This window comes from Lutra lutra, chromosome 17 (assembly GCF_902655055.1).
Source record: "Lutra lutra chromosome 17, mLutLut1.2, whole genome shotgun sequence".
Lineage (NCBI taxonomy): Eukaryota > Metazoa > Chordata > Mammalia > Carnivora > Mustelidae > Lutra > Lutra lutra.
The window spans coordinates 43,183,559-43,249,370 of NC_062294.1; the positions used below are offsets into that span (position 1 = coordinate 43,183,559).

At 48.0% G+C, this 65,812-nt stretch overlaps 3 protein-coding genes across 10 annotated transcripts; 1 reads left to right on the forward strand and 2 right to left on the reverse strand.

The window, feature by feature from the left end:
• The first annotated feature begins 1,346 nt into the window (after window positions 1-1,346).
• Window positions 1,347-4,563, forward strand: FFAR2 (free fatty acid receptor 2). 3 transcript variants are annotated; one of them, XM_047709609.1, is made up of 2 exons: window positions 1,347-1,862; window positions 2,828-4,563. In XM_047709609.1, exon 2 carries the CDS (start codon window positions 2,835-2,837, stop codon window positions 3,822-3,824), a length of 990 nt encoding a protein of 329 aa, XP_047565565.1. In that variant the 5' UTR covers window positions 1,347-1,862; window positions 2,828-2,834; the 3' UTR covers window positions 3,825-4,563. The 3 variants fall into 3 exon arrangements, with proteins under 3 accessions (XP_047565565.1, XP_047565564.1, XP_047565566.1); XM_047709608.1 differs by having other exon boundaries at window positions 1,350-1,867; XM_047709610.1 differs by lacking the exon at window positions 1,347-1,862 and adding an exon at window positions 1,888-2,337.
• Window positions 4,564-34,424: 29,861 nt separating this feature from the next.
• KRTDAP (keratinocyte differentiation associated protein) lies at window positions 34,425-37,469 on the reverse strand. The gene is made up of 6 exons (XM_047709668.1): window positions 37,348-37,469; window positions 35,904-35,942; window positions 35,770-35,811; window positions 35,552-35,596; window positions 34,858-34,905; window positions 34,425-34,590 (listed from the first exon to the last, which is right to left on the reverse strand). Exons 1-6 carry the CDS (start codon window positions 37,432-37,434, stop codon window positions 34,552-34,554), a joined length of 300 nt encoding a protein of 99 aa, XP_047565624.1. The 5' UTR covers window positions 37,435-37,469; the 3' UTR covers window positions 34,425-34,551.
• An 8,490-nt stretch (window positions 37,470-45,959) lies between these two features.
• On the reverse strand, window positions 45,960-60,453 carry DMKN (dermokine). Of its 6 annotated transcripts, none has more exons than XM_047709507.1 (22): window positions 59,787-60,453; window positions 59,313-59,528; window positions 59,142-59,198; window positions 58,801-58,851; window positions 58,401-58,637; window positions 57,746-57,799; window positions 57,086-57,151; window positions 56,774-56,824; window positions 55,149-55,193; window positions 54,484-54,537; window positions 53,499-53,549; window positions 53,304-53,351; window positions 53,042-53,089; window positions 50,797-50,853; window positions 50,463-50,510; window positions 48,762-48,806; window positions 48,601-48,642; window positions 48,219-48,287; window positions 46,939-46,962; window positions 46,778-46,825; window positions 46,390-46,424; window positions 45,960-46,279 (listed from the first exon to the last, which is right to left on the reverse strand). In XM_047709507.1, exons 1-20 carry the CDS (start codon window positions 60,147-60,149, stop codon window positions 46,778-46,780), a joined length of 1,674 nt encoding a protein of 557 aa, XP_047565463.1. In that variant the 5' UTR covers window positions 60,150-60,453; the 3' UTR covers window positions 45,960-46,279; window positions 46,390-46,424. The 6 variants fall into 6 exon arrangements, with proteins under 6 accessions (XP_047565463.1, XP_047565464.1, XP_047565467.1 ...); XM_047709508.1 differs by lacking the exon at window positions 46,390-46,424 and having other exon boundaries at window positions 45,960-46,277; window positions 58,401-58,489; window positions 58,538-58,637; window positions 59,787-60,449; XM_047709511.1 differs by lacking the exons at window positions 46,390-46,424; window positions 54,484-54,537 and having other exon boundaries at window positions 45,960-46,277; window positions 58,401-58,489; window positions 58,538-58,637; window positions 59,787-60,452.
• Between the last annotated feature and the right edge of the window lie 5,359 nt (window positions 60,454-65,812).

The following is a 65,812-nucleotide window of genomic DNA, read 5'->3' on the forward strand; positions in this document are numbered from 1 at the left end:
AGAGCAGTGAATAAGGAAGTAGAGAAAGTGATCATATATAATTTTAAATAATGGGCCCAACTTCCTATTTTAAAGCTGGGTTGTAATGATGATGATGATGATGAAAGAAAACAACTTGGATGAGATTGTGAAAGACATCGCCTTTGTGAAAGCTCAGCCCTTGAATTCAGCCCAAAAGGTTGCGTTTCCTTTTCCTGTGACATAGGTGGGTGTTGTGAGTCATGAGTTCAAAGTTTCCTTTATTATGTTATCTTCATAACTACCCCGAATGTGGAGGATGGGGTTCACTGGCCCCTTCAACACAGGTGACATGCCAGTGACAGGAGGAAGGCACAGAGCAGGGGAAGGACATGCAGAAATAAAACAGTGGTCCTACTCCTCAACACCTGTGTGTCAGAAGTTTCTGCTGGGCCATTAAATCCAGATCCTCAAGAATAGTTGCAGAAAATCATAAAAGCAAAATGACACAAATGTTTTTGGTAGCAAGCAACAGATAAATAGTTCCCATTTATCTGGGAAGTGCACGTGTGTGCTGGGAGAAGGAGATAAATGCAAAGATCAAACTCCTTGGTTCTAGAGAAGGGTAGAGCTGAAGAGAAAGAAAAGCTAAATATTAAGATCTCCGGACCCCAAGGTTCTAGGCTACAAAACTAATGACTGACTGAGGAAATGACTGAGCAAACAACAGGGGGAGAGTATAAGTTCCGGGGAAAGAATTCTGAGAGCAGGGATCAGGCCACAGATGGCAAAACAGACAGCCATTCCCTAAGTCAAGAGGAAAACGTGTTGTGACTTGGTTTCCTCAGACGGGTGTATTTGGATAGGAATCGAGTAGCTTCTAACCTGGATCTCCACAGAGGGGGGAAAAGTAAGGAAGGAGCAAGGGTGGCTCAGAGGCTGGACCCAGCCTACAGGGAGAGGGAACACCTGGGGGAAAGACACGGGAGCCTGAGTCCAACTCCCCCGTAGAAAGCCACGCAGGCACATCCCGCCTCCTGAACCCTGACACTCCCCCAAGTCAGACAGCACATCAGTGCCCTCAAACTCTGGATATTTTAGCAAGTGGCTCACTCTCTCTAAGCCTGCCAGCAGGCTTCCAATTATGGGCACCCACTAAGCACTCAGCACTGGGCCATATGCTTCATATATGCTATCTCATCTACGCCTCACTGAAACCCTGGGAGGTAAGTATTCCCATCCTCACTTGACCGAAAAGGAAGCTAAAATTCAGAAAAGTCCTCTACCCTAAGGCCCCAGGAAAGGGACTTGGGTTTGAGCCCACACCTGCATGACTCTAAAACCCATGCTATTTCCACCAGAACAAGACTCAGGCTAGGCGAAACCCATTTGTCTCAATCAGGAGAGCAAAAGAAACCTGTTGGGGGCAGAGGACAAGAGACCACATAGAAAAGAAAAAAACTGAAGACTAAAAGGGAAAGAGGAAACTTCTTTTCTGAAAATGAGAAGAATTACAAAAGAAATTGCCTAGAAAAGAGAAGATAAGAACATCTGACTTGAGAAATAGGAAAAATGCATAGGAATGAAAAAATACTTCAGGACCCAGGGACAGAGAAGCTGGGTTTGGAAGTCAGAGCGAGGATCTCTAGGGGGAGACTGAAGATGCTGGCAGGTGCCCCATCCTTCAGGTTTGAGAGGAGACAGCGTTCAATTACTGACCTTCCTCTCTCTGGTCACATGACTTGTGCTAGTATAAAAGCTTTCTACCAGCGGGTTCCTTACAATTTTTTCCTGTGTGAAATGGGCAGTAGCAGTGGCTAAAGTGCTGTTCCTCTTTCCCAGAAGATTTCAGACTTCCCTTCAGGACTAATCCCAAGAAGCCATCTCTCTGGATTGAAGACAAGGCAAGGCGTCTGGCTCAGTGCTTGTGCTCTGGGAAGTGATGCTAGGATCTGGAGAGGAGGGGGAGGTGCTGGGGGGTTTGCTGGAAGCCTGTGAGAAACTGGATGTGAGGCTCATACCTGGAGACAGGAGCCAGTGGAGGTGGGATCGAGGAAACAGACTGGGACCTCAAGCCCAGAGAGAGGATGGAGGGGCCGGGCTGTGTTTGGGCAGCAAGGGTTACAAGCGAAGTGGAACCTGAGTGACCCCGTTAAGAGTTCTGTTGAGAGTCAAAACACTGGACTTTAGTGAATATGCTCTAAAGTCTTTGAGGGGACAAGCCCCAAAAGATAACACAGGCTCACCCTTCCTTCCCTCTGCCCCTCCCTTACACCTCCTTAGCTTCCTCTTTTCAGTATTAGTCCCAGAGTCCGGCATTGGTCAGGGGAGAAAAAGGCGGAGGAGAATCTGTGTTCTGCAAAAGGAGAGGAAGAGGAGGTAGGGGGATGGGTTGGGGGGGCGAGGCACCTGCTTCCTGGGCATGTGGTGGGATCTGGTAGAGAGCTGGCACTGGGTCTCACGGCCTGGGTTCTCCTGAGAGGAAGCTCACGGCCCTCCCCTCGTGAGATGAGGCTTGCCTTTTCTCTCCGCAGATCTCTAGTAAAGAACTTAAGGAAAGGTGGAAGCTGATAACTGTAGCTTCCTGTATCTGTGAGGAGAGGAGAAAGCCAAGGGTTGGTCCCCCCCAGAGACACATGATGGCAAACGTAATAACTACTGCTTAATATCCCGCCCCAGGCAAAGTCAATAATTGCTCTGGGCAGTTCCGGCAGGTGGTGTGAGCAAGCGCTGGCAGCAGCAGAAAGCTTTGGCCTGGGAAGGGGAGAGCACCAGGGAGGATGTCTCCATCCTGAACCAGAGCTGGGAGAGGGGGACCACAGGCTGGGAGTGGGACCTCCTGACCCTGCCCTTTTCCAACCTCTTCCAGAGCCATCATGACCTCCTGGCGCAACCCCCTCATCCTCACGGCCTACATCATCATCTTCCTCACCGGTCTCCCTGCCAACCTCCTGGCCCTGCGGGCCTTCATAGGACGCGTCCGCCAGCCCCACCCTGCCCCCATCCACATCCTCCTGCTCAGCTTGACGCTTGCGGACCTCCTGCTGCTGGTGCTGCTGCCCTTCAAGATGATTGAGGCCGCGTACGACTTCCGCTGGTATCTGCCCGAGTTGCTCTGTGCCCTCACGGGCTTCGGCTTCTACAGCAGCATCTACTGCAGCACGTGGCTCCTGGCGGGCATCAGCATCGAGCGCTACCTGGGAGTGGCTTTCCCTGTGCAGTACAAGCTGTCCCGCAAGCCTGTGTACGGAGTGATTGCTGCCCTGGTGGCCTGGATCATGTCCTTTGGTCACTGCACCATTGTGATCATTGGTCAGTACTGGAACTCAACCCGGAATGGCACGAATGACGACGGCATCACTTGCTACGAGAACTTCAGCGAGTCTCAGCTGAATGTGGTGCTCCCAGTGCGGCTGGAGCTGTGCCTCTTCCTCTTCTTTGTCCCCATGGTGATCACCATCTTCTGCTACTGGCGCTTCGTGTGGATCATGCTCACGCAGCCCCATGTCGGGGCCCAGAGGCGGCGCAGAGCTGTAGGGCTGGCTGTCGTGACGCTTCTCAATTTCCTGGTGTGCTTTGGGCCTTACAACATATCCCACCTGGTGGGGTTTTTCACAAGGAAGAGCCCCCAGTGGAGGGCTGAAGCCGTGGTGTTCAGTTCCCTCAATGCCAGTCTGGACCCCCTGCTTTTCTATTTCTCTTCGTCAGCTGTGCGCAGAGCCTTTGGAAAGGGGCTGCAGATCCTGCGGCATCGGGGCTCTTCCCTGCTGGGGCGCAGAGGCCAAGAGACAGCAGAGGGGACAAATGCGGACAGGGGTGTGAGTCAAGCAGAGGGAGCTCCGAGTTCTGACTTCACCACAGACTAAGGGTGCTCTAGACCTTTGGAGGCACGCTGGGTGACAGAAGCATTGAACAGGCTGGGAGAGGGGGAAACAGCAGGGTTCCCGTCCCAGGGTCAGAAATCCACAGATCAAGCCACTGCTGGGGCTGTAAAAAATCTCTCTCTGAGGCTTGGTATACTTTTCTGACTGAAGTTTTCTTCCCAAAGGAGCACAGCTCCAGGACAAAAGGAGAAATGGTTAGGCCTAGAAGCACTCTCAGACCGGGGTTTCGGAAGCAATGTAGCTAACACAAATTCAGTCCTCGTGAGATAGTTGGGAGCTGAGGATGATCAGGCTGAAGCAGAGTCCTAAAGGAATCTTGCTACACACCTTGAAACACCACCCAGACACTGGTCTAGCTGTGGATACTAGAAAGGAGACAACAGGGAAGAGATGGACGAGAACACCACATGAGGTCAAGGAAGACTCAGGAAGACTATGAGTCAAGAGGACAAAGTGGGAGGACTGAGGACTGTGCCTTCTAACGATCTAGGTTTGCACTGTATTGCTTTGACCTGCCACTTTGTAAATATGCTCCAGTCATCACGTGTATATCTTGTCTCCCCGTATTAAACCTGCCTGAAGTCTGGGTCTCGTCTTCTCCCTCTGTGGCACCTCCACACAGGTCAGGACACAGCCTGGCCAGTCGGAGGTCAACACAGACTAGCACAGGAGTAGACAACCTGGACTGGCAGATTGAAAATAAAGATGGTAAAACTCTGAAGCGAGTGTCCACAATTTCTGTGCTTTTCTACAGGTTCGGGGAGGGTGAACATGAAAGGAAGAAGCCGACTCAGCAGCACAGGGGGAGGGTGATGCATGTGAAACCACAGAAGTAATTTTAAGGTCAGGGTGTAATGAGTGGAGTTGGGGGAGGGATGGAATCCTGTTTCCATTGGTGAACAGAGACGGGACTTAGAAAGAGAGTGGAGGGGGGTGAATCCTGACTTAACATCATCAGGTGGACAGGGGCCTAACCACGTGATTCTCCTGCTTAGAAACCTGCAGTGTTTTCCTATTGTCCAAAGTTTTGGTCCCAGGAACTCTTATCCTATCATTCCATTGCCTACTTCTATCCTGTCTCCCTGCCCAATCCCACCTTCCATTTCTCCACAATAAGGACCCCTCGGCCACTCTCTTGTTAACTGCCCCTAGCCTCGACCTAGAGGTCTGCAAGAGAGGTCATACAGCAGAATTGCAAGCAGACCTACAAAAATAGTACACATGGCCCCCTACAATCTACTGGCTCTTTAAGGGTGGGACAGCAGATGAGCTTTGAAAAGCTCCCCAGTGAGTATTGCTAGGCAGCTCAGGAAAGGAATCACTGGCCCAGCTCGGAGGCCCAATCTGTCCAAGAAAGCATCCTTCAGAGAGACCCTTCCTGCTTCTAAGTCCCTCCCAGTGCAACCCCACACTCCCTCAACTTCTGCTTACTTTTTCCACTTTCATAAAACCCCACTCAATAGTCACTTTCTCCAGAAGGATTTTCTTTATTATTCCCACCCAACAGAGAGCTCACTTTCGCTGTTTTCCTTCCTCAAACACCACTGGACTAGTGTAAGAGCCCTGACTTCACTGTTGGTCCTGCTTCCTAGCTAGATGGCCTTGAGCAAGTCCCGACCTCCAGCCTCTATTTCCGAACCATAATCACGAGGATGACAGACGCCTCTCAGGGTTACTCTGCAGTGCCAGTCAGACTGTGTATTTAAAATTGCTGGGGCGCCTGGATGGCTCAGTGGGTTAAAGCCTCTGCCTTCGGCTCGGGTCATGGTCCCAGGGTCTTGGGATCAAGCCCCACGTCGGGCTCTCTGCTCAGCGGGGAGCCTGCTTCCTCCTCTCTCTCTGCCTGCCTCTCTGCCTGCTTGTGATCTCTATCTGTAAAATAAATAAATAAAATCTTTAAAAAAGATAAAATAAAATAAAATTGCTGAAAAACTTTATAGTAACATTTAGCTTTAAGATAGCGACCCAAGTGAAACATAGTTATACCCCTGCTTAGAAGAAATATAGTAAGTAGAAATTTATTTTTTTAAGATTTTATTTCTTTATTTGACAGAAAGAGAGAGATCACAAGTAGGCAGAGAGGCAGGCAGAGAGAGGGGGAAGCAGGCTCCCCGCTGAGCAAGAGAGCCCAATGCGGGGCTCAATCCCAGGACCCTGAGACCATGACCTGAGCCAAAGGCAGAGGCTTAAACCACTGAGCCACCCAGGCACCCCTATAGTAAGTAGAAATTTAAAATGATGGAAATCAAATATTAGAGAGCCAACTATATAGGCTGCTTTAACTTAAAAATGTGTGAAAAAGAAATCTGGGATTTCCTGCTGACTGTACATCTGGGATGATTTACACCTTCCAAAAAAGCTCATTTGATTTTGGATGCCATTAAAAGAAATAGAGTCTAAACAAATTGAAGATAATCCCACTTCACTAAGGTCTTAAATCAGTAGCATGTTCAGCATCTGAGCAGCACATTTTTAAAGAAGATTTAGTTATTTATTTGGGGGGACAAGTGGAGGTAGGGGCAAAGGGAGAGAATCTTTCAAGCAGACTCCTCACTGAGTGAGGAGTCCGAGGACCCCACATCCCATGAAATCACAATGTGGCTGAAACCAAGAGTCAGGCACTCAACCAACCGAGCCACTCAGGTGCCCCATGAGCAGCACATTTTTAAAAAGACATTAACTCAGGGGTGCCTGGCCTGTTCAGTCAGTACAGCATGTGACTCTTGATCTCAGAGTTGTGAGTTTGAGCCCCACGCTGGGTGCAGACATAACTTAAAAATAAAATCTTTAAAAAAGAAAAAAAGACATTAATGCAAGGAATCAAGCCCAGAAGAATTAACCAAAATGTTTCAGAGATTTAAAACCACATAATGACAATAACAATTGATGACAGTGACATGTAATAAAAGCCAGACACTGTTCCAGAGAAGTAGCCTGAGATGATTAAGGGAGCTTCTCAAGGTCAGCAAGTGAGAGGAAGCATGAATCCAGGTCTGCCTTTCTCCAAAGTGCCTGCTGTTTTCATTCACTCATGAGAAGCAAGTAAGAGAATTCTGGATATGTGGCTGAACCAAGATGAGGTCCATCACACGGAAGACGTGTTCTAAGTAGCTCCATGGGGAGGAACAACAACCACGGGCAGAAGAAGCACGGAGCTGCCTCTCAAACAGTCAGGGCTGTTTAAAGATTTTATTTATTTATTTGTCAGAGAGAAAGAGAGATCACAAGTAGGCAGACAGGCAGGCAGAGAGAGAGGGGGAAGCAGGCTCCCTGCTGAGCAGAGAGCCGGATGTGGGGCTCAATCCCCAGGACCCTGGGACCATGACCTGAGCCGAAGGCAGAGGCTTAACCCACTGAGCCACCCAGGCGCACCCCCGCCCCCCGTCAGGGCTGTTTAAATGGAACTGAGCTAACTCAACAAGGAAGTCACTCCCCAGTTCCAGCAATACTGAAATGGAAGATAGAAAACACCCATCTTGGGACATTGAGGAAACACGCATCTGGTAAGAGTTGAACCAGTTAACTGTTAACCCCCTTCCAGCTCAGAGATTCCCAGGGTTTCAGAGACACAGCTGCTCTTCCCAATCACAAAAGTGAAAGAAAATTTCCCGACCTGGTCTGAGATTTTCAGGGTAAAGTTTTTGCTACTCACTAACAGGTAGTTGGTCTGTATAAAAGTCACTTGATATACAGCCCATTTCTGGGAAATTAATAATTCATTTGTTCGACAAATATGTATTGGTACCTACTATGAGCCAGATACTTTTCCAAGGGCTAGGGATACAGTACATAACAGACAAGGGACCTGCCCTCTTGGGGCTTCCATCCCAGCATGAAAAAATTGTTAATAAGCAAGTAAACAAATAAGGTAATTTCAGAATGTGCCAAATGGTATTTACAACTGGACTAAAATAGGAACATGGGAGAAAGTCTAATGAGAGGTTAAGGGAGTTTAGCAGATTCTCCTGAGTCAGTGATATTCAGCAGAGAGCTGAATGATACGAAGGCCCACGGAAAGAGCATTCCAGAAACAGGAACTGCTGATGCAAAGGGAAGGAGGAGGGAGAAAACCTTGCTTCCTAAAGGCTGACAGAAGACTAGTGTGGGGCTCGAGCTGTGGTCTAAAAACTTGGGCATATATGAGAATCATGTGGAGAGTTCACATCCCCACAGTTTCAGAATGAGAAGGTCTGGGATGGGACCCAAGAGACTATAGTTCCAACCATCCTAGGTGATACTGATGCTGGTGGCCATGACCACGCTTAGAGAACCAGTGCGCTGGAACACAGTGACTTAGTGAGAGAGCTATGGAAGATGAGGTCAAGGAAGTCAGCAGGGACCAGACCATGAAAACCTTTTAGGCCATAAATAGAAATCTGAATTTATTCTAAGAGCTTTGGAAGCCATTCAAGAGTTTTTAAGCAAGAAAGCAGAATGGTCTAATTTCTGTCTTAAGTCAATCACTCCGGTATCTGTACCCACCACTGAATGGAGATGTTTATTAGGATCAAGAAGAGAATGCACATGCCAGAGCTAAGAACCATACCATACCACAGCAAGCATGCAGGCTTTGCATCAGGCTGGTAGCTCCCTGACAGTAGGGACTGTTTCATCTTTCACTAGAATTGGCTGTCCAAGGACCAAACAGCCAAGAGGAGGCCCTTCTAAGTTATTATAAATCTGTTTGATAAACGGATGTCCCTAGCGTGTGCTAGAAAATGTTTAACAACTAGGTTTCAGGATTGGTGGGGGAGGGGTTTGGTAGAATGGGTAACAGCAGGGTGGGGGGTGGTGAAGCCCTGATTTGTAGCACTTGCCAGTTTCCGTGGTATATACACTCCCCCAAGGGCTGGTTTCTACCAACATCGAGATGCTGAATGTGGGTCTGGCAAGTGAGGTTTATAATCAGTTCCTGCAAGCCAGCATCACTGGACGTACCTCCCGGCATGTATGCTCAAGTGGCAGACAGAACACATCCTGTTTGAGAACATTTTCTCTCTCCCTGGCTACCTATAGTACAAGGCTCTGGCACAGGACTTTTGAGATAATAAACACTGGCTAAATGTGGTTCGCTGGGACTGATCCAAGAGGATCCGGGTGGCTGTGTGATTGTGAGACTTCTCTGAATCCGCTGTAGGATGACGGACGGGTAAACAGAAATATTAGTGCCTGGTTAATGAGTAACACAGACGGCAGCCTAGAGCCACTACCAGGAAACAGGAGTGGACGGAGCTGGCTCAGCCTGACTTGGGGGCCTGACCAGCAGGAAAGGGGAACCTGGCATTGACTATTTCACTTCCTCTTTCTGGAAAAGATGCTGTTGTGCCCCTTCCTCAGAAATTCTCATCTGACCACACAGCCAGAGCTCTCCTGTAGTAGGGTTGTGTGTGGTGATTGCTGTGGTCCAAGAAGGCGGGGGTGGGCACGCTGGAGACTGTCTGAAGGAAAACATACAGCCAAGATTCTAATCACTCTCTTAGACTTCCCTGCCCCTTACCTCCAGGTTTTTGTCAGTTCTCCCTTTTTTTTTTTTTTTTTTTCAGCTTTCTCTACCTTCTGCGGTTAAATACTTTGGCCCCATTTTTTCTTTTCATTTTTTTTCTCTAGTCACAGGAAATGAGGACATTTCTCATCTACAAATTGCACATTCGACCAGGAAATTGGGCCAAAGATCTCTTAAGTCCTCAGTACTGGCAGTCCAGTAACCTACTTGGCAAAGGTTTCAATGTCTAGTAAAGAAGAAGATGGGAGGTCAGAGAGGGAAGGATGTGTGGCATGGGCAGCTGTCCACCAGCAGCTAACCCAAGGAGGGGCTGCCCTAAGCTCCAGTAAAATCTCAGGCTCCCTCTCCCCAGAAGTTGTCTCCTGCCATCTGGGAGGCCGCACCAGGATCAGCCTCAAGGAGACAGTGTTAGGAAAGTTAATATACTTCTCTCAAATCTAGATTTTTTTAAGAAGATTTATTTATTTATTTATTTATTTGACAGACAGATCATAAGTAGGCAGAGAGGCAGGCAGGGGGATGGAGTAGACTCCCTGTGGAGCAGAAAGCCGGATGCAGGGCTGGATCTCAGGACCCTGAGATCATGACCTAAGCCGAAGGCAGAGGCTTAACCCACTGAGCCACCCAGGTGCCCCTCAAATCTAGATGTTTTAAATAAAAAGCCAGTAAGCACGTACTGTAGTCTAGAGTCTCTGAAGTGTCACAGCAGACATTACATTGTTCAACCTTCCACAGGTGTAAGCATTTGTTAACCCACAAAAGTTTGCTGAGGCCTACTATGTGTCAGGCCCTGCTCCGGGTGCTAAAAACAGAGCAGCGAAGAAGAAGATTCCTGCTCTCACTCAGCTCACACTCCAGTGGGAAAGTGGAACAGGAAGACTAATATAAAGACACTCTGAGGCAGGGCTAAGAGCTGTGAAGACACTAAGACAGACTCAGGGATAGAGAATGAACTCAGGAAGGGGAAGAAGTGGCTACTTTTGAATGAACGGCTTGGAAAGTTCTCTCCAAAGTGACATCTGGGTTGCAACCAGAATGCCAAGAAGGGATTATGTATGCCAAGCACTGGCGTGGGAAGGTTGGGGAGGGGGGATGAGGAATGCTCCAAGCAAAGTGTTCAACACAGTGCAAGGCTTGAATAAGCTGAACGTGCACAAAGAACACAAAGGCCAGGGTGATGGGGCTTAGTGATGGCTAGAAGAGCGAGCAAGGGTCAGATCATAGGGGTTCACAAAGGTTTATGATAAGCAGCGCCGCAGGGGGCCATGTCAGTTAAGCTCCGTCAGTTAAGCATCTGCTTTCGGCTCAGGTCATAATCTCGGGGTCCTGGGATGGAGCCCCGCATCGGGCTCCCTGCTCAGCGGGGAGCCCGCTTCTCCCTCTCCCTCTGCTTGTGCACTTTCTGTCAAATAAATAAATAAAATATTTAAGCAGCAGCAGCAGCAGCACAGCAGATGCCTTCTCCCTACTTAACAAGAAATGCTGAGGCCCAGAGAGGCTAAGTGTCATGTGTCAACCCCCATTGAGATGGGTTTTCTGACCCCAGCTCTGGGACCCCAGAAATGAGAAGCACACACTCTCTTTCATTCTCTCAATCTGTTACCCCACTGCGGAAGAGAAAGGTGGGCAGGACACATGATCCATGCCATGGGCTTTTTGGGGGGGAATAGAAAGTTGTGGAGGGAGGGAAAGACTGATTGGCAAGATTCTGAGGAAAGATAGGAAGCGGAGGCAGAACAGACACCTGAGTGTGAGAGCAAAGACCAGCATGGAGAGCCAGCTTCGGGGACGGAGCAGTGGCTGAGGAGAGCTGGGATCCCTGGGCTCTGAGGAAGAGAGAGAGGTAAAGAGACATCCCATACTGTCCTGATGTCTGCTGGCCTGGAACAGAAACAGCAGTGTGAGGACAGAATCGTGACACCTTGGGGAATCGTAGAAAGCCTCCAGTCCAGTGATTCTCAACCCAGCCTGCACACTGGAGCCACCTGAGGAATATCTAAAAATGCCAGTGCATTTGGGTGTTTTATTTAGTTAAAGGTCCCCAGGTGTTCGGGAAGCTCGGAGGGTCGCGAATCACTGTATCTGGCCCTGATGTTCTGCTGGACCAGCCAGCCGGCTTTCCAGGAAGGCAGCAGGGCATGGTGACGGGGTCTGAATTCAGGCTTACACTGTGCACCTCAACTTCTCTGGGCTGTAGTTTTCTAACTGAGAAGAGCAGGGCTCATAAGTCATTGCAATACCGCGAGGACTGAATGAGTTTAATGTTGTGCATACAAAACAGTTGGAACAGCGTCTGACCGATGTTCCCACGGTAGATGTCCACACACATTTATCTCAGGCAATCTTTTTAAAAGGTTAAGGCCATGTTTCTGTAGAGAAGGATGCTTCTGCCTCCAAATGCTTCTCCTGGCTCGCAGAATCAATCTCCAACCCTCTCCATGGCCGGCAAGGCCCTGTGGGATCTGATACTCATCCATCTGCCCAAGCTCTTCTCCCTCTCCCATGCCCCCTCCCTCCCACTTCGGCTTTCTGGCTTCAGAGCCTTTGCAGGGATGTTCCCTTTTCCTGAGGTCCCCTTCCCCCAGTTCTCACAGTGGCAGAGTCTTCATCTTTCAGGCTACCTGGGACTTACACTTCATTTACTTGCTGGATTTTTCCCCAACCCACTCCAAAGGTGCCTCCCTCTGATAGATACCCTCACTCACATTATCCCGAGTTCCTGATTTTACTGCCTTTACCACAACCTAAGATCATCTATTTTTGTCTTACCTGCTATTTTCATGAAAGACACATGTGCACATACTTTAATGAGTCAAATGGTTTGCTATGAAAAACGGCATCCCTCACCCTCTTGCCCCTCCCAGGGCATCTACCCCTTCCTGGAGGCAAGGGCTTTCACCTCTTTTCAGCTAATGAACTATCCTTTGTGTCTCTAAGAAAAACTTGCTTATGTTACTATACTTCATTTTTTCGTATCAGGTTTTATCTGTTAACTTCCCCCGATGGCAGATAAGGTTTAGCACCTTTTAGCACATGCACATTTCCACTCGGTAACTCAGTTACGTCATCACTGTGTTAGAACAGGGCACCTGGGTGGCTGAGTCAGCTAAGTGTCCACCTCCTGATTTCGGCTAGGTCACGGTCTCAGGGTCATGAGATTGAGCCCTGGATCAGGCTCCAGGCAAAGTCTGCTTGTTCCTTTTCCTCTGTTCCTTCCCCCCTCCCCCACACTTGCTCTCTCTCAAATAAATAAATAAATTCTTTAAAAATAAACAATAACAACAAAGTAACTGTGTTAGAATATTCAATGCTTCCATTATTGTGACAACATAAATAGTGGAGCTCTACAGGACACCAGGATTACTCTTCTACCCCACACAACTTTTTCCCATCCCCTAGAATTAATAATTACCTCATTTTTCATTTGCTTACTTTTCTACATGCATATCACTAATTCTACCCAAATTCTTTGCAAATACCTTCAGAGGTAATAGCAAGATATGGATTTCATTTTCCTGAAGAAATCTTTTCCAGAACTTTCTGACTTGCTCACATATGGAGGGAGCTGTTTATGTCAGGTATACAGCTGGTCCCTGGATGCTCTTGGAGAGGCTTTTTGCTTTACTGCTCTTCTTTCTCTTCTTGGTTTATGCCCTCTAACAGCTTCTTTAAATAGTAAATGTTTTAGGGCTCTGCATGTCAGAAATTATTCTACCTTCATGCTTAATTGGTAAGGGCTACATAAGGAATTCTAGATTGGAAATATTTTTGTTCAGAATTTTCAAGGCATCATGATACTGCCTTCTAGCTTCCAGTCCTGTGGACAATTCCCAAAACACTTTTGATTCCTTGTTTCTGTCCTTTTTCTCACTGGAAGCCTGTAGGTGCCTTATGTTTCTCACAACTATTTGAAAATTTCATCTTTTTGTGCTAGGCACTCAATGGGCTCTTTCCATCTGTAAAATAATATCCCTCAGTTTGGGGAATTTCTCTTAAAACATGTTGTAGTTATTTCCTTGCTTTCATTTTCTTTCTTCTCTCTTTCTAGAAGACCCATTATTTGGGGCATATTGGACCTCCTAGGCTGGCCTGCTAATTTTCCCTTCTCTCCTATTTTCCACCTCTCCACTTTTTTCTAGAGAGATAGTGAGTGTGTGTGAGGGGTTTGCAGATGGAGAGAGAGAGACTCTCTTTCTCGGGCAGACTCCCTGTTGAGTGTGGAGCCCACTATAGGACTTGATCTCATGACCCTGAGGTCATGACCTGAGCCAAAATGAAAAGTCAGACACTTAACCAGTGGAGCCACCCAGGCACCCCAATCTCTCTACTTCTTTGCCCCACTTTCCGTGAGATGTCAAGTCTATCTTCCAAGCCGTTCCCATATAATTTTTTCCTTTTGCTACCCCTTTTCATTTCCAAGCACTCTCTTTTATTCTTGACCTTGTTTCATGGTTGTAATATCGACTCTGATCTTCCTGAGGAATTTTCATCTCCCTGCTCCAAGCTGCTTTTTTGGCACGGGTCTCTATTCCTTTATGTTAGAAGTTTTCATCAGATATCTGGTAATTCTTGTTTGTCTATTCATCTTAAGGGAAAGAAGGGAACTAATTTTTTTAAAGATTTTTATTTATTTGACAGAGAGAGATCACAAGTAGGCAGAGAGGCAGGCAGGGCGGGGGGGCGGGGGGGAAGCAGGCTCCCCACTGAGCAGAAAGCCTGATGCAGGGCTTGATCCCAGGAGCCTGGGATCATGACCTGAGCCGAAGGCAGAGGCTTAACCCACTGAGCCACCCAGGCGTCCCTAGGGAACTAATTTCTTTGAGGTATATAAAAAGCATAAAAAGGTAATAGGACATGATTCCATGGTTTACTTTAAAAGCAGAGAAAAAGAGAAAGAAAGGAAGGAAGGGAAGAAGCCAATATAGTAAAATCTCAATGACTCCTGAATCCAGGTGATGGATAAATTAGGTTCTATAGTACTATTCCCTGTACTTTTGGTCATCTTTGAAAATATTCAAAGTAACAATGTGATTGTTGACAGGATTCAGTTCCTTGAAGGCTATTAAACTGAGGGCCTCAATTCCTCACTGGCTGTGGCCTGGAAGCCTCCCTCAGTTCCATACCACGTGGGCCTCTCCACAGAGGTGACTTCCACCATAGCAAATAAGCCAGATGGACAAGACAGAAAGCAGCCTTCTTATAAACCTAATCGTCAGCATGCTCTTCCACCATTTTTTCTCAGCCCTTTCTGAAAGGGAGAAAGAATTACACAAGAGTGTGAATACTAGAAGGTGAGATCACTGGGGCCATCTTGGAGGCTGTCTTCCATAGATAGAAAAAAATGAATGAAAGCTATGAGCACTTGAATTAGGCTTCATCATAGGGTGATTCTACCGGGTCATCTAGGTGGGGAACCTCCAACATCAACACTAAGGGTTTTCTTCTTGGGCTGATCAAATTTCCCAGAAAAACAAAAAAATTAACAAATGAGTCTTCTAATCTCCTGCCCGGAGGATGAAAGTTACACTACCAGTCAGTTAGGAGCCAAATGGAGAAGAGGGCTGGGGGTGTCAACATCCAGCATTCCTTTAATCTCCTTTTTACATGCTGATCCCTCTTTCGATTGTCTGGTGTCCCATGTTCCAAAGACCCTCTGTGTTATCCTCTCCAGAGAATAAAATGTAGGTCTTTTCCTGGGTGAGGAGAACTGAGGAAGAAATCTGGGGATTTTTTAAAAATAAATTTTCAACGAATCTTCTTTATGTTAGTTTGCCTTCACCTGTTTTCAAGGTACTTGTTGCCATCCATTCATGAGCTTTATGTGGACCATGTGGTAAAAATTTGGTTGAGTCCTGGCTTTTCCTGCAATTGGCTTAGGATTCCACTTCCATGGGTCTACTAACCACTCATTCATCAGCTTTCCAGCTTCCAAAATTTTGTTGGCATTGAATCCTATTTTATTCTCCCTGTCCTTGTGGCTCTAGGGCCTTTCTTTTTTTTAATTTTTTAATTAGCATATAATGTATTATTTGCCCCAGGGGTACAGGTCTGTGAGTCATCAGGCTTACACATTTCACAGCACTCACAATAGCACACACCCTCCCCAGTGTCCATCACCCAACCACTTTCTCCATACCCCCTCCCCCTGGCAACCCTCAGTTTGTTTTGTGAGATTAAGAGTCTTTTATGGTTTGTCTACCTCCCGATCCCATCTTGTTTCATTTTTTCCTTCCCTACCCCCAAACCCCCTACTCTGCCTCTCAAATTCCTCATATCAGGGAGATCATATGATAATTGTCTTTCTCTGATTGACTCATTTCACTCAGTATAATACCCTCTAATTCCATCCACGTCATTGCAAATGGCAAGATTTCATTTCTTTTGATGGCTACATAGTTTTCCATTGTGTGTGTGTGTGTGTGTGTGTGTGTGTGTGTGTGTGTACCACATCTTCTTTATCCATTCATCTGTTGATGGACATCTAGGTTCTTTCCATAGTTTGGCTATTGTGGACATTGCTACTATAAACATTCGGGTACACATGCCCCTTCAGATCACTCCATTTGTATCTTTAGGGTAGCTCTATTTTCAACTTTTTGAGGAACCTCCATGCTGTTTTCCAGAATGGCTGCACTCCCACCAACAATGTAGGAGGGCTCCCCTTTCTTCGCATCCTTGCCAGCATCTGTCATTTCCTGACTTGTTAATTTTAGCCATTCTGACTGGTGTGAGGTGGTGTCTCATTGTGGTTTTTGATTTGTATTCTCTAGGGCCTTTCTAAAAAATATCTTTACTGTCGGGTGCCTGGGTGGCTCAGTGGGTTGAGCCGCTGCCTTCGGCTCAGGTCATGATCTCAGGGTCCTGGGATCGAGTCCCACGTTGGGCTCTCTGCTCAGCAGGAAGCCTGCTTCCCTCTCTCTCTCTGCCTGCCTCTCCGTCTACTTGTGATCTCTCTCTGTCAAATAAATAAATAAAATCTTTAAAAAAAAATTTAAAAAAGAAAAATATCTTTACTGTCATTGTAGTGTGATTTCAGGAAAGAGCCAAAGGACATGGATGTGTTCAATCCACCATCATTAGCCTCAAGTATTTCTTCTTTATTATTATTTATCCACTTGTTTGTTGTCTGTCTCCACTCTTGAATGTAAGTTCCAGGATACCTTATCTATTTCATTAACCTCTGCATCCCAAGAACCATTCGTAACACAGGTAGATGTTCAACAAATGACTGAGCCAATTTGCCGAAGACAGAATCCTGCTACTCTCTATCAAAAAGCTGGCAGCAGACCCATGGCTCCTGCCTTCTATCCAGTGCACTTCCTGCCACAGCATGTGTGGGATGTAGGTAATTTTGCTAACTAATGATACCTAACAGGTTATAAAGTGCTTTACATGTTACAAAGTGGTTTCAGAATGTTATCTCACTTGTTCCTGACAATAGCCCAAGAGCCAGATAGGAAAAGGATTATTACTGGCCCTAATATAGTTATAATCCTTGCCAAGAATTACCCTACGTCAAAGAAATCACCAACCTTGTTCCTGACTTTTCACCTCAGGCTTGTTGCCATTTGGTTTGGTCTCTCCCATAACTACCTCTGCAAATGGAACCTTTAAGGCCTGTCCTCTCTCAAGGAAATAGTCCTCAAGGACCAGAACCAGCTCTCTCATAAAGAAGGAAACAGGTACACACATGGGTAAATAATCCAAGGGCCTTGGGCAAAAAAGATGTCTGAGTTTTGTGACATGACTGGAGCAGGAAAAAAAAGAAAAGTGGGACTCTCCATTTTAGTAGAGCATAGAGAAGAGGTTGGTCCTCCTTAGGTCCTGAAAGGAATGGGAGTAAGTCCCAGAATTAATGAGCAGTATATGTACAGTGGGGAGAGAGGGGGACGGAAATAACCATCTACCATAACGAGCGGACTCCCTTTAAAAAAAAAAAAGCAATGACAGGGGTGCCTGGGTGGCTCAGTGGGTTGGGCCTCTGCCTTCGGCTCAGGTCATGATCCCAGGGTCCTGGGATCGAGCCCGCATCGGGCTTTCTGCTCAGCGGGGAGCCTGCTTTCTCTCTCTCTCCTCTCTCTCTCTCTCTCTGCCTTCTTGTGATCTCTGTCTGTCAAATAAATAAATAAATAATCTTTTTTTAAAAAGGCAATGACAAACTATAATATAATCATAAAGCCATCAAAAAACACTCAAGACAGCAGGTTTTATAAAACAATGACATGAAGATCTTGGGTTCTAAGACTAGCTTGGACTATGGGGAATCTGAACTCTGTCTGAAGACCCCCAGGAAAAAGTAAAAGCAGGGTACAGGGACCCTTGACGGAAACAAGACGCAACCTCAGAAGTCACACTAAATCCCAAGGGCACAGGTCTCAAACCCCACACCTTCCCTGTTGTCCTCTCTTGGAATCTGCCTGCCACCTCCTGGGTAGATAACATTATTACCTGCCTCCAGAGCCTGGAAGGCCCAGGCAGCACAGAGGGCGTGGCCCCTGTTACTCACATGCAGACAGGAATCTCTCAGAAGGGATGAGGAATTGGAAGTCTGTAACAAATCAAGTCTTGGAGTGGAAAGAGGTTCAAGACATCTTATTAAGCTACAAGAGCAGTTGCAGAAGGGTGTAAAGAAAACAGTGTCATCTATAATCTTAAAATAAATACAGAGGTAGGGGCGCCTGGGTGGCTCAGTGGGTTAAGCCGCTGCCTTCGGCTCAGGTCATGATCTCAGGGTCCTGGGATGGAGCCCCGCATCTGGCTCTCTGCTCAGCAGGGATCCTGCTTCCTCCTCTCTCTCTGCCTGCCTCTCTGCCTGCTTGTGATCTCTCTGTCAAATAAATAAATAAAATCTTTTAAAAAAATAAAAAATTAAAATAAATAAATAAATAAATACAGAGGTATACCTCAGAGATGTTTTGGCCTTCGTTCCAGACCACTGCAATAAAGGAAGTCAATTGAATTTTTTGGCTTCCCAGCACATATAAAAAGAATATTGTAGTTTTTAATGTGCAATAGCATTATGTCTAAAAAAAAAAAAAAAAAAAAGCAGCAGCAATGTACATATCTTCATTAAAAAATACCGCATTGTTAACAAATGTTAATCATCATCTGAGCTTCCGGTGAGTCATAATCACTAATAACAGATCACCATAACAAATATAATTATAATGAAAAAGTTAACGAACCATGAGAAACTATGGATCCCAGGAAACAAACTGAGGGTTTCAGAGTGGAGGGGCATGGGGGGATGGGGTTAATGGGGTGATGGGTACTAAGGACGGCCCATGTTGTAATGAGCACTGGGTGTTATACACAACTCATGAATCATTGAACACTACATCAAAAACTAATGATGTACTAACACAATGGCTAACTAAACATAATTTAAAAAAAAAAGTTACAAATATTACAAGAATGACCAAAATGTGACACAGAGACACGAAGTGAGCAAATGCTGTTGGAAAAATGGCACTGACAGATCTGCTTGACACACAAGGTTGCTGTAAAACCTTCAGTGTGTAAAAATAAATGCAGTTTATCTCCATGGCGCAATAAAAAAGTAAAGCACAGATGAAGTATATGCCTGTATAGAGTAACAGCACCTATGTGTTCAGAGACCTTCATCCATGCGGACAGTGCTAATCCTTCCACACACACCATTCGGCTACTCCTTACCAAAGCACAACGCTGGTACTGCCTGACTTTTCCACTTACAGAAAGGGAAATTGAGACTTAAGAGTGAACATTAAATCACTTGCCCAATATCTCACAGCAACTAAGTGGCATGGGTAAGACTAGAACCTGGGCCTGTGTGACTCGGGAATCTGAACTCTCAGCCATTATCTTACACCACCTCCTCAAACAGAGTGTGGCCATACACACACATATGCATGTGTATGTGGAATTCTGAAAGGTTCTGCAACAGTCAACAGTGGTTACTTAAAGAGTTAGGGGAAGGAGGGGCACCTGGGTGGCTCAGTGGGTTAAGCCTCTGTCTTCGGCTCAGGTCATGATCTCAGGGTCCTGGGATCGAGCCCCACATTGGGCTCTCTGCTCAGCAGGGAGCGTGCTTCCTCCTCTCTCTCTCTGCCTGCCTCTCTGCCTACTTGTGATCTCTGTCTGTCAAATAAATAAATAAAATCTTTAAAAAAAAAAAAAGAGTTAGGGGAAGGAGAAGTAGGTCAACTTGCATTCGCTACTTAACATTATTCTGCACTGTTTATATTTTTTCAGGGGACAGGCATTATTTTGTGATAAAAAATACAAAGACTTATTTTAAGTGATATTTCTGCTCCCTAGATACATACAGAGAAGAAAACTCAAATTAGTCTAGCATTTAGGCCCTGTTTACTGAGGCAGTTATTATGTCCTACACTGAGTGCTAAGGACTCCACATTTAAGACTTCACTGAATTCTCACAACTGTGTCTGCAAGGAGGTTATTATCGTTCACCTGCTTTACAGAAAAGGAACCTGAGGCTCAGGCATGTGAATTGACCTCACCAAGGTCACGTAACAACACAGGGACTCAACTCAAGTCTGACTGTTTCAGAGTCCATGCTTTCACCTACTAAGTATGCCAGGCTTGCAGGAATGATCGCGATGAAAATAATACACTTTGAAGTGCTTACCATGGGCCAGACCCATGTTCTTCATGCATAATGTCATCAAACTCTCCATGGTGGGGCAGCTGGGTGGCGCAGTTGGTTAGGCAGCTGAAATCCTGGTTTCGGCCTAGGTCATGATCTCAGAGTCATGAGCTCAAGCCCCGAGTTAGGCTCTATGCTTAGCTTGGAGTCTGCTTAGGGTTTTCTCTCCCTCTCCCACTAACACGCCCACCCCCAATTCTCTCTCTCTCTCAAATAAATAAACCTTTAAAAAAATCTCCATGGAAATCCCATTTTCTAGATAGGAAACTGAGGCTCAACAGAGAAGAATCCACCTATTTGCCCATGGTCACCCGACAGAATTGGGACCCGGAATCCGTATCACTGTATACATATCCACCAAGAAAAGAGATAGAGCTAAAATAAAACAAAAGCACTTAGGGGTGCCTGGGTGGCTCAGTCAGTTAAGCACCTTCCTCTTGATTTCCACTCAGACCATGATCTCAGGGTCATGAGACGGAGACCCACAGCAGGCTCTGCACTCACCAGAGAGTTTGCTTGGGATTCTCTCTCTCCCTCGCCCCCTCCCCCACCTCGTAGGCATGCATGTGCACACTCTCTCTCCTTCTGAAACAAACCAAAACCAAAAACAACAAAAAAGCACTTATTGCAATTCGGGGAGCACAGATTTGGATAGCAACCAAAATTGTGTCCCTCTCCAGGGAGCAAAAAGTCAAGGGACTTTTAAAGACAAAATGGAATGCCTTGTATATATTGTTTACAAAGAATTTTGATTGGTTTTCATGACAAAAAACTAGTCTGAACTGAATATAATTGATTGCTAAGGCTATCATTAAGCAAAGCCTCTTACTGTTGCAGGTGTTCAGGCTGTGTCCTTGCAATATTTGCTGTTTGACCCAATTCAGAATTTCATGGGTTTCACCAGTGGGAGTGCATAAGGCCCATCCATTTAATGGCTTCCCAGCTCCATCTTAAAACCCCTTCACATAAGTGACCCCATGTCATTCACCTTTCACACATGACACTGGTACCCACCCAGTTACCTCAGGCCCAAAACTCAGCAGTTATTCTTGGACTCCTTCCTTTCCTTCCTCTCCTCCTCCCCATGTCTAATCCTCTACCTCCAGTTGGTTCTAGCTGCCAAGGTATAAGCTCACTTCTCACTATCCAGCTATGTCAGCCCCAGTGGAAGCCATGACCAGCTCTCATCTGGGCCACTGTGAAGACTCCTCACTGATCTCCACGCTTCCATTCCTTCCTCTTGGTCTCTATCCCATTTACCATCTATACTATGGTCAAAGTGGTCTTTTTTCAACTTCTCTTGATAAATATCCTCTCACGCAGACTTTCTCAGGTCTTAGAAAAGAATTAAGCCCTCCAGAGAATGGTATGAGTGAACTGTTTTCTCAATTTTCCCAAGGATGATACTAGTGAATAGCCTTTTCTCTCTAATACAATAGATGACCTATTTCATTGCTCGTAATGGATTGCCTCAGAGTGTCGGGGCTTGATTCTCTGCAAGAACTGGGTGGAGAAGGCTGCAAAAGTTTCCTGTCATGTTTCAAATACCAATGGCTAGAGCCTACTGGCCTTGATGACCTATAGGACACCACATTCCCACCTCTGCAGGCTCATCCTACTGCTTTTTTCTTGCAACGAGAGCTGTTTTCCATTTCTCACTTACAAAAGCCTCATTCCTGCTTCAGGGGCTTTTGGAGACTGGCTCCTTCTGGCAGAGATCCTATGCCCCAGGCCTTCCAGGGCCAGCCCCTTCTGTTAGACATTTAGGCCTCAGCTCAACTATTACCAGCTCAGAGAAGCCCTCCCTGACACCTAAAGAGCACTGTCAGTCCCTGGCTATTCACTGCCCTTGTTTTCTTTCTTTACAGCACTTAATTAATCATAATCAGAAATTGCCTTCTTTCTGTCATCACTTACCTATTGTGTGTCTCCCCAGTTAGAGCTGAGTGCCACAGGGCAGTTTCTATTTTCCTCACTGGCTGCATATCCTCAATAACCACCAGAAAGCTTTTCACAGGGAAGCAATCTGCAAAAAAAAAAAAAAAAAAAAAAAAAATGCTCAGATAATTTTGTCAGACTTTCATTATGTGCCAGTCACTGGTCTAGGCGCTTTGCAATGTATCCCATCAACCCAGCACTAGCCAATGAAAATATAATGTAGCTATTTTTAATTTTCTAGTAGCCACCTTAAAAGAGAAAAGAAACAGAATTAATAATAACATATTTAATTTAATCTAACATGTTCAAAGTACAACCTGTAACAGACTTTACAAGAGAGAAAACATTTTTGGTACTCCCTCCATCCCTCCTCTCTGCCTTCGGGGTCATGAGGAGTTTCTGCGCTGTCTCAAAGTATGGGGACTCATATGCTCCCTCTTCAGGACTGAACCCCCAGTGGCCCGCAGCCAAAAAAAACGGCTCAGCTTTCCCCCTTTTTTGGTACTTCTCCGTGTGCACTCACCCTTCAGGGCCTATATCCCGAGAAAGAGGGCAGGCAGTCTCAAGTGAAGCCTGAAGAGGCCTTCTCGTGGCAGACGCTAAACCCAGACTGGTATGAAACGGGGGCCAGTGGAAAGCTCCGGGCCAGCAGCCCTCTTAACCGGAAGTGGACCTGAAGGCCCGGGAGCAGGGACCTCCAGAGCCAGGGAGCATGCGCAGGATAGCTCCAAACCGGAAGTGCACCAGGAAAGAAGGAAAGCGCCCAGGTGAGATGACTGAAGGAACGTGCGGTGTCCCTCCCGACAAGAAGAGGATGGGCCCGGATGGCAAAGCTCAAGGCCCAGGCCAGCGAGCAGGGCGAGCAGAAGAGAAGGTAGTGGTGGTGTCCGAAGCCGAGCTGAAACGGAAATTGACTTCTCCACAGGGGTTAGAAGAAACTGTAAGTTTAGGTCTTAATGGGGGTGGGGAGGGAGATATTCCTTGAGCAGGGTCTTGCGGGAGGGAGCTGCACCTCAGGAATTCTCCGAGGTCCGAGGTCAGAGGACCTGGCGTGGGGGGGCATTTATATCGAGAAATTAAGCAATACCAAGCAAAGTTTGTTAAAACATTGCGTCGTGTTTAAAAGTTTACATGGAACGAATTATACAAAAGTGTATCTAGGGCAATACGATTGTGAAGTCAGTAGTTGTAAGAATTAACAAGGTGGCCATGGTGACGGGACATAGTTTTTAAGTATGCAGTGAATGGAGATCCCGATCTCTCAATCTGGTCAGTCTGCCTCTCGAAATAATCTCATCTGGAGATAATATAAGGCGTCAAAAGTTAGTCTTCCTGGAGCTTGCTTGTTTCCAAGGGGCGGGACCCCGGATGTTCTGTTAGGAGTTCGTGAGGATGGTCTGTCCTGAGAATAAGATGTAAAGGGGAATCTGTGGCTGGTTGGAGCCCCCGAAGGATCTTCTCATCACGTCGCCAGGGCTGGACGGACATTGATCCCTGATGCCACGTTAGGAATGAGTGATGAGCGCTGTGTGTGAAAGTGAGGTGTGTCATGGTGGGAGAGGGTCTCCGAGACTGTCACAGTGACCCCGTGACCACATATCCTATCAGGAATTCGGGACATCAGGGGGGAGAGACACTCTGGGATTTTAAGGTAGAGATCCTGCCTTTTTGGAGGAGGGAGTGAGAGAATCATATGCTGTTCTGCTGTGGGAGATGTTGAGCCCTTATTGTAGGGGCCAGGGTTGTGTGGTACCTTGGAGAGGGGCTCTCGGCACGAACAGGTGAAGGGAAGTTGCTGTTTGGCAGTCTCTGACAGAGGCTGATTGCGCATGCCCAGATGTGGGCATAGGCTTGGACAATAGAGCCAGGTCCATTCAATCCACGAGTGTTTTTGAGTACCTGCTCTCCGCCAGCACTATGTGCTGGGCATACAATGGGAAAGGAAAGAGTTCCCATGAACTTCATGGGACTGATCTTCTTCTTAGGCCAGCTCTACTAGAAATGTAATGTGTCCACATCAGTAATCTAAAATTTTCCTATAGCCAAATTTTGGAAAAGTAAGAAGAAACAGGTGAAATTAATTTGAGTTTAATATATTTATTGAACCTAATAGATCCAAAATATTATTTCAGTATATAATGCAAAAAATATTAGTGAGATACTTATATTCTTTCTTCTTTTTGTAATGTCTAGAATTTGGTGTGTGCATTTTATACTCACTCATATCTCAGTTATGGTTAGTCACATTTCAGGTGCTTAGTAGCCACATGTGGCTTGTTGCTACTGCATTAGACAGTGAAACTCTAGAGTAATATAAAGATAACAAACTGTAGATGTTGTTAGTAATGATAAATGTGCTGAAGGGATAGCACGAGGAGTGCTGTGTCAGCCACAGAATCCCCTCATGGCTGAAATGGCTTTGGGTAGGTTGAAATTAAAGTGTCTTTACTGTCATTGCTTTAAAATATTTGATTATGAGATACTTCATACATATGCAAAAATATGATAAAACGTACTGACAAAGCCTGGTGTACACATTACCTTTATCCATCTTAACATTTTGCATAACCTATTTTGCTTCAGATTGTTTTAAGAATTCAACATCGCAGGGGTTCCTATCTGGCTCAGTGGGGTAGGGCATGTGGACTTTTGATCTTGGGGTTGTGAGTTTGAGCCCTGAGTTGGGCATAGAAATTACTTAAAAAATAAAATAAAATATTTAAGATTTTTATTTATTTATTTAACTGACAGTGAGAGAAAGGGAACACAAACAGGGGAAGTGGGAGAGGGGAGAAGCAGGCTTCCCACGGAGCAGGCGGGTCCAATGCGGGGCTCCATCCCAGAACCCTGGGATCATGACCTGAGCCGAAGGCAGACACTTAAACGACTGAGCCACCCAGGCACCCCTAAAATAAAATTTTTCCCAAAGATTTATTTATTTATATTGGAGAGAGAGAATGCATGGAAGAGAGAAGCAGAGGAAGAGGGAGAATCCCAAGCAGACTCTCCCTGCTGAGTACAAAGCCAGACATAGGGCTCCATCCCATGACCCTGAGATCATGACCTAAGCCAAAATCAAGAGTCAGATGCCAAATGACTGAACTATCCAAGTGCCCCCAACTGTATCTCATTTTTACCTCTGAATACCTACCATCCCACTGGATGGATGTACCATATTTTAGTTTTCCATTCTCTTCTTGATGAACATTTAGGTGGTTTCAACCTTTAAGCTCCTATAAGCATTGCTACTGTGAGAATCATTATACCTCCTTCTTTGTGTATACATGCAAGAGTTTCTAGCATATCACTAGGAGGATACTGGGGGCACATATCCACAACTTTGTACCTCAGTCTTGGTTTCATCATTCATGACTCTGATGAGAAACTTCAGTGACAGCAAGGTAAACCCAGCCTGCTTTGCCCTTTGTTTTACTTTCCTTTGTGTAAAATGAACATGATAATGGTACTTTACTGCATAAAGTTGTAAGAATTAAATAAGAACAAGAGGTAAAGTCCCTAACACAGTAGCTTACACTTGGTGAGCCCTCAATACCTGGGAGATTTTTATGTCTTATGGAGACAGGGGGTTAAAATGGTTAAAGGTCTGTGGCTTTGGAGTCTAACAACCTGGGTATAAAACTTGGCTCTGCTATGTCCTCCCAGGCTGTCCTGGGAAAGGCACTTCACTTTTTCTGAGCTTTTCTTTATATGTTGGAAGAAAGCAAATGAATGTAGACGTGAATATCAGTTCTGCAAGTATGAATCTGTCTGGGTCCTGATCTGACTGGAGATGTATAGCATGATAAGAACAGCTGCTGGGGCGCCTGGGTGGCTCAGTGGGTTAAAGCCTCTGCCTTCGGCTCAGGTCCTGATCCCAGGGTCCTAGGATGGAGCCCCACATCTCCCTTCCTCTCTCTCTGCCTGCCTCTCTGCCTACTTGTGATCTCTGTCAAATAAATAAATAAAATCTTTGAAGAAAAAAAAAAAGAACAGCTGCCATTCGCTAATATGAATAAAGTTGGGCTAATCCTTATTGAGTGTTTCTTAACTCCTATAAAGTATTATTCCCACATTACAAATGAAGAAACTGAGACCTTAACAGCATGGCCACACGGAAGTCACATAGCTAATAAAGTGGTAGGAATGGAATTTGAACCAGGTCTGACTGATTTTTTAAAAAGCAAACAAAATAAAAACAAAACAACAACAACAACGAAAAAAAACCAAAACCTTGTAATTTAATCACTAGACAGGATTGCCTTAATGCTTTCAGCAGCTGCCCATCATTCATAGTGGCGATTTCCAAATCTTCTTTTAGGAAATGGAAGCATTTTGTCCAACAAAATCTTATACGGAACCCTTGTAGGTAAAGCAAACGAAGTTAGAACTAGTGCAGTTAAAGTAGGGGTGATATTCTAGGCATGGGCGGGTTTAATCCTGACTCTGCCAGGTACTGCTGTGTGAGCCTAAGCAAGTCACTTTATCTCTCTGAGATTCAGTTTCTTCATTTGTAAAATGGGGAAGTGATGCCAACCTACCAGCGTTGTTATGTGGATCAACTGAGATAATATATGCAAAACACTTGGCATACAGTGCGGCTCATGATAATAGCCAGATAAGGATGGCTGTTGCAGTTGTGGTTGTGGCTATGACCACCTTCACTGACCACAGGATGGAATGGAAATCTCTCAGCCTTGCATTCATGCCCTCCATCATCTGACCCAACCTGCATTTCTAGCCTTGAACACCTACACCATAGCCAAGCTGAATTACAACATCCCAGGCCAGGATCCTGTACTACCAGTTCTGTGTGTATAGCTTTACCCATGAAGGGGGACCATCTTTTGTCTTTTGTCCTCTCCCTTGCTCCTAAAGTATGAAGATATGCTTTTTTTTTTTTTTTTAATTTTTTAAACTTTTATTAGGGAAACTTTCAAAATATTCAAAAGTTAGAAAAGCTAGTATAGGGGCGCCTGGGTGGCTCAGTGGGTTAAGCCGCTGCCTTCGGCTCAGGTCATGATCTCAGGGTCCTGGGATCGAGTCCCGCATCGGGCTCTCTGCTCAGCAGGGAGCCTGCTTCCCTCTCTCTCTCTCTCTCTGCCTGCCTCTCTGTCTACTTGTGATCTCTCTCTGTCAAATAAATAAATAAAATCTTAAAAAAAAAAAAAAGAAAAGCTAGTATAATGAACCCCCATGTATCCATCACTTAGCCTTAGTAATTACCAACCTTATTTCCTGTATGTACCCCAGCCTACTCATCCCACCCAGATTAAATCCCAGTTTATCACTGTATCTGTAAATTCATCATTATGTTTCTCTAAGGGAAAGATTCTTTTTTAAAAATATAACTACAATACCATTTCACATCGGAGAAAGATGAGTAATTTCTCAGTATCAACCCTATCAATGTTCAGTTTATCATTTCATAAATTTTTTTTATAGTTGATTTGTTTAAATCAGGATACAAAATCTATACCTTGCATTTACATGATCTCTCCTTAAATTTGTTTTTATTTTTAAGTTCCTTCCCTCCTTTCTCTTTTTTACCTACAATGTTTTTGTTAAGGAAACAGAGTTAGTAGGCCTCTAGAATTTCCCCTAGGAAATGCAGGCCTTGGGGAGAGGAGAATGTTTGCTAATTTCTCCCTGGAACCCTTTACCAGGTTCCTCTGTACCCTTTTTCCCCCTGCAAACTGGTGGTTAGATCTAGATTCCAGAGATTTAATCAGTTTTGGGGTTGACTTGTGGCCAGAATACTTCACAATGGTTATCCATCCCCGCTCTTGTATCAGATCTGCAGAGACAGGTCTCCTCCTAAATCTTAGTGTTGGGTGGATCCATGGGTTCACAGGGGGTCAGCCTGACCCAAACGTCCCTGTCAGCCTTGTCAGCCTTGCCTCAGTCCATTATTTTATTAAGTCTTGCAAAAAATGGTAGTATTATAATTCTATTATCCCATCTGCATTTATTAGCTACAAATCCTTGTAATAAAGAAAACTTGTTAGTTTGCCCTGAGGCACATTTACATAAGAAAGAGAATAAATGCTTGAGCCATTCCTTTTATTTATCAGTTCTCAAAATCATGAATTGTTTCCTGGCAACCTCTGAAGTTAACCAAAGAGGTTGTTGTTGTTGATTATCATTTTTTTAAGTTTTTGTTTAAATTCCAGTTTGTTAACATACAGGGTAGTATTAGTTGCAGGTATACAATTAAGTGATTCAACGCTTCCATGCAACACCTTTGCTCATCACAAGTGCCCTCCTTAATCCCTATCACGCATCCCACCCCCCTCTCCTCTCACAACCATCAGTGTGTTCACTATAGCTAAGTCTGTTTCTTGGTTTGCCTCTCTCTTTTTTCCCCATGATCATTTGTTTTGTTTCTTAAATTCCACAGATCATGAAATCTTTGTTTTTTAGTTCTATCTTGAATACCTGGCTCAAAAGTTACTTCCCCTGGTGCTCTTACCCTGACTCAAAAGGGATTTCTCCCTTCTGCTGAAATTAAGCACATCTTTTCCAGTGGCATCCAGCACTCTCCATCTGTGTACTTCCTTTATCTTCAGCTGGATCATAAGCTCTTAGAAAGCATTTCTACACAGCACTTAACATAACGCCTCAGGCAGTGCTTCTCAAACTTCACTGTGCATCTGAACCATGGGAGGGGGCAAATCTTGTTAAAATGAGCATTCTGGTTCCTTAGCTCTGGTGTGGGCTGAGAGCCTGAATTTCTCCCTTGCCAGATAGTGTTAATACTACTGGTCTAAGGACTGCACTTAAAAAAAAAAAAAAAAAAAAAAAGCAGGGTGCCTGGGTGGCTCAGTGGGTTAAAGCCTCTGCCTTCAGCTCAGGTCCTGATCCCAGGGTCCTGGGATGGAGTCTCACATCGGGCTCTCTGTTCAGCAGGGAGCCTGCTTCCCCCTCTCTCTGCCTGCTTCCCCCTCTCTCTGCCTGCTTCTCTGCCTACTTGTGAACTCTGTCTGTCAAATGAATAAATAAAATCTTTTTTTAAAAAAATCATTTGGTTACCATACAGTGTAATATTAGTTTCAGAGGTAGAATTTAGTGATTCATCATTTGCATATAACACCCGGGTTCATTACATCAAGTGCCCTCCTTAATGCCTATCACCCAGTTACCCCATCCTCCCACCCACCTCCCCTCCAGAAACCCTCAGTTTGTTTCCTGGAATTCAGTATCTCTTATGGTTTGTCTCCCTCTCTGAATTCATCTTATTCTATATTTTCTTCCTTTCCCTTATGTTCATCTGTTTTGTTTCCTAAATTCCACATATGAGTGGAATGATATGATGTTTGTCTTTCTCTGACTTATTTCACTAAGCATAATGCCCTCTAGTTCCATCCACATCATCCAAGATTGCATTCTTTTTCATGGCTGAGTAATATTCCACTGCCTATATTTATATCTTTATATGTACATGTACACACCCCACATCTTCTTTATCTGTTCATTTGTCAATGACCATCTGGGTTCTTTCCATAGTTTGGCTACCGTGGACATTGCTGCTATAAATATTGGGGTGCAGGTACCCCTTCGGATCACTACATTTATATCTTTGGGGAAGATACCTAGTAGTGCAATTGCTGGATCATAGGGCAGCTCTATTTTCAACTTTTTGAGGAACCTCCATACTGTTTCCACAGTGGCTGCACCAGTTTGGATTCCCACCAACAGTGTAAGAGGGCTCCCTTTTCTTCACATCCTCGCCACCATCTGTTGTTTCCTGAGTTGTTAATTTTAGACACTCTGACTGGTGTGAGGTGGTATCTCATTGTGGTGTAGACCCCACCAATAAGGACCACACTTTAAGTAGCAAAGAGGGTTGCCTTGGTGGCTCAGTTGGTTAAGCATCTGCCTTTGGCTTGAGTCATGATCCCAGGGTCCTGGGATTGAGCCCTATGTCAGTCTCCCTCCTCAACCAGGAGCATGCTTCTCCCTTTGCCTGCCACTCCTGCTGTTTGTGCACATGTTCACTCTCTCTCTCTCTCTCTGTCAAATAAATAAATAAAATCTTTTTAAAAAGTAGCAAAGAGGTATGGTGAATGTATGGGAAATTGATTTCATTCATTCAGTAAGAAGTACCCAATCTGGGGTGCCTGGGTGGCCCAGTTGGTTAAGCATCTGACTTCAGCTCAGGTCATGATCTCAGGCTCCTGGGGTCAAGTCCCGCATTCAGCTTCCTGCTCAGTGAAGAGCTGGCTTCTCCCTTTCCTTCTGTCCCCCGACTCATGCTCGCTCTCTCTCTCTCTCTCACTCTCTATTTCAAATAAATAAATCTTTAATTAAAAAAAAAAGTGCACAGTCTCAGCCAGTTCATGGGCTCTGCCCTGTTACCTTAAAATGCAAAGGGTTGTTTTATGTTTGTTTGTCTTATTAGAGAGTTTTAGTTTTTTAACAAATTCTTTTGAATATGTAAGAGTGCACAGACTGAAAAAATTTTTTTCATAAAATCCAGAAAGACTCACAGTGAAAGTGCATCAGTCCCTAGAGGTGAAAGCTGTTACTCCTTGAGTTTTATTCTAGAGCTGTTTTATGCATGTCAGAACATCTATTTGTACCACCTCTCTTTTTTTTTTCAACATATTGTTCATACTGCTCCGCTGCTTTCTTTTTTCATTTTACTATATCTTAGAGACTTTGTTCCATATCTCAACATATATCTCTACATCCCGTTTAATGGGTGGCATAGTATCTGCCCAGGATGCATTTGTGGCTTGTGTGAAGTATCCAGTGAAGTGTGACTCCATCCTGACTTCTTCCTCATCTAACACATTTCACAGGGAATAGGGAGTCTTGTCTTCCATTCTTTGAATCCTCTGAATTACCTGGCCCATGTTGGTATGTTTCTGTCAGTTTCATTTGATCTTAAGTATATCCATCACTCACTTACACAAACATGTCTATACTTCTCTTTTCCCACAGGATTCCAGTCTTCATAAACTCAAATTATTACTTTTCTCTGTAATTCCCTTATTACTCACAAGTTACTCAAAGATATTCTCTTGTTTTAGTAATACCTTACTGTGAAATGTTACATACATAAGTGTGTATAAAACATATTGACAGAGTTCAGGACATGCTACCCCGTAATATGGTGCCTAGGCATACTGAATATTTCAAGCGGAAGGAATTTGAGAAAACAGGTACAGGAAGGACTCTTTGACCTTCTCCTGAAGCAGGTCCTAAGACCTTCATGTGAGAAGTGCCATCCCTATACACTGAGGAAAGGATCATTTTTATCTCCAGGAGGGAGGACACCCCCTCCCAAGAGGAATTTGAATGAACAGGCCTTGCTGAATTTCCCCGTTTACCACACTGAGTTTTTACCCCCCTTGTCCTATCACATTTCTCCATGACTTTACACTCTTTGCCAAACCCAGCACAAAAACACACAGTTTTAACTACTTCTTCAGGTCTTCATTTCTTTATGAAGGCTCCCATGTCATAAAAAATTTATATTAAATAAATTTGTATACTTTTCTCTTGTTAATCTGTCTTTTGTTACATAGACCTAGCCAAAACCTAGGATAGAAGAAGACATTTTTTCCTACACTATGATATATATATATATTTTTTAAATATTTTATTTATTTGTTTGACAGAGATCACAGGTAGGCAGAGAGGCAGGCAGAGAGAGAGAGAGAGAGAGAGAGAGAGAGAGAGAGAGGAGGAAGCAGGCTCCCTGCAGTGTAGAGAGCCCGATGTGGGGCTCAATCCCAGGACCCTGGGATCATGACCTGAGCCGAAGGCAGAGGCTTTAACCCACTGAGCCACCCAGGCACCCCTACACTATGATATATTTAAGGAAAAAATTAAAACATAAACACTAGAAGCCTTCTGTCACCACCCCCCTCCAGGTGCCCTTCCTCTATCACATGATGGTCTCTCCCCCGAGAGGTAACTGTGGTCCCAAATTTTACAGTAATCATTAGCTGGCTTTCCTTTTGTCAGTGGTTCTGAAGCTTTAGTGCATCCAAATCATCTAGAGAGCCTGTTAAAATACAGATTGCTGTGCCCATCCCCAGCTTCTGATTTAATAGATGTGGGCTGGGGCCCAAGGATTTGTGCTTCTTATAAATTCCCATGTAATGCTGATGCTGCTGATCTCAGGTCTATACTTTGAGAACTATTGCTTTATCTCAAAGATGCTCCTGACTTGTGTGTGCTGACTCTTGGGTTCCCCTAGAACCTAGCCACTCAATACATACATCTTAAGCATCTCCCTACCTTCTTCCTCTACTCTAGTTCCTATACGGAAATTATGAGCATTCAATCTTTGCTAAATATTTTAATTGATTGTGGTACATGAGCACCCTCCATTTTTTTTTCTTTTCTGTCGGTGATCCCATTTATAAGTTGCTTCTCATTTGTGTTGTGTGTCTATGATTTTTAGTTACTAAAAGAAAGGGGTATAAGCAGCATGTACATGTCTTATTTGTCTAGTCTGGAAGCTCTTTGGAAGCAGAAGCCAAGTGAAGGTTCTGAGCATGCCACCCCAAAATACACTGCTTTTTGCATATTCATTATTTTAAGTTGAAGGCAGTTGAGAAATAGAAGATGCAGGAAGGGTTCTGTCACATTGCCCTTTCTACCTAAAAGCAAGTCATAGAATTTTCCTTGAGAAAGGTGCCCTCCTTGTACCAGGAAGAGAAGACCGTTCTTATCAGCAGAGCCAGGGAGTCAACTCCACTCTGTACAAACAAGCATACTAAAATAACCCTTATCTCCCATTAGTTTCCCCCATGTATGTCCTAATCACTGCCACAGCTTCTTGTCCCCAGTCCAAGCCTGTTTTTCTTGTCAGATCTCTACAATCTGTCATTCGTTGGTTAAAAAGGTGTATTAGCTTTGGGGCCTAATAGCCCCTTTGAGTCTTCCTTTTCCCTCTGAAGATTCCTGTGTATGTGTAAAAATATATTAAATAACTTTGTATGTTTTTCTCCTGTTAATCTGTCTTATTATGGCAGTTTAATTCTTAGGCCAGCCACAGAATTTCAGAGGGTAGAAGGAAGTTTTTGCTTCCCTACACAAGTTTAATTTCCCTTTGTAGTCCACTTCCTCAAGTAAGCTACGGGCCACAGTTTGCAAACTCAGCCACTGATAGAGGCCATAAGGCAGTGTAAATAAGTGAAACTTGCCGAGGGAAATTTTACTGATCTGGAGACCACATCCTGTAAAAAGGGCAGCTGTTACTTGGATTTAAGCCAATCTCAAGTTCGTTGCTCTCCAATTTTCCCAGTTTCCCAGTTGAGAAACCAGAAATAATCTCAAATAAGTCGACATTTTAAGTACCCAGAATAGACACAGAGATTCCATACAGAACACATGTATAGAACCGAGATGGAATCCATTCCATGTTTCAAGACCTTTGCAGTGGGTGGGTGGGTGGATGGATGGATGGATGGATGGATTGGTGAGGGAGTCATTAATGAATGTGGGTATTGGGGCAGCTCTCTGGGGGAATGAAGGGATATGCCCAGCCCTGTGCAAGGGGCTTTACCTACCTTATCTCTTTTGACTTTCATAACACCACCACAGGGTAGATATTATCATTCTTGTTTATTTCCACTCTCCTCGCACAGATAAAGAATCGGAGGTTGAGAAAGGCCCAGGATCACATCATTAGTTTTCTTTATTTATAACCTACGTAATTCTTTTTTTTTAAGATTTTATTTATTTATCAGATAGAGATCACAAGTAGGCAGAGAGGCAGACAGAGAGAAAGGGGGAAGCAGGCTCCCCGCTGAGCAGAGAACCTGATGCGGGGCTCAATCATGAGATCATGACCTGAGCGGAAGGCAGAGGCTTTAACCCACTGAGCCACCCAGGTGCCCCTAACCTACCTAATTCTTAAAAAAGGATTTTATTTTATTTTATTTTATTTTTTTTTTTAAAGATTTTATTTATTTATTTGTCAGAGAGCGATCACAAGTAGGCAGAGAGGCAGGCAGAGAGAGAGGAGGAAGCAGGCTCCCTGCCGAGCAGAGAGCCCGATGCGGGGCTCGATCCCAGGACCCTGAGATCATGACCTGAGCTGAAGGCAGAGGCTTAACCCACTGAGCCACCCAGGCGCCCCTTAAAAAAGGATTTTAGATGAGCTCATATGATTTCAGCTGGCTTTTGAGCCTTGGATTCCAGATAGTTCTCTTATACCAAATTGCCCCCACCAAGGGAATCAGGTTCTCAGAAGGCAGGTAGGGAAGGCACCAGTAGTTCAGGGAAGAGGTCTGATTGCTTGAAGATCTTAGTAAACAACTCACAGCATTGTGCCCCTCAAGTATGTCAGCCGGTACCGAAGAATTAAGACACACAGGATCTCTTGCCATCTTGATAAGCCCTCCCCACTTCCTCCTACGTCACTGCTTACTACCCTCTTAGAATTCAAGATTTCTGCCTACCAGCCTTGGAACCTACTTCATCCTAATTCCCTTCTAGAGCCCAGTGGGATAAGGACAGACACAGATACAGGAGCTGGTAGGTTGGAAAACATTTTATTGGTGTTACTGAGCCCCAAGAGAGTGTTTATAGAATGGTGACCAGAGAGCACACTAGCCCCTCTTCCAGTGGGTGTCAGCAGTGCTTGGTCTTGAAGGGAATAGTCACTGGGCGTCAGGAGTTGCACTCCTCAAACCCTTCAGCTGGAGGGAGAGAGGGTGTGGTCAGATTGGGGACCCTTGGGTGCAGGGAGCTGGAGTCTCCCATGAGTAAGCCCAGGACAGCATGGGGCAGAGATAGGAATCCCTGCCTTGCTCTGAGTTCTCATTCTCTAAATACAGTAGCTGATACTTCCCTTAGCTCTAGTGAGAGGACAGTTTATCCTCTGTTACCCATCCTCACCCTTCCTCCCACATCATTGGCTTCTTCCCTCCCCACCAACTTCTGTCCTACTGCCCATCGCCTCTTACCTTAGGAAAGGCATCCCAGTTGAGGAAAGGAAGTTTCCTTTTGATAGACTAAAAGAGGAAAAAAGAACGAGAGTGATGTGATACAGGGCAGGTGAGCGCAGATCAGTGAGTGAGCTCTCTGGAGTGGCGATGGTGTTATCATTTACAATTAGAGGAAGGACTAGTATTTCCTGAGCCCTTACTCTGTGTCTGCCTTATACTAACTGCTCCATAGTCTTGCTTTCATTTGGTCTGCACAGCTACCTTTTGAGGTAGGTCCTGTCAAGCCCACATCAGAGACGAGGAAGCTGAGGCTCAGAGGTAGTTGTGTGAGGACACATAGCGAGCATGTGCTGAGTCACGTGACACAGGCTCCAATGCCCATGCTGTGTCTGACTTTGCCTTCTAAGTGTGACCAAGACACCTGACCTAGGACCTCAGTTTCTTCATAGATGATAAAAGGACTCAAATAAACTCCTGTCTGGTTAGCTTCTGCCTTTTCTGGAATTGTCTTTGTGGCTCTGCTCCCCCATTGCTGCATTAGGAAAATAGGTGTGGCCATGTCAGTGTCCGGAAGGAACTTTTCTTCTGTCAAGCAGGGCAGTTACTACCTCCTAGAACTCAGGAAAGAACGAAAAGGGCTAGAACTAGAAAGTGTTGACCGTCTGCTGGAGAGACCGCAGTCAAGGAGAAGAAGGGGTGCCCACACTCTTACCTCAAAGAGGGCATGCCAGTTCAGGAATTCATCGGGCTTAAAAGCCTGTGGAGACAGGGAGACAAGAGGGTCAGTGCCAGGGGAGGGCAGAGCTCAGACCCCAGCCCCCCGGAAAGGGTGAGGGGTCCACGGCAGCTTTGCAAGCCGTCTACTAAGGCATTGGTCTCCTTTATGGTGTGGCTGTTGGGGTGGGGGCAGCCCTGGAGAATGGTACTTACAGAGCGCAACTTGTCGATGTTCAGGAAATTCGCGTTAAAGGCCTACGCAAAAAGACGGGGTGTTAAGAAAGTGGCGAAGGAGCACAGAAAAGGGCACAGACAGAGGTTGGAGTGTGGGAAAACAGGGTGTTTACCTCAGGGCCTGCCGCATAATTACCAATGGTGGTTTCTTCCTGGAAAGTGAAGGGAAAAAAAACAAAAGATCACATAATGGCAAGTCCTTGTCCCCAGACCCTCTCTGCCAGCCCTGCCTTCCTCCCCAGGCCAGTCCCCAAGATTGTAGCCCATTCTCCACCATAGTGCCTCAGATAGCCTGCTCCGTTCCAATAAGACAGACAGTTGACAGCAAGGCGAAGAGGAGGGATTGGAGAGTGGCATGTGTGAGACAGAGAAGCTAAAAGCCCAGGCCTGCATCCATGGTAGGCAGCAGGTACACGGGGTGGGGAAGAGAGGACTCCTCCCAAGAAAATCAGGCTACTGTTGCTGCGCAGTTGACTTGGGGTGTTCTCGAGACTCCTACGCTGAGCACATAGAGTGGGTGGGGGAGATTGGCATGCATGTAGGAGCCAGGCTGCTGAGGTGCCCTGCCTGCCTTTAATTGATTGAGGTTGGCTTGCTTTGTGACTTTATTGCCACCAAAATCAGGGTCACCATTTCCCTCCCCCATATAGTCACTGCCCTGGACCTCAGTGCCCAGGACCTCCGTGCACCCCATCCTGTCTCTCTCCCTGCTTTAGTTGCCCAGTTTCATTGTCCCTTATTTCTTCCTTTACACAACAAAGTTCACAATTGGGTATCCTATAGGCTAGACCCAAGTTTTTAGCTCTCAGTAGTTTGGCTTGTTTTTAAGTTTGAATGAAACATTTTTAATTAGCATTAAATTCGTATTAGTATTAGTATTTAAATTAGAATTTATGTATTCTATAAATCAGATTTCTGGTTTCTTCCAAAAACTTAAAAACTCTGGCCACACTGGGTACATTTTCCTGCTTAGCAGCAGTCCGATGTACACAGACTGTCCCTTTTTAGATCAGGCAGGTTCGCTCCACCAGCCCTCCTGTTCATTGACTCCATTTGCTTGGATCCCAAGCAATTGTGTATGTGACCCCATCTCAGACTTTTAAATCTAGCATGGATGCTCTCCCCCAACCTTGGGAGAAGATGGGGCCTCCAGCTTCCTCCTGACTGGAGACTGCCTCCTAAGGGTCCTTGCTATGGCCTAGGCTCCAGAGACAGTAGGGAGCTCCCAGTCACCTGGGAGCCGTTTCCTGGGAGACAGATGAAACACAGGTGAAGCTGAGCCCAGAAGACGACCTCAGCCCCTCTTGTCTCCTCCCAGGATTCAGTTGTCTAGCCACCAGCCCCTCCAGAAAAAAAGCATCTCGGTCTACATGTCTTCCTGGGAATGCTTTATTTCCTTCCTCCTTTCTTCCTTTCCTCAGAGCCCCTGCTTTTTGTTCAGCTTCTGATAATCTCCAAAAATAGGAGCAATGCATCCAGTAATGCATTGAAGGTAAAGAAATGGAGGACTCAGCGAGGTAATAAGTAAGAGAAAGAGAATTCAGGTGATGTGCTCACCTCGGGACTACCCAGGGAAGCCCCCTGAGCAGAGTGGAGCGCCAGAAGAGAGAGAAGAACCACAGCAGGAAGAACTGGGATCTTCATGGTGTCAAGTTTGGGGTGCTCTGAGGCGGGGCCTCACCACTTGCCCTTTATATTCCCAGGGAGGTGGATATGAGCAGAAGTGGGGTCCCCACCCCACTGACTCACGCCCAGATCCCATCGCCCACCCCCGGGGCTCTGGGAAGGGGAGGTGTAGACTGTTCCCCACTTACCTTGGATTTCTCAATTCACATTCTGCCCCAGGCACTAGGAAGGTGAGATGGCAATGGGGTGCTTCATGCCAATGGAGCTGGGATGGAGACAGGTCAAACCTGTCCCTCCAAAGGGTTGGCAGTGGCACCCAAGCAACCTCTCCTTTAGCCTTTGTCTCTTTCCCTTATATCCTTCAATCTGCTGTTATAATTTGGACTTTTCCCCACCCTATCCAATTCTGTATAAACTTCTTAGACTGGCATCGAATGCTTTCCATGCTCTGGCCTTGACCTGCCTTTCTGACTTATTTTACTCCTTTGCACGTGACACTGCATTCTAGCCAAACTGGACTCCTTACCAAATAAACCCTTCTTGGTCCTCCAAGCATCTTCCCATGCCCTTGCTTATTCCTAAAATGCCCTTCTGTCATCTCCTGTTTTCAGAACCCAACATCCATCTTGGATGAATCTTCCCTGATTTTTCCCATCATCCCTCACCACCACCCCCACTCCCCATACTGTTCCCTTCTTGGAGTTGCCATGACCATTCATTTGTTTATCTCTGGAGTTGTACCTGGGATAACTTATGCTCTTATTTCTCTCTTAGAATAGTGAGTTCCTTGAAGCCGAGAACTCTCTCTTAATCACCTTTATATGCCCCTACACTTTGCCTTAGACAGAGTATAGGCGGAGCCAGCATTTGTTTGATTGGGTAAGTTAGGGTTCGAACATCCTTCCACCAAGTGGTACACTTTCCTCCTTTGGGGCTGGACCTCTCCCGTTTTCCACCTGCCCGTCTTTTACTCTTGGGTCTTCAGAGAGATGACTGTCTTGAACTACAAAGACAAGGAATAGAGCACACGGGGGTGGAGGGGGAAACTACACAAAAACACAAAGCAGGTCTTAAAGATGCCAGGTTGGAGATAGGATCTAGGTCCTGAACTTTGAGTGCCTTCTCCATTTCATGGAGTTTATCCCACCCCCTGCCCCATCCCCCAACTCAGGAGTTGGATCACCTCAAAGTGACAAAATATTCTAATCAAGTCACCTTCCCTACCATGAGGTTCAGGTGGCCCAGCCGGTTCCTGGTGTCATAGGGAGGGGCCAGGAAGTAGACTGGAGTGGCCAGGACAAAGCAAGACCTTACTTGAGAGCAGGCCTCTTTACCCCGACCTGATGCGGTGCACACAGGTGGCAGGCGTGGGGTGGAGGGGCTAGATGGCACTCATGAACGATCTTCGGGAACCCCAGAAGTTGGTGCTTCCGTTCAGTTCCCATGATACCCTCACACCCCACATGTGGCCCCTCTGTAGGCTCGGGAAGCCTCCTCTGTCTTTGTAACAGCACCTCCCACTTGGCTGGGCTACCTGAGGAGACAGGGCTCGAGGAACACTCACTAACACAAATGGCCAGGTGGCAGGGGCTATTGCACAGTCATGCTGCTGGAGGGGATGAGCAACAAAATGCCCGAGGTGTGTGGAGTACCTCTCAAAAGGTTTTCTGGAGGAAAGTTTTTATGTGTAATGGATTCTAACTGATTAATGAGCAGTGGCTGAAGGAGCTTATTAGCCAGCATTCTGTCAGCGTAGGGTCAGCTCCGGGAGCAGAAGGAGAGAAGAATGGACAAAGGAGAACTGATACTGTATAATCACCTCCACTTAGGCATGCTAATGGGGGAGCACTTTGGCCTGGGGGACCCAAAGCACCAGATGAGCCAAACACCATTATCTGATTTGCTCTAGAGTTCTTTTGTAACAAATTGACTTCCCGGTGTTTTCCTCTCCACCAAATGCTAATGCTGCTGATAATGTTAGCCAATTTATTGATATGTTATTATGTGGCTGGTGTTGGGCTAAGTGCTCTACATGAACGATCTCATTGAAATAGCACAATGATTCTATGAGGTAGATATTATAATTATCCACATTCTGTAGGCAGGGGAACCGCAGCATGTAGAAAGCTTAAGTGACTCACCCAAGGTCACACAGCCCGTGTGTGGCAAGGCCAGCATGAGAACCCTGGGATTCCAGGGCCGGCACCTGGATCGCACCCATGCTGTACTGTGGCGTCGTGTCCTCCAAAGGACCTCGCCAGCCCACGTAGCACATTGCATGAGTCAGGCCCATGCCCTGAGAGTTGGGGGGCAGGCTGCACTTAGCCCCCATTCGTCGCAACATTGGGAGAGGCACAGGAAAGGAAGGGACAGGATGTCCCGAATTCTGCCTCAGGTGTCCCTTCACAGCATGCCGCCTGCATAGCCATAGGTGGAAGCTCCTTGCATACATGCATTAATTTCAATGAGTTAACCTGTACATGTTGGGCGGAATGAACACAGAAAATTAAGAGATTAATGGCCCTCCACGAGCATATGCCCCAGAATGAACCTGCGATTGTCTCGGACTCCAGGTGCCTCTTGGAGTAGGAGCACCTTGGTGCACCAAGTGTGTGTTTAAAGACCGCCGCCCCATTCTAGTTCTGGCTTTACAGTTCGGGTGTTTAAAAATAAGTACTTCTGTATAATGCCTCTGAATATAATGTGCACAACTGAAGAAATCCATTCTCCCACTGGAGAAGAGAACTGGCTGTGCTCAACAGCTTTGTTTCCACTTGGTACCTTCCTGATGGACCCTCAAGGGCAATCTTGGCTTTACAGGATTTATGCTTAAAGTGCTAACTTTAGAATGTAGCATCTCTGTGCTGCCTCAGTGGGTTGGTTTCCCGAGTGCCTGGTCCCGTGGTTGGGCAAGTGGGAGAAGAAAAGGAGAAGGGAGTCTCACCATCCCAGGAGTTTGGGTGACGGGTGGCAGGAGAATCATTGGATTTCAACAATGCATTGGATGCATCACATGGGGTTAATGGTGTCAGGCAGAGTCACACGGCCTGGCTCTGCATCAACCCATCTCCAAGCCCGGTTGATCTTCTAGTTCCTTCTTGGAGACTACCAGTAAACCCCTGTTTTCCCACAGGCCTGCCCCCACCCCACCCCATATTTGCCAGAACTTGAGTGTGGGTAGGAGACAAGGCCCAGCCCTGATTGCTACATTACAGACACACCTAGGAGCTAGGAGCCAGACTCCTGGGTTCAGAAAGGGAATGTGGGATTTGAAGGGATGCACACCAGGGCCTTGGGACCTTGGTGAACACCTAGGTGAAAAGCCTAAAATCTTTGAAGAGAAAAGGAGCTGGGGTGTGGGGTATTGGGAGGCAGAATTCGGGACATCCTGTCCCTTCCTATCCTGTGCCTCTCCCAATGTTGCTATCACACCCAAAAAAGCAGCCATGTTGTCCAACAGGTCTGGTTTCTTCTTTGCCACCCACTTTTTGTCCCTGTGTACCCTTTGCTTATTGAACTTCTCCCAGGAAGACTTCCTGGATCAATCCCACTGAATTCTGATCCCTCCTCCCATTCTCTCATTCACAAATATTGAGCAGCTACTTTGGCTCTTGGCGCTGGGAATTCAAGATTGATAAGGTACCTGTCCTGTGGAACTTATGTTCCAGTGGAGAAGACAGATCATAGTCTAATTAAAAAAAAAAAAAGGGAATACTATAACTTCAGAGAAGGGCAAGTTGTGGGGAGAAAATAAAATAGGTTCAATGTGATTGCAATCAGGTAGGTATCCTTGGTTCCACTGGCTGGGTCGGGGAACATTTGAATGTGGACTGAAAGCAGTTAAAGCTCCTGTCTTCTGAAGACCTTGAGTTGCGGGGACAGGAAGCCACAGCATTCCTTGAGAGTGTCTCCCAACAGGTCTGGGTTGACAGGAAGAGGGAGGCCAGAGCCATATCATCCCCAAGCCACAGTGAGGAGTTGGGACTTCATTCTAGGGCTACTGAGAAACTTATCGAGGATTCTGAACATGGATCCTTCCTGGGTGGCATGGGAGAATGGATTTTAGGGAGAAATGAAAGTCAGAGGCTGCTTCAGAAGTCCAGGAAGGAGAAAGGGACATCCTACCCTTTTATTAGAGAGTCCTTTACACCAGAGGGCCTTTGCCTGCATCAAGTGGCACTTTGAACTTTAAAGGGCTGCTTCAAGCCCTTTGGACCAGGAATACCCTGAGAGTCTAGAACCATGTTGACCATCTCATCTTCTCCCACCGTCCCTTAGGGGCAGGCTGCAGGAGACCTGAGTTCCAGCTCTTTTTGCTTCATCATCCACACTCTTGGTAGCCAGCTGTCAGTCAGCCAAAGAATTGACTGACTACCCTCGGAGAGCTTGGTTCTCCTCCCTGTGGCTTCCAGGAGGTACTGCAAGGCCCTCCCTACACAGCTGAAATCCAGGACAAGGACAAGCAAGCACACCTTGGAGATGCAGCCGGTTGGGTTCCAGACCACCACAATAAAGCAAGTCCAATGAATTTTTTAGTTTGTTTTTTAAATAATTTTTAAAGATTTACTTACTTGTTTTAAAGAGAGAAAGAGAAAGCACAAGCATGGGGAGGGGCAGAAGGAGAGGAAGAAAGAATCCTCAAGCAGACTCCCTGCTCAGGGTGGAGCCTGTCATGAGACTTAATCCCAGGACCCTGAGATCATGACCTGAGCCAAAAACCAAGAGTCGGATGCTCAACCAGGCACTCCATTGAGGCAAATGAATTTTTTGGTTTCCCAGTGCACATAAAAATTACGTTTATTACTATCCTGTTGTCTAGTAAGTGTGCAATAGCACTATGCCTTAAAAAAAAAAAAACGTACAACACTTTATTGGGCATCTGGGTGGCTCAGTCCGTTAAGCATCTACCTTCGGCTCAGGTCATGATCCTAGAGTCCTGGGATTGAGCCGCATAACGGGCTCCCTGCTCAATGGGAAGCCTGCTTTTCCCTCTCTCTCTCTGCTGTTCCCCCTGCTTGTGCTTTGTCTCTCTCTGTCAACTAAATAAATAGAATATTTTTTAAAAATATGTTTAAAAAACTACTTTATTGCTAAAGAATGCTCACCATCAAGTGAGCAAAGTGTACACTTTCGGCAAAGTGTAATCTTTTTGCTGGTGGACGGTCTCACCTCGATGTCCATGGCTGCTCACTAATCAGGATGGTAGTTGCTGAAGTCTGGGGTGACTGTGGCAGTTTCTTAAGACAAACTGGTCTGCTGCATCAGTTGACTCTTCCTTTCATGAACAGTTTCTCTGTAATATGTGATGCTGTCAGGTAGCATTTTACCCACAGTAGAACTTCCTTCAGAACTGGAGTCAGGCCTCTCAGATTCTGTTGCTGCTTTATCAACTATAAGTCTATGTCATGGTCTAAATCTTTTGTTGTCATTTCAACAGTCTTCACAGCATCTTCACCAGGAGTAGATTCCATCCCAAGAAACTGCTTTCTTCGCTCATTCATGAGAAGCAGCCCCTTATCCCTTCAGTTCGATCATGAGGTCGCAGCAATTCGGCCCCATGCTCAGGCTCTACTCCTAATTCGAGTTCTCTTGCTATTTCCCTCACATCTGCAGTGACTTCCTCCACTGAAGTCCTGAACCCCTCAAAGTCATCCTCAAGGGTTGGAATCACAGTCTTCCTAACTCTGGCACATGTTCATATTTTGACCTCCTCCCATGAATCACAAATATTCTTAATGGTATGTAGAACAGTGCATCTCTTCAAAAAGTTTTCAATTTATTTTGCCCAGCTCCATCAGAGGAACCACTATCTATGGCAGCCATTGCCTTACAAAATGGATTTCTTAAATAATAAGACTCGAAAGTCACAATGACTCCTTGATCCTTGGGCTGCAGAATGGGTATTGTGTCAGCAGGCAGGAAACCCTGATCTCACTGTCCACCTCCATCAGAGATCTTGGGTGACCAGGTGCCTTGTATGTGAGCAGTAATATTTTGAATCTTTTTTTTTTCTGGGCAGCAGGTCTCAGCAGTGGTCTTAAAACATTCTGCAGACCATGCTGTAAACAGATGTGCTGCCATCCAGGCTTTGTGATTCCAGGTATAGAGCACAGGCAGAGTAAATGGAGCGTAATTCTTTTGAACCCTAGGATTTTCAGAATGGTCAGTGAGCAGTGGCTTCAACTCAGTTACCAGCTGCACTCGCCCCTAACAAGAGGGTCAGCCTGTGCTTTGAAGCTGAGAAGTCAGGCATTGACTTGTTGCCAGCTTTCCAAGTCCTAGATGGCGTCCCCTTCTAATAGACGGCTGTTTCATCTGTTCTGAAAATCTGTTGCTTAAGTCCTTCAGGAACGGCCTTGGCTCGATCTTCTGGGTCACTGGCTACAGCTTCTATGTCAGCACTTGCTGCTTTACCTTGTGATTTTGTTATGTCATGGAGATGGCTTCTCTCCTAAACCTCATGAACCGCCCCTCTGCTAGCAGCTTTTCTTCTGCACCTTCCTTACCTCTCTCAGCCTTCACAGAATTGGAGAGAGCCAGGGCCTACCTCTGGATCAGGCTTTGGCTGAAGGGAATGTTGTAGCTGGTTTGAACTTCCATCCAGACCACTGAAATGTTTTCCCTGTCAGCATCAAAGCTGTTTGTTTTCTGATCAATCATGTGCTTACTAAAGTAGCACTTTTCATTTCCTTCACGTACTTTTCTTTTGCATTCTCAAATGGCCAGGGAGCAAGAGGCCTAGCTGTCAGCCTGTCTCAGCTTTCCACATGCTTTCCTCACCAAGCTTAGTCATTTATAGCTCTTGATTTAGAGTGAGAGACACGTAACTCTTCCTTTCACTTAAACACTTAGAGGGCCAGTGTAGGGTTATTAATTAGCCTAATGTCCTTTCTTAAAAAAAAAAAATTAGAGGTGGGAGGAGCAGAGGGAGAGGGAGAGAGAATCCTTAGCAGACTCCCTGCTGAGCATGGAAGCCGACAGGGGGCTCCATCTCCCGACGCTGAGATCAGGATCCAAGCCAAAACCAAGAGTCGGATGCTTAAGCAGCTGCATCACCCAGACACCCCAATTTCAATTTGGCCTAATTTCAATATTGCTGTCTCAGGGAATAGAGAGGCCCAAGGAGAGGAGAAAGATGGGAGAACAGCCAGTCAGTGGAATAGTTAACACACACAACATCTATGGATGAAGTTTGCTATCTTATATGGATGGCATATAAGGCCGTCCTTATACGGATATATAAGGTGGTGCCCCACAATAATTACAAAAGTAACATCAAAGATCAGGGACCGCAGACCACCATAACAGATATAATAATGATGAAGTTTGAAATATTGAGACAATTACCAAAATGTAACACAGAGACACGAAGTGAGCAAATACTATTGGAAAACTGGTTCTAACAGACTTGTCTGATGCAGGGTTGCCACAAACCTTCAGTTTGTGAAAGACGTAATATCCACAAAATGCAATAGAGCAAAGCACAGTAAATGGGGGTATGTCCACAAAGTGGTAGCCCCAATTTAAGGACAAAAGTGAGAAGAGGATGCGGGGCAAAGGAATGGCCTTCATCTTTCTCTCGCCCAGATGGGTTTAATCAAGACAGTTCCCCAAGTCCATTTTGGGCCAGGATTTTTCATTTATTCACCAACTGTTTGAGGCCCACCCTTTGTCAGGTACTGCGGTCAGTGCTGAGGATGGAGCGACGATGACCAAGGCAGACAGGAGCTGTGCTCTCGGGGAACCTGCAGTCTCAGAGGGAGTCGCTGAGGCCGGCAGGGCGCTTCCTGTCCTCGTTTTTCTCCCTGGGTCCCTGCAGGGATGTCAGGGATGAGTGGTGGGGACTCCCTAATTTGGAGACATTATATGGCCTTGATGGGATTTTGACTCGGAGACTCTAAGTGCAGACTCTCCAGGCCTGTCTGCAGAGTTGCTAGGCTTGGGATAAGCCTGGGCTCAGCCTGCGCCAGGAACCTCTGCCTGTTTCCTTGGCACATTCATAGAGTAGAAGTCTCCGCCTCCCCCTCTGTATCCCAGAGACGCAGAGCCACTGCATACAACAAGGCACTGGGCTGGTTATGAGCCGCTTGCCCACATCTTCCTAAGCACACAGCCTCATCCACACCTCCATGTGTTTACAAGGCTGGGGCATGTGCTCTGCTAGCCCCTGGCCCCTGTTCTTGCACCTTCCTGACCCTCTGGGACTGGCCTCCTCTCTTGAAAACCCTCTTTACTTCCACCTCCTGATGTGGATGACTTCCCTCTTGCCTTCTCAGGCTAGCAGAACACCTCTGAGAGCCTCAGCTGGGGGGCAGGGCATTCAGATGTAGGCTGGGCCGAGATGACGTCTTACAATGAAGAAACTGGGGCACAGGGAGAGCAGCTTACTACTGCTTGTCAGGAACCCCCAGGTCTTACCTCTCTCAATTCCCCCGTTGGTTTACCACTCTCAGCGGGAAGGCAAATTATCTGCCCCTAGATCACTTCCATGCTCCCTGATCAGGCCATCAGCCTAACATTAAAGAACACAGCTTGGGAAATTGTAAGGAAACAAGATTCATATTTTATTTCCACAAAGAAACTCAAAAGTAGGAAGCTTCTCCTGAAGAACTGTCACAGTGACTTGAGGTCACAAAACGGAGTAGGTGAACAAAGTGGCAGGTTTATCTGATGAGGTTGCTGGACAAGGAGACCTCACAGTTAGAAGAAATGAGGGACAGACAGACCAAGTCCCCAACCTAGAAAAAGCAGGTGTCAGCACCCAGGCCAGGTCTGACACAGGGAGAGAGTTGGGGGCAGGGCACAGATGGGCTCCTTGACGGCTGATGTTCAGGGCCTCGGTCCTGATTGGAAGTAATTTTCTAGAAGGAAAGACAAGACCGAATGGTAGAATTTGGCTATTCCTGAACGTGTTGAAACCGGGTATCCTTTCATCCAGCCTCTGCTCTCCCACAGTTTTTTGGTGTCCTGTCTGTTTCACCTGCGTGTCCCCTTACTCTTGCTTCTCCCTGAAACAGATTTTGTGGTTCTGCCAAACTAATCTATTGCCCTTCCCCACTGGCGACTCACTTCCTCCTGCAGTTCCCCCAGACCCTTCTGTCCCATCCCTCCCCTCCACCTTCCCTCTGGCTGTCCCTGCACAGCAGGGGCCTCTAGCGGGCCTTCCATCGGTACTCAGAGGGTGCTTTCCAGGTGTCCTCACTGGTTTCCTGATGAGTCTTTCTCCACTGGGGTCTCCTTCTCCATGCCTTTAGAGCATCCACCCAAAGCAAAGCAAATGCCAAGATCCCAGCCCTGCCCCCCAGGGTGGCTGCTTCTCAGCTCCTGGATGGAGGCCTGCACCACTCACTCTGACACTCACCTACCAGAACTTCACCCACTGCACCAGGCCAGGGCGTACCCGGGAAGCCTGTGGGACATAGAGAACATTTGAGTGGCCATGGCCCTGATCCTGGCCCTGCACGCCCTCTGGACCCAGATCCCTTCTCTCAGGAGCCCGATTTTCTCGGCCTCACTACTCACCGAGGAAGAAGGCGTGGTTATCCCCTGGAAAGAGATCAGAGGAGGTGATGTGGGGCTACAGTGACCTCTGCCTTGTTCTCGGGGCCCAGGAGGGACCCGATGGCAGGGGCAGGCTCAGACCCAATTTATCTCAGAGGCCCTTGGGTCTGACTGTGGACATTCAGCCCATGGACTTCTTTTCAAAGCAGATTTATCATCCTAAGTACATTTACCCAGGATGAGCACACACTGGCCAAGCAGAGTGAACAGAAGGTAGATAGGGAGATAGATGGATGGAAATTAGCGAGTGGATACCCATGGACAGCGTTAACTACTGCTTCACCTGTTCCCAGTCAGGAGGTGACTCCTGATCTCTCAGTATAAGTCCCGTCCCTGAGGCCAGGGGCTTCCTTGTTCTGAGAGATGGCGGGAAATAGCACCTGCTTTTTCTTCACCGGTCCGATTAGTATTTAGCGTGTTCATTTACTGAATATATAAGGTTGCCTTCTTTGCATCTGAATGAAACAAAATTCTCAGGGTTGGGTTTTTTTGTTGTTGTTTTTTTTCCTTTTCTGATATTCCCTTTGTGGAACAAAGCATTAATTTTCCCACCAACCACAGGTTTCTGGGCAAGCCTCCCCTAAGTGTTAGCATGCCCTCCTCTTGCCTTCCGCCCATCCCATGAACAAATGTCAGCAGTTACAGAGGCAGAGGGAGCAGACTCTACGACATGGGAAGGCTACTTGTTTTGCTGTGTGTCATGTGAGGTTTTTTTAGAGCTGAATATCCCTCTTTGAGAGGATGTTGGTTCCCAGTTTTCTCCAGGGCATGCGACACAACTGCTGCCCCCTTGTAACCTTTTCTGAGTGGATGGGAGTGAAGAACACTGAACCTCCCACCCTCCACTTCCAAATGGCTCTCAAGGAGCCTGAGTCTCCCTACGCAGGGGCAGAGAGACATGACTGTCAAAATGACCAGGATTCCGGGGCGCCTGGGTGGCTCAGTGGGTTAAGCCGCTGCCTTCGGCTCAGGTCATGATCTCAGGGTCCTGGGATCGAGTCCTGCATTGGGTTCTCTGCTCAGCAGAGATCCTGCTTCCCTCTCTCTCTCTCTGCCTGCCTCTCCATCTACTTGTGATCTCTCTGTCAAATAAATAAATAAAATCTTTAAAAAAAAAAAATGACCAGGATTCCGCCTCGGCCTCAGCTAAGCCTGGCTGTGAAAGCCTCCCTCGCGCCCCCCCCCCGCCGCAATCCCATGCAGAGACCCCAGTGGGGAAATAAGGCAGTTGGGAGTCTTACCTTAGAGGGGATCTTGGCTGAGTACTGTCCACCAGAAGGAGTAGGGTATGCCTGCTGGTTATAGGTATTCTGTGGAAGAAAGCAGGGGGGTAGAGAGAAGGGATGAGGTCATTTTGCTGTGGAATAAACACACGGGTTCCTGGCCTGGACCAGACCTGTTTCCAAACCCCGCCTTCCCTCCTTGTGTCATGCATTTTTTTCTATAGAATCTCCTTCAGCCAGCCAGAGCCCATAGCCTCACCTCCCTTATAGTCTGAGTGGCCCTGCCTCCTCCTTCCCTGGTATCTCTCACATCTCCTCAAGTATCACTTGGGAGGTGAAGGCAGGAGACCAGGGAAATGAGTGCGGTTTGAATCAGGTGGTCAGGTGGCAGATGTCTTACCTTAGAAGTCACAGCGGCCACTTCTTGCCATCCTCCGCCAGACTGAGAAAACAACAGCATGGGGTTGTGGAGGAGAGAGAATTTCATATTGGCCAGCCCCGAGAACCAGACCAAGAGGGACCTGGGACTGTCAACGGCAGTCTGAGGGCAGAGAAGCTCACCTGACCGGCACCACCCGACCTCTTCTGGAGCGATGCATCAGCACCCTTGAAAGGAGAGAGTCTCCGTGAAGGGGTCTTTGTCCAAGGTCCCTTGAGCCCTGCTGGACTCGCAGGGCTCCAGCAGCCTGCCACCCAGGCCCTGTCCTCCCGCACAAGCACCAGCACACACGCATCCTGCCGCACCCCTCTCCATGGTCCAGGATCAGCAGTGCTTCCAGAGAAGCCAGTGAGCCTGAGGACACTGATGACCCCAATAGATACAGGACAGATTTCTACACTCAGTGTGGGGGAGTGAGGCAACTGCCCCCACCCACACATTTGGAGCTCCAGCAGGCCAGCCTGGGACGAAGCAGGAATGGCAAGTGAGCGGTGCCTACATAGGCACCCTTGGGGCAGACATGGCCCCTCAGCCCCAACCCACCTTCTACCGACACCAAACCTTGCTCCCTCCTTAGCCCTATAATTCCTATTCATAAATACTGTTCCCACAGGGTTCCTGGAAGAATGGGATGCTATCCTCAGCAAACAGAGGCAGAGTGAGGTGATTAGATTCACACTGGGCCAAAGGAGAGTGAAAGGGGAGAAATGTAAGAAAACCCATGAGGCCCCGTGAGACACAGCGCAGGTGCATGGGCCATTCCCCTCTGCAGTTGAGGCAAGAGGAAAATTCTCAGCAGCAGGAGAGAAGTTTAGCTTCTGTGACCACCGCCTCTCCACTTGGAACCCCTACTCCCACACTTCCCCTCCCCCATGGAGTTAGGGTGTTCCTCCTAACTCCGACTTAACTCCTACTGAATTGTAGCCCCATTCTTAGCCCTAACACTGAGGTCTTGACCACAAACGGCTTGACCACAGGCCTCCAGGGATTTTTTGCGTGGTCTGCATTTTTTAATTAGTTGTAAACACCTAAATTCAGATTTCCCTCAGACAACAAGGCACACTGGTCATTCATGAGTGTATGACAACACGCACCTGGAGGGCCCTGATGTCCCCCTTTGCATGGCCCCACCTGTCCAGCCTCGTGTACCTGGCCCACACGGATGAGTGAGTGGGCAACCTTAGCCTCAGTGCCCAAAGGCCACTGGCCAGGAAGAATCAAGATGCGGCCTTCTGCAGGACCCCTCCTTCCCAGAACCCAGATATTCAGACCTTCTGCACCTGCTTACACTTGACCGCTGCCTGACCTGCTCCCCTCATGCCTCCTGTTTCCTTTGAGCTTTCCTCCTTAACACCCCTTTTCCAGTCCTGAGAGTTAGCCCCGGCTCCAGACCCCTCTGTCTTCCCCACCTCACGTCCCCTCCCCTGCTCACCCTGCAGTACCCACCCAGCTGTGGCTTCCCCTGAGCCAGGCCACGCCCAGCAGGAACAGCAGCAGAGCAGAGAGGGTGGCGGGATTCATGTTCCTGTGCCTGTGGAGGCTCCTGTCTTTGGCTTCAGTTTTTATCCCAAGGAGGACTGCCCACCCTACTCCTTCAGTAGTGACTCACTGGCTTTTCTCTCCTACCCCCCCCCCCCCCCCCCCCCCCCCCCCCCCCCCCCCCCCGCTTAGCCGTGCAGAAAGGGAGGAGAGTGGGAAGAGAGGGAGGAGCTCCCTCAGCAGGGAAGGTAAGCGAAAGGGACTGAATGCAAGCCATTGCCAAGAGCCCAGGTCCCATGTCCTCAGAGCTGGGCTTCCAGAACGAGAGGTTCTGCCATCCTTACCTCAATAATGGCTTTCCAGTTCAGGAAAGGGGTGTTGTGTTTGAAATCCTAGAGGGAGGAGAAGAGGTGAGTGGGGCACAGAGCGAGGAGTGTGGCAGCTTGTTGGAAAGGTGCAAGAATGAGTTTTGGCACCTGGGTGTGGTTTGGGGTTAGATGAAGATAAGCATACCGGAGCTTGAGGGTGTTAACACTTCTGATGGTATTTGGGAGAGATTGCCCATCTCACAAGGAAAAGAGGGCGAATTTTGTGACAGGTGGGCTGGAGCTTGAGGGAGGTGGGGAAAAGGACAGATGACCAGATCCCCAGTTCTCTGAAAAGTGAGAGTTCTCCTACCTCCCAGAGTCGGCTGAAGTAGAGCAGGGCGCGTGTGCTGGGGCGTGGGACTTGGCCCTGTGGAGGAAAGGTGGGGTAGGGGTGAGCAGGGAGCTTGGCCTCCTGCTCACCTATACCCCTATTCCCACTACCACCATCACTCAGCCTTCAGAATTTCATCATGACTAAAGTTTGGAGGGAAGCTGGGGTGTCTTAGGGACACCAATAAATTGCTTTTGGAAGCAGAGGGGGAAAGAGAGACTAGATCTCCGGAGCTGCTAACTAGCTCCCCTCCCCCCGCCTACACACACCAGCTCTTCACTCTCCCTGCTTCCCCAGCCTCTGACAGAACCTCACTGCAGCCAAACCTCAGGACAGGACCAGGACCCGCAGCCCATTTCCCGAAACTGCAGGGCTGTGGATGACCCTTCCAACCCCCCTGGAATGACAATGGAGACGTAAGAAAGGAGCAGAGACCAGGAGTGTGGGGCAGCTACGGTTTATTTCAAGGATAAGGGTTGAGATTAGTGGTGGAGTAGTGGGGTTTTAAGAAGGGGTTGGGGGCTCCCATCCATCTGATAGCTCCTTGTCTGGAAGTCACGGGGTGTGAAAGCTCCTCTCGTCCTGGGCAAAGAAATAAGTTCTAAGAGGAAGCTCAAGGAGTAAGAATTCAGGACCTAATGGGCCAAGTCGGGTGGATCAGATCTCAGCTCCAGAAATCAGCAAGGATCTTTTTGCCCAGGGCAGCTGTCATCCAGCCAAATCCAGAAATTCCAGTTTGGGATGGAACAACTCATACTTGCCAAGAACTGTTACGTATAGTCTCCCTGTTGTCACTGCTCACTCTGGCCCCAGTGCTCAGCTCCCTCCCTGTGAAGGAGATGGGCCTTCTGTTCTCCTCTCTGCCCATCTCTGTCCTACCCCCTTCTCAGATCTGCTTCTGGGGAAGCTGCCCCAGATGGATCCTGCCTAACTGTGAGCACTCCCTTTACTGCCCACCCCATCCCCCCACTCCAATGTACAAAAATGTTCACTGCCTTTCTGGCCCCCTGGGAAGTATCCATCTGTGCCTCTGACCCTAAGCTCCTCGTTTGGGGGCCTGGTCTCCCGAGATCCACGGTAAGGAGTCTCGCCCCTCTCAGATACCGTTTTCTTTAAAACAGAAAAGTCTATTTGGCTCCTTTAGTTCATCCAAACCTGCACTGCCCTGCACCTGGGAACTTCTGCCTCCCACGTCTTTCGCTCTCCCACCTTCTTCCCCAAGGCGCAGCCTTGGCCTTGCCTGAGTTTGGGGCTTTCTCTTCACCTCCCTGCCTACCACCACCTGTATCCCCCACAAGTTTTAGAGGGCAGGGACCCTTGTCTTCCTTCTTCTACTGTAAGGGTCAGAAGCTCAGCTGCTGGGGTGACTGTTGGGCAGCAGGCGTGTGGCTGCAGGAGAGAAACAGCTGCTATTCAGCTTCTGTCCATTAGAGCTCGAGGAAAGAAGGGCCCAGCGTTGCCTCATTTTTCAAGAGAAGTCAGAATTCCAAGTCATTTTGTAAAACCTCTCAATTTTTAAACTTTGGCAACTAATTCATAGTGTTTTTAAAATAAAAAAAAAACAGTGGCTCAAACAAAGCACATCCGTGGGCTGTCACTTGCAACTTCTGCCTTTGGAGTTTGCTCGGATTTTTGGCCTGCCTCTGCTCTGGAGGCGAGTCTGCTGTTTGGGCGTCAGATGAGCCTGGCCAGGGGATCCCTGAATGTGGAAGGGGTGGGCAGGGGGGAAGGAGAAGGGGGTTCTGGGCTCCAAGTGCTTCTTCAACCTATGCACACCCAGGGCCCAGAACACCTGGCACCCAGCAGGCACTGGGCACATAATCACAGCCCTTCCCTTCTTTCTCAGCGTCAGTCCTCCTGGAGCCTCTAGCTCCTCCTGACTGTTCAGTCCTTCCCCTACAAGGACTAGGCCTCCTCACTCTCCCCTTAATCTTCCAGGTCTCAAAGGAGAAACTGAGGTTCACACCTGTTCAGTTTGTGTGTTGAGACATGAAAGAGGCCCATTCCTTCCTCCTCCCGGACTCCCAGCTGTTTCCAAACTACCCCCTCTTCTTGGATCTGCCTCCTTCCTCTTTGTTTTTGTCCTTTTTTTAAGCACTGGACAGAACGCCCTTCCAGTGCCATCATCACTTCCCCAGCTCCCCACGTGGGGGGTTAGCAGTTAGCTTTCTTCTCTCTTTCCCTCTCCCACAAAGATTGAATGGCACGGCCTTCTAGCCCTTACCTTGTTTATGGCATCCCAGTTAATGAAACCCAGCTTGGATTTAAAATTCTGCAGAGATTAAAAAAAAAAAAAAAAAAAAAGAGGAAAATGGCAAATTGAGTTGTAATGTGATATAATGTTGTCTCAGGACCTCAGGGCAAGAGGTCAAGGACCACCACTGACAGTCGGTCTTTCTGGAAAGAGGGCTTCAAGCCCACAGGGCAGAGGGACAGAACTTTGATTTTCCAAAAGAGAGTAGGCAGAGAGATCTTGTTGAACTCACCTTCCAGAAAGTGTCAAAATTGAAGACCCCAGGAGATGTCTGAGAGTTCTAAGGAACCAAAGAGAAAGGGGATGAGAGTAGGAACCCACCCTGTGAGCAAGAGGCAGGGGTGGGAGCTCTGGAGGTCTGGAGGGGAGGCAAGGGATTGCTTGATGCCATGGTCCCAGCCAAAGGTGGGGTTATGCCTCCACTCACCAAGGTATTGATCCCACTGACAGCTTCACCTCTTCCGCTGGGCCCTTGCCACTGGGTAGGAAGGGGGGACTACTGTTCAAGGCCTGTGCCTCCTGTCATGCATGCCCACTATTAGCCTGCTCCTGGCCCACCAGCTCTGCCTTTGCTCAAGCTCTGTGTACTCTGGGTAAAGCCACCTCCTCTCTTTTCTCACATAGCAGCTAGGAAGTCCCACCTTCTTAGAATGTTCTGCCACTTATTTCTAGAATAACCCTGTCCGTTCCTTTGAATCATATTCTTATTCTGCCTCCTCCCAAAGCTTGTCCCAAAAAGACTGCTGGGAGCTCATGTGTAGTCCCACCACATGCCTAGCACAGTGCCTTATCCCGCCACATTCCTGTGTGGAGATGTCTCCACTTAACAGAGGACGGAAGCAAACTCAGAGCTGTCCAGCAGCATGCCTCAGGTTCTGTCTCCTTGTCGGACTCCACTGTCCAGATCCTGAATCATCTTGCTCTGGTCATGATTCAGAAAGCTCCGCAGTAACTGTGGCGTGGAGCTAGTTAGGTTTCGCCATCCCCATTTTACCCAAGAGGAGGCCCACGCTCAGAGAGGCCAACTGCCCTGCCTGAAGATGCACAGAGGACAGGTGGGACAGCTGTCCCCATCTTCTAACTCAGAGGTCACTGCTTTCTAACTCAGAGGTTAACACTTCTTTAGTATGGTTTCCAAAAATAGCCCCTTGACCATTCTCCTGTTATTTTTGGCTGTGTTTCCCCTCTCAGTGATGATACACAGTGATGATCATAGTTTGTAGAAGGGAGAGGAATGGATGAACCAAAGAGACAGGGATCCCAGACCCCTGTTTAGTCTCCTGGTGGTCACTCAACCCAGAGTCAGAGCAGCTTGCAAGAAGGTACCGATGTTTCTGTTTCTTTTCCCCAATCCCTTAGTGTTCTGTCCCCACACCTCTACCAGCCCTTCTCCTAAAGCCATCTGTGCTCACCTGATAATTGTCTTGGGGACCCCCAACTAGACGACTGCCCTCTTTGCTCATTTCCTACAGAGAGAAAATGGAAGAGAGTCTGTGGAGGGCACATATAGGATGAGAGGGCAAGATAGCAGGATGTGGGAAAGGGACTCCTGATTCAGGGCACAAACCCAGCAGATTTCCCAGATCCCCAAGAGAGGCTCTTCTCCCTGGCAAATCTTGCTTCAACTTCCTGTGGATTGGGTTATTACTCAATTGGCAACATAACCATCTCTTTATATTCACTTCTGCAACTGCCCAAAATCTAACAGGAAGGGCCTTTGCCACCAAAGTATCTGAACTGTCCCCTGGTTTTGAGGCAGAAGCCAGCCAGACTTTTGGACTAAACTGATGCAAACTGTAAGCCATGGTCTGGGCAGATGTGTCGCATTGGTCAGAGAGGGGCCACTGGCTGGAGAGTCAGTGGGAGCCTAGCGGAACAGAAGTCATCTGGTTCCTCTCCTTCTAAGTTAGAGGGAGGCACTTCTTCAGTCCCACTTTCCTGGTGCTGAGATGAATTCCCTGAGCTAAGATCAAGACCAGCCTGGGTGCAGGACTATCGGCTCTGTTAGCATTGCTGCTGCAAAGGAGACCTCCATCCCATCTCCCGCCACCGGTCTCGGTGCCGGTCATCTCCTTACCCTGAGATCACCATAGCTGCCGGAACCTCCCTGTCCTCCAAAGCCCTGAGGGATGAGACAGTGCAACAGAGATCATTGTTTTAGATCTTAGGTCCCTCCCTGCACCTTTCTGTATTGATTTAGTACAGTTCCTCTAATAGTCCTCATGGAGTTCTCTTTTGGAATTGGCCAAAATAATCTTGGAATACATCTAGAAGAATAAATGTTTAAGAATAGGTGAGGGTGCCTGGGTGGCTCAGTGGGTTAAGCCTCTGCCTCGGGCTCAGGTGATGATCTCAGGGTCCTGGGATCAAGCCCCACATCGGGCTCTCTGCTCAGCAGGGAGCCTGCTTCCCCCTCTCTCTGCCTGCCTCTCTGCCTACTTGTAATCTCTCTCTCAATCTGTGTCAAATAAATAAATAAATTTTGTTCAAAATGTTTAAAAAAAAAAGAATAGGTGAAAAAACACTGGAAAAGACAGGCAACAAAGGATGACCTGTACTGGCGGATATTAATGTACCATAAAGAAAACCATGTCATGGAACAGATGGAGTCAGTTTGACCAGATAGAGCCTAAAGTATGAAGGTATTTACAAGTGACATTTTACATCAATGGTGTAAATAATTCAATGTGTGTGGCTGGCAACACCAGGTAAATATTTGGAGGGTTCAGGGGGCGCAAGTTATACCTAGATGGCACTCCCCCTTCTGTTTTTATCTGGTTTTCCCCTCATAAGAGAGCACGCAGCTCTGATCCAAAATGTGGGGCAAGTCTAGCCGAACTGAGAAATGGGACTAGATTGTATACAGCAAAGTAAAGCCCTGGTAGATTAAAGAGTTAAATAGAAAAAATGAAAGTATAGATGTATTAGTAGTTCTAGAAGAAAATCGAGGCCTTTTTCTTTTCAAGAGCAGAAGCCATAGAAGAAGAGACTGGTATATTTGACACGTATTTAAGACTTTGGTATACAAAGAACTAGAAACAGAGTTACAAGCTGGGAAGTTAGTTAGTTAGGAAATCGTTAGTTAAGAAACTAACACCTATCTACCCATAGAGGTTAGTATCCTTAATATCCGAGGAGCCTAATATTCAGGGAGCCTTCTCCCCATTGGCTCTGCTCACACCAGTGCACATCGGCCTTGCCAGAACCTGGTAGAAACCAAAATCTCAGCCCCACCCCAGGCCTGCTGACTCAGAACCTGCGTTTTCACAAGACCTCTAGGCTATTCGTGGGGACCTTAGCGTAACACTTCCTCTTGTCAGTGCTGTAGATACTGACAGAAAGCCCAGATTTCCAGAATAACTAGGAAGAAAGTCTGTGCATTCCAAACCCAGTTTCCAAATGCTGTCGAAGAGGTCATGGCATTCTGTTCAGGCCTTCTGTTTACTGGCCAGGTGGGTGTAGGTCACTTGAAGTGATTATGTTTCTAAAAGGACTGGTTTCTATGTGATTTTTCACAGCCTCCTCCATGGTATAAAGTGAGGCACATCATGTAAGGATTTGCAATTAATTATTACTTTGGAGATTTTTAATATTTGTAGGAGTATGCATTTGATTTCTTTCCCACGGACAGTGCTAGGATAAAGGTTAGCCTTAGGAGTGGCGCCAAGCAGGAGTGGGCACAGTCCCAAGTTTGGCTCTCACCTGACCCCCAGATCCTCCGGATATGCGGACTTCATTCCCTGGGCTGTCACACTGTGAGAGAGAGAGAGACAGCTTTCCCTCTGTTGAGGCCTAGACACCAGGGGCAGCCCCCACACTGCAGCATGCATGAATCCTATGAATCCATTAACGCTGAGGCTAGCCAGCAGCCACCCCACCTCGGCCCCATTCTCAGCTCTGGCCAGCGATCTCCCAGATCTCCCATCATCCAAGGAGCCTCAGCACCTGTTATCTCCCCACCCCTCCAGGAAAAGGAGGCAGATCTGTGCAGGTGTGCACTCAGCAGACACTCACCCCAGGTTTATTTCCACTGCCACTTCCGCCACCACTGCTACCCCAGGAAGAGCCGGTATTGTATCCCTACGAGGGGAACAAGAGTCCACACAGGGTCTTAAAAGGATTCAGTGGGAACCAGATCGTTGTCAGGACATTATAATTTGTTTTACTCCCCTCTGCCAACCTCCATCTCTTCCCATCTTGAGCCGCTGGCCACTGAGGGAAGTTATTCAGGGCACAAAGGACAGGTATGACCAGGTGTATTTGGAAATGCGGGACAGTTTGGGGATTTTTTTTTTTTTTTTTAAAGATTTTATTTATTTATTTGACAGAGAGAGATCACAAGTAGATGGAGAGGCAGGCAGAGAGAGAGAGAGGGAAGCAGGATCTCTGCCGAGCAGAGAACCCGATGCGGGACTCGATCCCAGGACCCTGAGATCATGACCTGAGCCGAAGGCAGCGGCTTAACCCACTGAGCCACCCAGGCACCCAGTTTGGGGATTTTTGAGCTGTTGTCCTCTCCCCCACCACATGCCAGAAGCCAAAAAGCCTTTGGAGCCTAACATCTTAAGAGCCTTGATCCTGGCACCTAAGGGCTTGTCCTGTCCTCCCCCTTCTTCTCCTTTCCCCTCCCTCTCCTGGAACATAGGTAGAGGAAGGGACCCTAAGAGTCCTTACCTGTGAACCTGAGTAGCCGCTTTGAAAATTCCTAGAATTTTCTAAGGGACGGTCCTAGATTGGGAGGGAAAACAGATAGTATATGGAGCAGTGAGTTAAAGCAGCTTATGTGACCTGGCTTGTTCTCCTTACTTACCCCTTCTTGCCTCAGACCTTTCCCAGATACCTGGGGGAGCCAACTGTGCTCCCGCTTTGCAGGGCCCCTCTGGGAGAGTCGCCCTAAGCCAGCTGCCAGGCTACAGTCCACTCTCCCCCAAGTCCCCTCAGCCCTTTGGGAGGGGCCTCCTGTGCCCTGTATTTATCACCCCAGCTCTGTACATGTCCTTGTCTCTGTGTGTGCGATGGTCCTGCCACCGTTCTCTTGGGAGCTTCCCAAGCCCATTTCCTGCATCCACACCTCTTCTCCTCTCTGCCACCCCCCAGCTCTAGTCCCATCCACCAAGCGGCCGCGGCCGCGGGAGTGGGTTAGACAGGAGGCAGGGCATCCACACCCGTGCCGGGCGGAAGGGAGCCGAGTGAGCAGACGCAGCAGCGGGGGCACCTCTGCTGAGGCCCCAGAGAGCCAGCTGTGTAAGGAAGCCTGCCTGGGGGGCTGCGAAGGTGGGGAGCAGGAGCTGAGGAGCCCTGGGATGGTGAGCAGCAGAGTAGAACTCACCCAGCTGGGCCCATAACTGCTGCCGCCGCTGTTGCTGCCACCGCTGCTGCTGCCACCGCTGTTGCTGCCACCACTGCTGCTGCCACTGCTGTTGCTGCCACCGCTGCTGCTGCCACCGCTGTTGCTGCCACTGTTGCCGCTGCTACCACTGCCACTACTGCCACCATCGCCATTGCCCTCACCGTTGCCACCACTGCCGCTGCCACTGTCACTGCCACTGCTACCACCACTGCCTCCCTAAGGGGCAGGAAAGGACCAGAGTGAGAATATCAGGAGTGTTTGCTTCCCTCCCTCTCTCCCTCCCTCCCTGGCTCCAGCATATTCCCCACAGCACAGTCTGAGGGGAGCCGACGTTCTGTCTACTCCCTGCACAACATGCTCTGACTGCCCATCCCCTTACCCCGAAGTTGCTAGAGCTTCCGCCTGAGCCGGATGGTGGGGGGTTGGTGCACTGCGGAGGAAAGTTTCCAGGGACAGGTGAGTTTCCAGACTTCAGTGAAAGCCATCGCCACAGGCCAGGCTCTCCTGCTTCCTGTGGCTTGGCCTTCTTTCCCCACCTGTTTCTGCCCCCACGCCCATCCCACTTCCCTCCCCTCTTCCTGGCCTCCTCATCTGGCCCATCTCTTTCCTGTCCAATCTGCCTTGTACCTTGACCCCCCAGCCTTTCTTTCCTCTTCGTCTCTCCTACTTTCTGGCACACGCACCTGGACACCCTCTTCTTCCCCATACTCTTTCCCTTACCTCTGTATGTGAGTTGCTGCCTCTCACTGGCCCATAACCAGGTTGTACCACAGTCCCCTGCAGAGAGGAGGAGGCCGAGTGTGGGTACCGACAGTAAGATGAGGAAGCATGGAGAGTGTGGGCTTGAAGGGCAGGGGGTGGAAAGCCTCAGGGCTCGGGTGGTTACTGTACCTGAGCGTTGGTGCCCGAGCTGAAAGACCCTCCGTTGCCTCCTTGGCCCCAGGAGCCTCCCTGAGAGTGGGTTCCGAAGCTGCCATCTGGACCTCCAGGATACCCCTGGCCCCAGGGAGTCCCTGGACCTCCAGAATTGCCTTGGCTGTGGCCTCCAGAGCCACCCTGGGAGCCAAAGATGCCATGGCCTCCAGATGGAGGCCGGCCGCCGGTTCCCTGCAAGAACAACACGCCTGCGCTGAGTGTGTGCCCTTCCCGCCCTGTGGTAGGGGAGGGCAGGCACAGCAGGACATAGGCAGAGGCAGATAGAGGGAGACCCCAGCCTGGTGGAAGAAGGAGGCGTCATCCCATGGAGGGAAACCACCCCAGACAGCCACAAATAAGAGACCCAGTCATCCTTCCAACCGATTTCCAAGATTCTCAACCCAACTGCCCACAGCCTTCCATTTCCACACCCAGCTGCCCGCTACTCACCCAAGCACCGTTGCTGCCAGGCATCCCCTGCCAGGAGCTGTGCACAGCATCTCCTCCACGTCGAATGATGTTCTCAGCCTGTCTGCCAGCCTCGCCCACAGTGTTTCCAAGGGCACGGGCTGCCTCCCCCATGCCATGACCCATGACTTCTCTGGTTGCAGAGCCAGCTGCCTCTCCAGCCCCTCCGACTCCATGGCTAATAGCATCTCCCACCCCTTGTCCAATGGCATCTCCTACCCCATGTCCCAAGGCCTCCCCAGCACCTACTCCAGCCCTCTCCCCTCCTCGCAGCAGTGGGCCAGCCTCCCCACTGCCCAGGCACAGGGCCAGCAGGAGGCAGGCCAGGGAGCCCTGTGACTTCATCTCTGCCTCGCTCCTCTCCCTCCTATCTTCTTCCGACCCGAGTTTTCTTCTCTTTGCCCTTCCTCTACCCCCGTATCTGCGTGTGCCCTCCTCTGTGTTCTTCCTCCTGACTTACTCCCCGTTCCTCTAAGTCCGCAGCCTTCTCTCTCCTTTCCCAGACTCCCCTGCCTTCCCAGAGTCCTCCTCCTTGCCGCTACTCCTTATACTGTGGCCTGGGAGAAGGTGACGGGGCTGGGGAGCCCAGAGTCCCTCCCTCATGACTCAGGGCCAGCCACCGATAGGGTAATGAGCTGTAATTGTGAGTCTGAGAATCTGTGTTGAAACAGAGAGGGAGCCCGAGCATCAGGGAGGAAGAAATGGGATGAGGCAGGTGCAAAGGTGTTCTGATTTCCCAACCCCAGGAATCTGGGGCGCAGGGTGGGGATGGGGACATCTGAGGAGATAGGTGGTTGATGTCTCCTAGAGGTGGTAGGTGGAGGGGACTCAAGAGAAAGGAACCACAGGCAGGACCCAACCAGGAGGCAGGTGTAGGGAACCCGATGGGGCGAGACACACCCAAGGTGTACCCCAGCCTGGATCAGGGGCACCGGGATGAGAGGCAGCTGCTTTCTTGGCCTTGCTCTCTCAGCTTTGGTGGCCTTTTTCTCTCCCATCTCTCTTCCCTCCCATGCTGCCACCTAAAGGTGACTGTCCTCACACTCTTCCATGCTTTCCACTCCACAGAGACTCTGGGAGTTGTGAGACTGCCCTCAGTGGGGACCCCAGGTATGGAGGTAGGAAGTAGCCAGAGTGGTCATCAGGGCGTCTCAGCACTCGGGCTGCTCTTGGCTGAGAAAGCTGGGTGTGGAGCAGGGAACTGGGCGGGCCAGCCACCCCCGGGATGAGTGGGAGGGAGCAGCTGACCCAGGCACCCATCCTGTTTACCTGGCCCACAGGGGCACGTGTGTGAGCTCAGAGCCTCCTGAGAGGACTGGGACTGCTGCGTGCCCCACCCCAGCCCCAGTCTCCCCAGGACCTGGCGGCAGGGGACGAGGGGACAGCACAAGCCCCCCACCCTGCACCCTCCCAGGGCCCTCTGTCAGCAGCATGGCCCTCTCCCTGTCCCAGCTCAGGACACACAGCTCAGTCATCTAACCCATATCACCCCTGTCCAGCACCCGTCCACTTCTCTGCTCCCAGGGCCTTGGGGCCTCCCACTTGTCGCCAGCCTTGTATCACCGGAACTCATCACCGACTTAGGAGGGGCTGGTTTCCATCTGCCTTTCTCAATGTCTTTCAGTCAGTCTCTCTCCACCCCAGCACCCGCACCCCAGCTTGTAATATCCAGCACTTCTCACCGCGTAAACACAATCCCTGTCTGTCCTGGGCGCCTCCCACCTCCTTGTTATTCCACCTTCCTTTAATGAGAGTGATAATGGTGGTAGTGGTAATCATCACCGTAATTGTCACTGCGGCTCCAGTCTATCCATGGCTCTGGGTGCCCAGTGCCGGACTAAACACTTTAAGGGTCACACAGCCCTGGGAGATAGTCTTAGAATTACCCCATTTAGAGTCAGAGAATTTGGGGCTCAGAAGGGAATGGTGGTGTGTGGTAGAGCCAAAGCCAAGCACAGGCCTGCCCCACTTCTAAACTCTGCTCCCAGCACGTTCTGTCATCCTCTGTCTCAGACCTCCCGCTGCTTGTCAAACCTTCATTCTTCTCTGGATGGAATTGGTGGTGGTTTTGCCCTGGGGCCTAATGGAAGGCAGGGGAGGGACAGGGGCCAGGAGTAAATCTGAGGCCTCCGGATTGCTGATGGACACCTCAGCCCCTGAGCCAGCTGCTTCCGCATCCAAGGACAGGACCACGGGGCTGGGGGTAGAACGCTCCCTGCCTCAGAGACTCCTTCCCACACTTCCCTCATGGGCCACCGCCTTCACCGTGGTGTATATCTGCCTCCTGACCCATCTCTGTTATTAATATTTTTCTTTAAGCCAGCTTACTTTCTTAAGTATATTTTACGTTGCTACTGTAAACAGAAAGCCATGATCACTTGTCCACAAATAGAAAGTAACAGAAAACATAGTGAGAAGTACACAGCGGTGTTACATGAGAGCTGGCCGTGGCTCCTGTGTTAAAAAAGGAGATTGGCAAGTATGAGGGAGGTAGTCAAGGCACAGGAGCACAGAACTTGAGTCTTCCTCTCTAACATAAACAGAAAGCTTGAGGGAAAATTGAGAAAAGGGCAGGGCTCTCACTGAGTAATTCAGGCTTACTCAAAGCCATGTTCCTGAACCAGCTGGATTCTCCCCCGTGCTCCCATGTTCTGCCTTCTGGGGGAAACTGCCCTCAGACATCTCCGGACCCGAGAGGTCACCTCATGTGGTCTGCAGGCATATTTATGAAATGCCTATTGTGAACCAAATAGAAGGCTAAGTGCTTCCATATGCATGATCTCATTTAATCCTTACAACAACCTCGGGGCAGGGAGAGTAGACATTCCCATTTTGCAGGTGAGGTAACTAAGGCCCAGGGCTGGTCAATACACATATAAGAGGTATTTTGAAGATATGGTGGTAAAATGGTGGTGTCCGAATATGACCCAGGTCTGTCTGACTCCAACCAGCTTTTCCTACCTCATCCCCATGGCTCCTTTGTGCCTGTACCTAATGGCATCCACAAATCTGACCTGCGCGACCTCACATCCAAGACCCTCTGATTTCAGCATTCCTAAGTCACTAATTCATTCATTCTGCTAAGTATTTATTGAGTACCTTCTGTGTGTCACACCCTGTTCTAGGCACGGGGGATACAGCGTGGGAGATCATCTAAATCTCTCCCCTTAGGGAGCTCACATACATTGTGAGGATGTTGGACAATTAACATAGCAGGTGGTGAGCACTAATGAAAAATACAGTGAGTATTTTAAATCAGGCAGTCAGGAAAGGCTCTTTGAGATGTGACTTACGAATTGACACCCAAAGGAAGCAGGAGAGTGAGCCATAAGGATGTCTGGGGATAGAGTATCCCAAGCAGAGGGACAGCAGTGCAAAGGCCCTGGGGCAGGGACCTACTTACTCTATTTGAGGACCACTGACTGGAGCAGGCGGGAAAATGGGAAGTGTTGAAGTCAAAGAGAAACGGGCCCAGACAGGAGGACTTGGGGCCATTGTGAGGACTCGGACTCTTACTCTGAATGAGGTAGAGAGAGTGGTGGGTTTTGATGGAGGAGGGCTGTTGTCTGACTCAGTGTTAACAGGGTCCCTCTGAGGAACAGACTGGGGGGCAAGGGGCAGGAGGTGGGTACAGAGACCAGGGAGGAGGGTTCAGTAGGGGGAGGACAGAGGCTGGACTCGAGCAGAGAAAGGAGATGAGGCTTTGGGTCTGGGTGCTGTCTCTGCTCCCCTCCATGGTGTCCTGAGCTTCCAGCTGGCATCTGCTGATCCACCTGTGCGCAGTACCTGTCCTGGAGCCCAGCTTCAAATCCTGATTCCTCCCGTTACTAGCTGTGATCTTAACCTGTGCAGCAGTTTCCTTGACTGTCAGAGGCAGGAATGCGAGGGTGAAGGGAGGGAGTCCTGGCGGGGTGCTCAGAATGGTGTCTGGCACACTCCTGTGCACGCGCTCTGTATTCTTGCTAGTGGTGGACATGTTGGGATTGTTGGAGTGATTTTTTGCAGTTTAACTGTGAGACACATAACACAGGCATGCATGTACCTCCTGAAGGAAGAAACTTAATTTTAAAGAGGACTTATTTTGAAGTAGCTCCTTCTCACTCCCCCAAGGGTCCCAGGGAGGCAGGCCCCCTCAGCATCAGAGACCAGCAGCAGGGACCAGCAGCAGGGAAGTGCTCGTGACTAGGAGGAGCCGGGGCCATCACCACTCCCTAGCTGGGCGTCCTCAGTCTGGGAGGGGGACCGTCATGGTGCCTGCCTCACGGGGAGCTTGGGCGGGTGGAATGAATCATGTCTGAAAGTACTCGGCACAGACGTAGTCAGCCCCAATAAAAGAGGGCTGTGAGGGTCCCGCCCCAACTCCCCTCCCTGTTCTTCCACTTCTGCACAAACTGGCCCCTCCTCTCCTCACCCCTAGCCTGCCTCTGCCTGTCTGTCTCAGGTGCCCGCTTCCTGCTCCCACTTACTCCATGCCAAAGGGGAAACCAAGTCCGCACAAGGCAGCAGACTCCCCCCTGTTAGCTGCCGGCCATCTGTGCCTGGCCTCGACCTCTCCTCTTGAACATGTTAGTCTAGGGGGTAAATGGACGTTAAATGAGTAAATACCTAATTACACATCGTCAGAAGTGCCGTGAATAAAAAGATCAGTGTACCAGGCCAGAGAGTAGCAAAGGCGGCCCTCTGTTCAGGTGGTGTGGTCAAGGTTAAGATCACAACTAGTACGGGGAGAAGTCAGGATTTGAAGCTCAGCTCCAGGACAGGTACTGTCAACACCTGCAGGGTCAGGAGGCACCAGCGCAGGGCACAAGAGGGACATGGGGGAATATTCCTGGCAGAGGGAGGGACACACCTGACCTCAAGGTAGAATTGATCCATGCCTCTTTTACACTTGAAAACTGGCAAATAAACAGGTGATTGCCATTTACTTTGAAACGCATCAAAAATGTATTGATGCGTGGTTAGATGTATAGATATGTGACAGACGGATGTGTGATAAAGCAAGGAGAGTAAAATGTTCATGGTAGACTATGAGTGATGGCTACATAGGTATTCACTATGAAACTCATCTTTATGATGGGTTTGCAGCATTTTCAAATTAAAATATCATAAGGGAAGGAAAGGACCACAGGTCATAAAAATGATGATAGTCTACAAATCAGGAAAAAGGCAGTGACCATGAAGTGGCGGGGACGTCACCTTTATTGTACACACACAGCGCCCCCCCCTCAGACCCTTCCTGGTGGCATCTAGTTCTTACTGATGCATTGCTTCGTATTTGTTTTCATATTCTGTTTATGTGCCTTGTATTCACAGGAAGCCTGTAAATTCCCCAAGGGCAATTTTTGGTCTTTTATTTTTGGTCCCACAACTGATGGAATTTTGGTGCTGGAAGTCGTGTTTGTTGTCCCTTCTCTGCAGACACAACCCCCCCCCCAAATATAGAAGGAAATTGTGGCCCCCAGAAGGGAAGGGAGCTGCCCACAGGTACATGGTCCTACTAGGAAGGCACATCTCCCCGCCAGGCCAGTACAAGGCAAACCTTCTAGAGACTTTTTAGGCAACTGTGAAAGGTCGGGTTCTGGCAGTGGACAGCCAGGACCCTGACCCCTCTAAGCCTGTTTCCCCATCCATACAATGGGGATCACAAGAGGACTTCAAGCCTTTGGGTTGTGGGAGGCTTAAATGGTTTTAGCTCTTCACACAGTCCTGGAAGCTAGCTAGTGCTTAGTGAACAGTCTCAGCTATCACACATCTGAAAACCAGGCCTTCTGTGTCCCCATTCTTGTCGTTGTAAAGAGGCCCGCCCTCCTGTCACCAGGGTGCCTTCACCCTGAGCCTTTGGTGCTTCTCCCGTGCAAGGACCTCCCACACGCATCCCTTTCCTCTCCTCTCTGCACGATTCCCCACTACTTGATGCCAAACAGGAAAAGACTATTTTCAGAGTATGTTTTGTAGCTCTTAAGTCGCTTGTCTTCCTCTTCCTGACTATGTGACCTTGGTCATGTTTC

Excerpts from the sequence above, each read along its gene's own strand:
- FFAR2 (XM_047709609.1), top strand. The coding sequence starts at position 2,835 with ATGACCTCCTGGCGCAACCCCCTCATCCTCACGGCCTACATCATCATC.
- DMKN (XM_047709507.1), bottom strand. The coding sequence starts at position 60,149 with ATGAAGTCACAGGGCTCCCTGGCCTGCCTCCTGCTGGCCCTGTGCCTG. Across the intron at positions 59,529-59,786 it reads CTGGCAGCAACGGTGCTTGG|GGAACCGGCGGCCGGCCTCC; the intron begins GTGAGTAGCGGG and ends TTGTTCTTGCAG. Across the intron at positions 59,199-59,312 it reads GCTCGGGCACCAACGCTCAG|GGGACTGTGGTACAACCTGG; the intron begins GTACAGTAACCA and ends TCCTCTCTGCAG.
- KRTDAP (XM_047709668.1), bottom strand. The coding sequence starts at position 37,434 with ATGAAGATCCCAGTTCTTCCTGCTGTGGTTCTTCTCTCTCTTCTGGCG. Across the intron at positions 35,943-37,347 it reads CTTCCCTGGGTAGTCCCGAG|GAAGAAACCACCATTGGTAA; the intron begins GTGAGCACATCA and ends TTCACTTTCCAG. Across the intron at positions 35,812-35,903 it reads ATTATGCGGCAGGCCCTGAG|GCCTTTAACGCGAATTTCCT; the intron begins GTAAACACCCTG and ends CTTTTTGCGTAG.